General features: G+C 36.8%; 5 protein-coding genes across 12 annotated transcripts; 1 reads left to right on the top strand and 4 right to left on the bottom strand.

Annotated features, from left to right (window-relative positions):
* The first annotated feature begins 17,714 nt into the window (after positions 1-17,714).
* LOC145054525 (nuclear receptor coactivator) lies at positions 17,715-23,201 on the top strand. Its single transcript, XM_079002745.1, has 10 exons — positions 17,715-18,236; positions 18,843-18,885; positions 18,969-19,033; positions 19,120-19,203; positions 19,307-19,387; positions 19,471-19,731; positions 19,803-21,162; positions 21,255-21,403; positions 21,500-21,538; positions 21,629-23,201. The coding sequence occupies exons 1-10, from the start codon at positions 18,096-18,098 to the stop codon at positions 23,075-23,077; spliced, it is 3,672 nt and encodes a 1,223-aa protein (XP_078858871.1). The 5' UTR covers positions 17,715-18,095; the 3' UTR covers positions 23,078-23,201.
* A 786-nt stretch (positions 23,202-23,987) lies between these two features.
* Positions 23,988-37,461, bottom strand: LOC145054526 (peroxisomal (S)-2-hydroxyacid oxidase GLO4-like). Of its 4 annotated transcripts, XM_079002748.1 has the most exons (13): positions 29,948-30,054; positions 29,583-29,741; positions 29,382-29,506; positions 29,258-29,304; positions 29,060-29,137; positions 28,841-28,965; positions 26,268-26,364; positions 26,085-26,147; positions 25,942-26,011; positions 25,739-25,839; positions 25,542-25,646; positions 25,255-25,461; positions 23,988-24,284 (listed from the first exon to the last, which is right to left on the bottom strand). In XM_079002748.1, the coding sequence occupies exons 2-12, from the start codon at positions 29,732-29,734 to the stop codon at positions 25,282-25,284; spliced, it is 1,143 nt and encodes a 380-aa protein (XP_078858874.1). In that variant the 5' UTR covers positions 29,735-29,741; positions 29,948-30,054; the 3' UTR covers positions 23,988-24,284; positions 25,255-25,281. The 4 variants fall into 4 exon arrangements, with proteins under 4 accessions (XP_078858874.1, XP_078858873.1, XP_078858875.1 ...); XM_079002747.1 differs by lacking the exons at positions 23,988-24,284; positions 29,948-30,054 and adding an exon at positions 37,406-37,461 and having other exon boundaries at positions 25,121-25,461; XM_079002749.1 differs by lacking the exon at positions 23,988-24,284 and having other exon boundaries at positions 25,121-25,461; positions 26,307-26,364.
* Positions 35,013-37,518, bottom strand: LOC145054527 (peroxisomal (S)-2-hydroxyacid oxidase GLO4-like). The gene is made up of 12 exons (XM_079002750.1): positions 37,406-37,518; positions 37,038-37,196; positions 36,837-36,961; positions 36,713-36,759; positions 36,540-36,617; positions 36,319-36,443; positions 36,189-36,246; positions 36,051-36,113; positions 35,872-35,941; positions 35,658-35,758; positions 35,461-35,565; positions 35,013-35,399 (listed from the first exon to the last, which is right to left on the bottom strand). Exons 2-12 carry the CDS (start codon positions 37,187-37,189, stop codon positions 35,220-35,222), a joined length of 1,104 nt encoding a protein of 367 aa, XP_078858876.1. The 5' UTR covers positions 37,190-37,196; positions 37,406-37,518; the 3' UTR covers positions 35,013-35,219.
* Positions 37,519-38,898: 1,380 nt separating this feature from the next.
* Positions 38,899-41,078, bottom strand: LOC145054528 (25.3 kDa vesicle transport protein SEC22-1-like). Of its 2 annotated transcripts, none has more exons than XM_079002752.1 (6): positions 40,838-41,078; positions 40,113-40,266; positions 39,879-40,039; positions 39,640-39,786; positions 39,488-39,564; positions 38,899-39,147 (listed from the first exon to the last, which is right to left on the bottom strand). In XM_079002752.1, the coding sequence occupies exons 2-6, from the start codon at positions 40,223-40,225 to the stop codon at positions 39,064-39,066; spliced, it is 582 nt and encodes a 193-aa protein (XP_078858878.1). In that variant the 5' UTR covers positions 40,226-40,266; positions 40,838-41,078; the 3' UTR covers positions 38,899-39,063. The 2 variants fall into 2 exon arrangements, with proteins under 2 accessions (XP_078858878.1, XP_078858877.1); XM_079002751.1 differs by having other exon boundaries at positions 40,113-40,330; positions 40,838-41,077.
* A 2,635-nt stretch (positions 41,079-43,713) lies between these two features.
* LOC145054529 (uncharacterized) lies at positions 43,714-49,696 on the bottom strand. Of its 4 annotated transcripts, none has more exons than XM_079002756.1 (11): positions 49,332-49,696; positions 48,909-49,030; positions 48,776-48,834; positions 48,505-48,687; positions 48,322-48,421; positions 48,153-48,226; positions 47,917-48,069; positions 45,668-47,249; positions 44,427-45,597; positions 44,256-44,325; positions 43,714-44,145 (listed from the first exon to the last, which is right to left on the bottom strand). In XM_079002756.1, exons 2-10 carry the CDS (start codon positions 48,933-48,935, stop codon positions 44,294-44,296), a joined length of 3,381 nt encoding a protein of 1,126 aa, XP_078858882.1. In that variant the 5' UTR covers positions 48,936-49,030; positions 49,332-49,696; the 3' UTR covers positions 43,714-44,145; positions 44,256-44,293. The 4 variants fall into 4 exon arrangements, with proteins under 4 accessions (XP_078858882.1, XP_078858879.1, XP_078858881.1 ...); XM_079002753.1 differs by having other exon boundaries at positions 44,256-44,339; positions 49,332-49,690; XM_079002755.1 differs by lacking the exon at positions 48,909-49,030 and having other exon boundaries at positions 44,256-44,339; positions 49,332-49,690.
* Positions 49,697-71,244: the final 21,548 nt, after the last annotated feature.

The raw sequence follows: 71,244 nt of genomic DNA on the forward strand, positions 1-71,244 counted from the left end.
AACTCGCATGAAGGATGGTGAACCCATCACAGGCCACATGCAGAAAATGCAAAGATTTGTGGACCGTTTGCTGAAGCTTAATGTGAACTTCCCGGAGGAGCTAGCAATATGCACTCCTTACCTTCATGTTATGATCAATTCCACATGACATACCACATGAACAAGGAAGAGGTCACTCTCAGCAAACTTCAAGGACTCTTAAAGACCGCGGAAAGTGGTCTTAAGGGTAAGGCGGTTGTTACTACTCCTACTCCTACCAACTCCGCCCCTGTCTTGGCAATCGGGAAAGGACGAGGGAAGAAGAGAAAGAGTTCTTCGAAGGGTACCAAGGTTAGGACCCTTGATGGCTCTTCTTCAAGTGGAACCAAGAAAGGTTTCATCACTCCTTCTTCTGACCCAAAAGAGGCTGAATGCTTCTATTGCCATGAAAAGGCACATTGGAAGCGGAACTGCCCAAAGTACCAGCAAGATGTGAAGGATGGGAAAGTTAAACCCAACCATGCAGGTATTTACACTATCTTATCTAATAACTCACCCCATTCTAATTCTTGGGTCCTTGATACCGGTTGTGGTATTCATATATGTTCTGATTTACAGGGACTAAGAAGAAGTGAGAATGTGGAGCAAGGAAGAATAAACTTGATCATGGGAAACAGGAAAGCTTCATCTGTCACCAAGATTGGAGTTTATACTTTATCGCTAAGTAGTGGGTTTAGTTTAGATTTGAATAAGTTTTGTTATTCGCCAGAAATGGCAAGAAATATTATTTCCTTTCATGCATTGTATAAACAAGGTTTCACCTTTTCATTTGATAATGAAGTTGGTTCGATTAATGCTTTCTTTAATAATGTTCTTTATTTTAAAGCATTACCTTGTGATGGCGTGTATGAAACAGTATCTGTGGTTGATAACTTAGGAAATAATGTATTGTGTATTGATTCTGTTAATAATAATAACTTGGATAAAGCATCATTATGGCATTGTCGTCTTGGACATATAAGCAAGAAACGCATAGGCCAACTCCAAAAGGATGGAGTCTTGGAGTCATTTGACCTAAAGTCAGATGATAGTTGTGAATCATGCTTACTTGGGAAAATGACAAAGTCACCCTTCACAGGTTCTTGTGAGAGGGGTGAAGGTTTGTTGGACCTTGTACACACGGATGTGTGTGGACCATTCAAACATGCCACAAGGGATGCTAATCGTTATTATTTGACTTTTACTGATGATTACAGTAGATATGGATATGTCTACTTGATCAAGCATAAGTCAGAGACTTTCGAAAGGCTTAAGGAATTTAAACAGGAAGTCGAGAATCAATTGGGCAGGAACATTAAGATGCTTCGATCCGATCGAGGTGGTGAGTATCTTAGTTCAGAGTTCCTCGACTATCTTAGGGAATGTGGGATTGTCTCACAATTGACACCTCCCAGGACACCACAGTTGAATGGTGTAGCTGAGAGGCGTAATCGAACCTTGTTAGATATGGTTCGTTCCATGATGAGTCGAGCTTCGCTACCAATCTCATTCTGGGGGTATGCCTTAGAGACTGCCGCCCATATTCTTAATCTAGTCCCTACAAAGAATGTTGCCAAAACTCCTCACGAGATGTGGACTGGTAAAGTACCCAACCTAGACCACATCAAGATTTGGGGTTGCGAGGCTTTTGTGAGGTGCAAGACTCATGACAAGATAGAACCCCGAAGTGAGAGGTGTATTTTCATCGGCTACCCACAAAGATCCTTTGGTTACCTCTTCTACAGACCTAGTGATAATGTGGTCTTTGTAGCAAGAAGAGGAGTCTTTCGAGAGAGAGAGTTTATAAGCCAAGGAGACAGTGGGAGGCAAATTGATCTTGAAGAAATTCAAGAGTCAAGTGGTGAAGGAACTTCAAATGCTAGCCCTCAACTTGAGGAGGAAACTCCTATTGAGCCAATTGACGAATCTGTACCTCTGAGGCGTTCCACGAGAGTTAGGAATGCACCTGAGCATTACTATGGTTTCCATATTACTGCGGAAGGTGAGACACTTATTAGTGATGAGACACTAGTAGGTCTGGATGAGCCTAACAGTTACACGGAAGCCATGGCAGGCCCTGAGGCTGCTAAATGGAAATAGGCCATGGATAGCGAGATACAGTCCATGTATGACAATCAAGTTTGGAACTTGGTTGAGAATGGACCAGGTCGTAAGACTGTAGGGTGCAAATGGATCTTCAAGAAGAAGACGGACGTGGATGGTAATGTACACACTTATAAGGCTCGACTAGTTGCAAAAGGTTATTCTCAAACTTTGGGAGTTGATTATGATGAAACCTTTTCACCAGTGGCCAAGATAAAGTCTATTAGGGTTCTGTTAGCCATTACTGCATTTCATGACTATGAAATATGGCAAATGGATGTCAAAACCGCTTTCCTTAATGGAAAGTTGGCTGAAGATGTTTACATGGTTCAGCCAGAGGGTTTTGTCAGTACAGAGTACCCCAATAGAGTGTGTAAACTCGAGAAATCCATTTATGGATTGAAACAGGCACCTCGCAGATGGAATCTTTGCTTTGATGAGAAAGTCAAGGAATTTGGCTTTTCAAGGAGTGAAGATGAATCTTGCGTCTATATCAAGACTAGTGGGAGCATAGTTAGCTTTTTGGGAAGTGTTTCGCTATGAAGGACCTTGGTGAAGCTGCCTATATCCTAGGGATAAGGATTTTGAGAAACAAGAGTAAAAGACTAATTGGACTTAGTCAAAGCACCTATGTGGACAAAGTGTTGAAAAGATTCAACATGCATAACTCCAAGAAAGGTGAGTTACCCATTCAGAGTAATGCCAGATTAAGTAAGACACAAAGCCCTAGTACTGAGGCTGAGATAGCAGAAATGAGTCGACTACCTTATGCTTCAGCTGTAGGATCGATCATGTATGCTATGATGTCTACTCGACCTGATGTAGCCTTTGCTTTGAGCATGGTTAGCAGGTACTAGGGGAACCATGGCAAGGCACACTGGACTGCGGTAAAGAATATCCTCAAGTACCTGCGGAGGACTAAGGACGGGGTCCTTACCCTCGGTAGGAGTGATGACTTGAGAGTTGTAGGGTATAGTGATGCTAGCTTCCAGACTGATAGGGATAATTTACGCTCTCAGTCGGGCTGGGTCTTTACCTTAAACGGAGGAGCAATCACTTGGAAGAGTTCCAAGCAGGAGACAGTGGCTGATTCCACTTGTGAATCAGAGTATATAGCAGCAAGCGAGGCAGCAAAGGAGGTTATATGGCTAAAGAACTTCATCGGAGACCTTGGAGTTGTACCAGCTATAAAAGAGCCAATGGAGATTTTCTGTGACAGCAATAGTGCGGTTGCCGTAGCCAAAGAACCAAGAGATCATGGGAGATCCAGGCACATTGACAGAAAATATCACTTCATTAGACATCGAATAGAAGAAGGAATCCTCGTGGCAAAGAGGGTATCATCAGATGAGAACCCAGCAGATCCCCTCACGAAGGGACTGAGTAGGGTTAAGCATCTCCAGCATGCTCGGAGCATAGGGCTGAAGGATGATATAAGTTATAGTAGTTAGATAAATTATGAAATTTGTAAAGTGTAATTGACATTAGATGATGAATAAAAGGTGTTTTATTTATGAGTAAAGTGTTGCTATCTCTTGTCGATCGTTTACTATATTTCTTTTGCATGTTTTGACTTCCAGAATAATTATGTTTGGTATATCATATTATTCAAACCTCCACAGTCGGTCATATGTCGGAAGTAGGTATGAATCAAGACTGTCATGATTGGTTGCAGAGGTCTAAGGTGTTGGACATGGCTACAACAATCATGAGTGCTGATAAGTTCTGAGCATTGGACTCAACCCACGCTCACTGGAATCACTTCATGGAATTTTATCTCGAGTGATCGTGAGACGGTAATATCATATAAGTCTTCAAACCTAGAGATATGATTTGTTACTTACGAGTTGGTTATGCATTGATTGTACGAAAACACATTGGTAACTCGATGTTATAAAACGTGCCTTTGTGTATAATTCAATGAGTGGTAGAACAAACATATGAGTCGAAGTTTATCTGTTCCTTCTTGGATTAGAAGCTGATATTTGGGCCCCTCGATGATTTTGTTTTGACCTATGTACCAGGCCCGGTCAGAACTAAATTGATGTGTTCAGTTAAGTTCTATGTCAAACAAATCGGAAATCGGGAAACAAATTCTGGGCAATAAGTAAGACCATGTTCCATGTATTTGTCCGGCTGATATCTAGAACAGAGGATTATATGATCACTTATCTAAAATGGTGCGTTCTAGTTCAACAAAGTTTAAAGAGCTACGATTGCTGATCGGTTCCTGAAGTCATACTTGCAACTATAGTTATTAGACTTATCCAAGTGGGAGACTGTTGGATATAGTGTCTAAGTCTATAAATATATTTGGTATGTACTTGACCCGACCCGACATGGTCCATTTGGGTTGCACTTCACCCGAACAATTTATGGATAATCTGTTGAGAATAGTACAAGTTATGATTTATTAATATATTATAAGTTCTAATATATTAATATAAGATCATATTATTTAATTAGTATTGATCTATAATTAATCTAGGATTAATTTAGAGATCAAAGATATTACTAATTAAATATGGGCTTCTATATTTATATAGTGTGGGCTAAGGGTTATTTGGAATGGGCTAGGCTTGCATGGAAAAGTCCATGGATACTCCATGGAGCTTTAACCCATGGATCTCATGGAAATGAAGAGACATGGGTATTAGGGTTTACATGGATGTAACCCTAATCCACCACACTATATAAAGAAGGCTTTGGTTCTTGAAATCACACTAGTTGACACTTGTTGAGGTGAGGGCCGATTTCAAGATAGTAGTGACTATTCTCTCAAAGTTCCAAGTTTGTGGTGATTTGTGATTTCCATTTGAGGCATCCACACTATTGGTGCTAGGCTCTAAAACTCCAAACAATCAACTACAACTACAAGGTAAGTGTTTCTACTAGCTTTATTTGATTCATGTTCCCCATGCCATGCTAGTTAGGATATGAACCTTGGAAAAATAATTATTTGCATGTATCTTAGACAAACATAGATCCAAGGTTTATTAGGGTTGCATGTACACTTAGGAAGTGTTAGAATGCTCAAAACCCATCACATGCAATCTTATAATATAATTCTAAGAGCTTGTTTAGATTAGGTTAATAAGGTTAGGGTTAATCAAAGAGCTTGTTTTGGTTAATTAATGTGGTGAATGGGAAGTGTTAGAGCTTATTAGCACTTTCAAGTACCAACTTAGATAGAACTGAATGAATATTGTGTCATCTTTGAGTCACATTGCTAAGTTGTGATACATGAAGTTGGAGTCCTTACAAAATTTGAATTTAATTCACTCGTTTAGCTGATCGCGTGTGTTTTTAATTTGTTTGTTTAGTCATTGCACTCTAAAACCCCCTCTTTTTTTACTATTGGTGACCATAGTACCTTGCGCAAAGAGGTATAGACTAATTATCCCGTGTCTCTGTGGATCGACCCTGCTTGCCTTGTACTACCTTTCTAGTGCAATATAGTGAGATTATTTTGGAGTATATCGTACCCCATTATTTGTTGGGTTTGACACGCCCAAAAAATTGGCGCCGTTGCCGGGGACACGGTGTTACTAATTGTTTTATGCCAAGATCTTTTCGTCGTACAGGTACACCATTGCCACTTGATTCAGAGATAGAGAAGACTGCAAGGAGAATACGGAGGCAAGCCAAGCTTCGTAAGAGGCAACCGGTTTCCGGGACTTCTTCGTCATCTACTCCCCCGGTCATCAACATTTGGGAGGACGTATCCCTCTCAAGTGTATCCACATCAGAAACAGAAAGCCTCTCACTTTCATCTCAACCAAACTCACCCAAAAACACCACCCCACCCTCTTCACCTAATCATCATATCCCAAACACTACACCCACATAAACATCAACTACTACTCATACCATGGGAGATAACCACGGAGGGAATCCACCTCCAAACCCACCACCCGAACAAACCCTCCGCCAATGGTCAAGACAAGAGGTTACTCAACAACCTCTTTGTCTCACGTATCCAGCTGCCACAAACCTTGAACTAAAATCCGGGCTTATCCACTTACTCCCAACTTTTAGAGGTTTGGAGAATGAAGATCCTCACAAGTTCTTCACTGAGTTCCATGTAGTATGTGTGGGTATAAAACCACACAATGTCATGGAGGACCAAATCAAGCTTAGGTCATTCCCCTTTGCGGTGCAAGATGCAGCCAAAGGCTGGCTCTATGATCTCCCACCAGGGACGGTGATTACTTGGGTAGACCTTGCATGGTTGTTCTTGGATAAGTACTTTCCCGAAATGAAATCTTCAGCCCTACGGAGGGAAATTATCGGGATCAAGCAACACAAAAGAGAAGCTTTCCACACATATTGGAAAAGATTTAAGAAACTATGTGCCCGTTATCCAAAGCACGAGATTACCGAGTACCAGCTCCTACAATACTTTATTAAAGGCATGACCCCAATGGAAAGAAGACTTCTCAATGCTTCTAGTGGCGGATCTCTACCCGATAAGACTCCAACCGAAATCCGCAATCTAATCAAGAACATGGCCGAAGATTCCAAACATTCAAGCCATGATGAAGAATGGTACACGAATGCACCCCGAGGTGTGAAGGAAGTTCAAACTCCTCATATTGAAGCTCAATTGCCCGAGCTCACAAAAGTAGTAATGATGTTGGCCAAAGACAAAGGTGTGCAGCCCGCACCCCGCCCTTGTGGTATTTGCACTCAAGTGGGGCATCCAACCGATATGTGCCCACAACTCTAAGAGGAAGACTATGAAGAAGCAAAACTCATGGGAGGCTATTCTGGGTTAAATCAAGAGGGATTATGAGCAACCACGAGGTGATCAGAGATGGAACAATAATCAGGGTTGGGGATGAAACCAACAAGGAAACTATCAGTCAAATCAATCACATCAACACCAGCAAAGACCACCATTTTCTCAAAATCAACAAAGACCACCCTTCCAACCTCAAAATTACCAGCCAAGGCAGCCACAACACCCTCCTCAACAAGCGGGTTCATCAAGTATGTCCTTAGAGGACATAGTGAAAAGCCTTGCCACAAGCACTCCAAGCTTCCAACAAGAAACCAAGGCAAGCATAAAAAGCTTGGAGAAACAAGTGTCACAACTTGCTTAATCTGTAAGTAAGATAGAGTCACAAGGCAAGCTACCATCTCAAACGGAGAAGAACCCGAAACACAATGCTTGCGCCAATACTTTAAGAGGTGGGAAAAGCTATGAAGGTCCAAAGATGCCGGATGAAGAAGAGGAAGAGAAAGAGATAGAGGTGGAAGAAGCTATCAAATAAGAGGAAAGGAAAAGTACTTGCAAGTCAAAGAAGCCCATAGAGACAGAAGTGAAAGTCACACCAGCTCCATTTCCTTCAAGGTTGGCAAGCACCAAAAGAGAGCGGAAAGATGATGAAATCATGGCCATGTTTCGAAAGGTTGAAATCAATATCCCTCTTTTAGATGCTATTACACAGATTCCTAGATATGCTAAGTTCCTCAAGGAACTTTGCACATCTAAGAAAAAGCTTAAAGGAAATCAAATTGTGAAAGTTGGTGAAAACGTCTTAGCTGTGTTACAAAAGCGGCTACCAAAAAAATGCAAGGACCCAGGTGTTTTCACGGTTCCTTGTAAAATGGGTAACCTTTTTGTACCACGTGTCATGCTTGATCTTGGATCATCAATTAATTTTTTACCATATTCAAGCTATAAGACAATGGGAATTGGTCCTTTATCAAAAACAGGAGTTATCATTCAACTTGCCAACCGGTCTTTGGTACACCCAAAGGGTGTACTAGAGGACGTGTTAGTGCAAGTCGATGAATTTAACTTCTCAACTGATTTTTATGTCTTAGATATGGGAGATGATGACTCTCCAAGTTCTAGTTCCATACTTTTAGGTAGAACTTTTCTTAAAACTTCCAAAACAAAAATTGATGTCTACAATGGAACTTTAAGTATGGAATTTGATGGTCCAGTTATCAACTTCAATGTTCATGAAGCAAAAAAGGTTCCTTCCGAGGTTCAATCCGTCAATTTTGTGAATTTGATCGAGCCCTCAACTAAAAAGGGTTTAAGTTTGTCTAACAATGAATTTCTAGAGTTAGTTTTGCAAGGAAAACTAGACAGGGACAAAGCCAAAGAGCTTGCAAAGGAGCTCGATATGGACAATGAGGTGTTGGAGAGTTTAGAGTTTATTGATGACAAGAAGCATGTGAGGAGTGATGATATAAAACCCAAGCCATCCACCAAAGTCAAATCCTTCCACCGGTGGAACAAGCACTAGATCCGGGAGCAAAAACTCCTCCGGATCCTTTAAAGCTAATACATGTCGAGAAGGAGAGCACTCAACCGGTCATCAACTCAAATAAATATCGAAGAAGGAAGAGAGTGAGTTGATAACCCTGTTGAACAAATACCAAAAAAGGATTGAGTGGACAATCTCTGATATTAAAGGGTTAAGTCCTTTTTGGTTTATGCGCAAAAAGAAAGTCAAAGGAAGGTTGAAGGTTTCGTTGAAAGAGGTGGCAAGAAGATTGATGTGTTGGAGAGGCCCACATACTTAGAACGAAGCATATGCGGGGGCAAAGTCGAGCCAACGACTTAAAACAAGGGTGGCTAACTGGGAGGCAACCCAGGGGTATTTCTGTCATTTCTTTAAAAACAATTTCCATTTCTTTGAAGCTTTTGGTTTTTAATGTTCCAAATGCATTTAAGCATGTTTTTAAATCACCAAACGGACCTCGGGATGCAAAACCATTTCGTTTGAATGAGAGGGGATTTTTTTGGGTTCAAAAAGTAGGAAGTGGCAAACAGAGCCGTACACGGCCCGTGTTCATTTTTGCCTTATATTGAACACGGGTCGTGTTCAAGCGAGGCAAACATTTTCACAGTCAGAGGGGTACACGGCCCGTGTCTTTTTTTTACCTTATGCCCAACACGGGCCGTGTTCAACCATTTGCAGAATTTTAAACCCCCAACACGGGTCGTGTGATTTTACACTAAAAGAACACGGGCCGTGTTGGCTGTTGAACAAATATGTTTTAAGTCTAAAAGTGGGTTTTTATCACCCCCATTCACCCATAACTCATCCCCACAACAATTTCTCTCTTCCAAGAACCCCTAGGTCCGAAATTTTCACAATTTGTTTTGTGCTTTTGGGCTTGATAGTTCATGTAGGCAAACTTGGGGAGGTTGAAGAAGAGGTTCCCACCAACTGCAAGGCTCCAAGAACGATTCGGTAATTTCTTTCCATATATTTAATCGTTCATATTTTGCTTTTAAATTCACTATGTGTGCACTTGTGACTATTTTAGACTCTTACCCAACCCAACTACCATCCCCCACCACCTTCCGGTGATTAGATAGGTTGTTCCACCCTCTCCAAGCATCGGGGACGATGCTTATCTTTAAGCTTGGGGAGGGGTAGAGGTGTACACTAGGTTCATTCATGCAGTAGGTTCATTCATGCATTTTCAAAAAAAAAAAAGATTTTTATTCCATGTTTGTTTTGATCCAACCCAAGGCAGCCTAATCTTCTAAAAATAGTTGAATTGGTAAGTGAGTCGTATGCCTTGAGATTAGACTAGTTCTTTTTATTGAAAAATATCAAAGCAAGCTAATTGCACATGAATACACCTCCCGAAGCTACTCGTGCAAAACAGAAAATGAAAAGGTTGTCAACACCGGAGCATAACGACAGGTATGAGTCAATCTTTGGGACACATGACCGGTCTTATAAGTAGTAAGTGCTCAATTGGTCCTAAAATGCCAAACTCAAGAAAACAATAAAAGAATATAAAATTTCAGTGTCCCGAACCTTCCAGCGCTCTAAAAAGTCCTTTCTACTAATTCCCTTTTATATACCTTGCTTGGGGACATAGTTTCCAACTATACTTACGGATCTTTGCATATTGATCTCAGTCCCCCAAAAAATGTCTTAGAAGCCCCTCACGGTAATAGAACGTGAGATGTCCCCATAATAGAAAAGTCAAGGACGGAAATATAAAGAAATAAGTCTAGAAAAAAAAATAATAATAGATAAATAAATAAATAATAAATAAATAAATAAAAATAAAAAAATTATTAAGTTAATATGTGACCTTTAGAACTTGAATAAGTAAGCTCTGAGGGGTGTTCTACATCTAATCGCCTAAAGCTGAATTGTTTGGGACTAATTGGGTTGAAAGTTCGCTACACAGGTTCCATAGAAAGTCATGAACTTAATAATTAAAAAAAATTATAGATATGTATAGGTATCTAAATAAAGCTAATCTGTGGCGTTTGAGGTTCGGGCGAGTAAACCCGCGGGATCTCTTTAAATCTAGCACACTAAGGTCATATGGTCTGGATGTGTTGGTTAGAAGTCCGTTACATGGATTTCAAAGAAAGCCATGAGCTTTATTTGTAGGAAAAACATAATTAGATAGTTTGTATATATTTATTTTTATAGTTTAATTGAATAATATATTTAGAAAAAAAAATGTTTGGTTGCAAAAAGATTCCCTTGAACTTGGACTTGAACTTATGACATTGGGACTGACTGTTAATTACTTTGACTAGTGTAAGTGGTTTGAAATTTGTAACAAATTTGGGTAAATTTGAGGGAATCCTTAGAAAATATTTTTTAGAAAAAGATTGTTGTTAATCAACAAATAGTTGGAGTGGGTCATTGTTACATTTTTTAAAACAAAGATGATTGAGCATATTTTTGTCACATACATTTTCACGAGAGTAAGACCATAATGTGTTCCATGAATTGACTTGATGTTATTGAAAGGGAACAAGTGTCGTGATCTTTGATTCTGTTGAGTTGCGTTAGGGAGTGGCCAAAGTCTTATTTCCATTGTCATATAATATTTTGAGACCAATGCCAAATTGACTCAAGGCACGACAGATACATTCTCAAGTATGCTACAAAAACGAGGTTAAATGGGTTGAATCTTTTTCATGATTGTTTTGATTTTTGCATTAAGTTTCAAAAGGTTTTTGATTTTGATTTGTGTTTCTTTTCTTTTCTTTTATTTTCTCCGGTCTAGATTTTTCTTTTTCTTTCTTGAGGACAAGAAAGGTCTAAGCTTGGGGAGATTTGTTAGGTGCAATTTGTGCACCTTTTTGCACATCTTTTAGTCCCTTTGCATACATCTATTTAGCATAATTGTTCTTCATTTGTCTTGCATTTCATCATATTCATGTTAGTCTCTAGAACAACCTTATTTGCACACTTTTATGTTATTTCTAGGTAAACCGGAGATTGGAACGCGCTTTGGGAAGTGTTGGGAAGCATTGGTGAAGATTTCAGAATGATCGGGTGGAGAACGAAAAATTTGGAAAATCAAGTTTGGATTCGGAGTCAGAGGGGTACACGGGCCGTGTTGGATTTACACTGAAAATTCAACACGGGGCGTGTTGACCAAAATGGGAGTTGTTGACCATGCTGAACACGGACCATGTCAGTTTTACTCTATGTCCAACACGGGCCGTGTTGACCAAAATGGGAGCTGTTGACCATGCTGAACATGGGCTGTGTCAGTTTTACTCTATGTCCAACACGGGCCGTGTTTGACCCAGAAACCAACTTTTGGCAGTTTTTCCTATCTTTCATATTACGGGTTAAGGGCCATTTTTAGACATACACAACATATCAGAGCACATTTGGAGGAGGATTTTCAAAGGTTTTTGCAAGGGTTTGATTAGCAATCATTTGGAAACATTATTTCTAGTATTTGTAAGTTTTCATTGCACTTTAATTCCATATTTTATTCTTGTGATCTTGTTCTAGCCATGTGTGGCTAGAACCCTAGTTTCTCCAATTTCATGTTTTGACTTCTTGGTAGTGACTTTAATCATATGACATGATGTTTGTTCTTAATTTCTATCTAATGCATTTAGAACCCTAGTTTCTCCAATTTCATGTTTTGACTTCTTGGTAGTGACTTTAATCATATGACATGATGTTTGTTCTTAATTTCTATCTAATGCATTTGATTTTGCTTCAATCGAATGTTTGATTCTAATTGTGATTATTATTGGCCATTTGAATTAGGGTTAGGTCATTCAAGTTATCTCTTTTACAAAATCCGTAATTGTTTTGTGAAATTGAACAAGTAAGAAGCATTAAATTGATCTCTATTGAATGAATTTGGTGTAAATCTTATTCATACACTTTTATACTCCCGAGCTTATGAGGAGTATTGGGTGTTGTTGGGAACATTCACATAAAGCTTCATGCAATCTTATAATCTAATTATAAGAGCTTGTTTAGATTAGGTTAATAAGGTTAGGGTTAATCAAAGAGCTTGTTTTGGTTAATTAATGTGGTGAATGGGAAGTGTTAGAGCTTATTAGCACTTTCAAGTACCAACTTAGATAGAACTGAACGAATTTGTGTCATATTTGAGTCACATTGCTAAGTTGTCATACATGAAGTTGGAGTCCTTACAAAATCTGAATTTAATTCACTCATTTAGCTGATCGCGTGTGTTATTAATATGTTTTTGTTTAGTCATTTCACTCTAAAACCCCCTCTTTTTTTACTATTGGTGACCATAGTACCTTGCGCAAAGAGGTATAGACTAATTATCCCGGGTCTCTGTGGATCGACCATGCTTGCCTTATACTACCTTTCTAGTGCAACATAGTGGGATTATTTTGGAGTGTATCGTACCCCATTATTTGTTGGGTTTGACACGCGCAACAGTCACATTCTCACAATTCGAACTATGAAGAGGGATGCCGTAATCATAATCGAAATTTAAGAACACACTATGTATCCTTTGACTAAATTTCTCAATCTAAGCTTTAGATTTTGAAACGAAGTATAATATTCTCTCCCTTAATTATAACAAAACATCTTTTCAACCCATGCAACTTTGCAAATTGAATCTTTGTTTTTCTATAATTAATATTGCTAACTTGCAATACTTGCCATAATAATCATACAAGCATAACACTTATGCTCCCACTATCATGATGATTATTATCATATAAGCATAACACTTATGCTCCCACTAGCTTTGACATGTATTCAGAAAAAAGCTGAACTTCCAGAAAACAATAATTGCCAAATCTCACAATTCAAACTATGGAAAGGGATGCCCTAACCATAATCGAATTTGAGAATACAATTTTTCACAATTGCTATCTTCTTAAAATCTCTCTTAGTGAAAGCATTTCCTCACGGTCATTTTCATGAAGGGGGGAATCTTATGACACTTAGATTTTTATAGTGTATGAGTTCCTATCCATGTGAATTTGCCAAAACCAAGTTTGCGACAAATCCAAACTCATGGATTGAACTTTTTTGATTTCTAGCCTTATGGTAACACGAGTGCCCACCATGTCTTCCAAGTAGTTTAGCAACTTATCCTTACATATCAATGTACTTTCCATCGAACAAGGCGCTTTATGCATTCAAATGAGAACTCATAGAACCCACATATATAATTAACTCAATTGGAATGGCATAGAAACAAAATAATGTCAACACGATAGGCTGTAAAACTCAAGTCGTGTGCTAGTAATGATCGACATGGTTTATTATTGATTTGTTCTTGAAACCTTTTTCAAGATCATTAAAACTCCCACTGACCTCTTGACATATATGATTCTCTTGTCAAGAAACTTTCCTAGACAAAACAAATATTCAAGAGTTAGTGTAGTTCTTATTAAGACAAAACACTTCACATAATTGGTTCTAGTTGGTCTTTGTCTTATCCAAGACAGCACAACTTACCAATTTCAAATGTGCTAGAATAAGAAAACTTTTCCAAATTCTACATATGTTGAGTGTTATAAACCTACTAAAGATTTGTAACTCAATTCACAATCTTGGAGTATAACTCTAAGACTTGATTTTGGAATGAAGTATGATTGACTTCTTGATTTAACCATTTCCACAATTCTCGATTCCTCTTCTTAGACATATAAATGTACTAAGACTCACTTAGAGGATCAATTAAGACATGGTTCTTAATCATTAAGACTTATCATAAAACACAATAAAAGGTACTCTCCCTTCTTCTTAGAATAGAGAAACTTTTATCTTTCTGCCTACTTGATTCTTCTTTATTTGTTCTGCTATTCATTGAAACCTTTTCAATTAACTCAGAATTACACTTAATCTTATAAGTACAATCATATTTACTAAACTTTAGTAAATCATGACTAATATCTTTATCACTCTTGTGGTGGACTTGATTGATACACAACATTGCGAACTCGATCTCCTAGACCTTCACTTGACTCTTTGTCAATGAATTAGTCTTGAATTTCCAATTATAAATTTTCTCATTCATCGCACAACCAAGTTGTATGATTCCAAGTTTCTGTCCAATTGAAACTTGGGCGATGAGAAACTCTCCCTATTTGGCAAATTCTCGACATTTCCACAAATAACATAATTAAGAATCAAATCCATTATTGCTAACAATAGAAACTTTCAAACATCAATTTTTCATACACACCATTGCAAGGATAAATAAATAAGATAAAATCAAAAATTCATTTTATTGCGGAAAAAAAATTGTCCTTACAATGCAATTCAATTGAAAAACTATGTTATTACATATTTCTCAGCAATCTATTCTAACTCCAAGTAGTAGCTCAAGAATCCAATCTTCAAGCAATGCGATCGAAATCCATTTCTTCATGATTAGATTCAGCTCACTTCTTCCTTTAAGCTTCCTCTCTTTTCTTCGATTCTACAAAACATCAAAATGTAATCTTATCACATCATGTATTCAGAATCTAGAATAGGAACTTAAAAGAGTTAGATAATGGATTTTACCTGAAATAGAGTCATACGTCTTGGCTCTCCCATCTCTTAGATCACTCAGGTAAATTGGGTAGCTTCGTCTCCAATGCCCCTTCTCTTGGCAATAAAAGCAAATGGACTCTTTTGGAATGACACAAGGAACTATCTCAGAGTTTACCTTTTCTGGATCTCCAATGTCATCATTTTCAATGTCCATTGAAGTTTGGGAGTTTGATTCACCGGACAAATTTGCTTGACCAGCACACCAAATCATTGCTGATTCAACAGCTATAAGCAAATAGGTGATACCAATGAGGGTCACGTCGTGATCCATCATATAGTACTCTCTAACGAACTCACTATATGATTCAGGAAGTGACTGAAGAACCCAGTCAATAGCCAACATCTCTGAGATATCGACACCCAACATCTTTAACCTGTCAATGTGTGACTTCATCTCTAAGACGTGTGCACACATAGGTTTCCCATCTTCATGTTTACTTTCCAAAAGGGCTTGAGTGAGCTTGAAATTTTCAAGCCCTCGAACTTGTGGGTTAGGGAGAACAATTGGAGGAGGTGGAGGAAGTGAAGCATGATCTCTTGTTCCTCGATCATATCGTGGAACATCATCTTCATTTGGAAAGCTTGTTCCATGGGATTTGGGAAGACCATGATTGTCAGAACTAGACATCTACAAAACGGGAGAAAATTCAAGTTAAGTTGATTAGAATTCTTAATGTAACACCCAAATGAAACATCAAGGCTAGGATCCAACACAATACTCTACAACCTAGAAGATGGATGTCGTAATCTAGTCGTAAAATATTTGAAGGTAGGTAAATGACGATTTACTAATTTCCACCATGAAAAACAAAAAGGAAGTTTAAGTTTTAAATGAATTGAAAAGCTTCTTATAAACTAAAAACTACTTGAGTAAATTACACGAATGGTCCCTATGGTTTGGGGTAATTTGCATGTTTGGTCCCTAACTTATTTTTTTTAATTCTGAAGGTCTGTACTGTTTGTTTTTTGTTGCGTGCTTGGTTCTTATCTTACCTAAAAAGACTATTTTTTCCTTGATTTTTTAATTATTTAAATAAACACACCCCAACCTCAAACCCACTTTCACATCACCTCACCTTACCTTACCTATCACATTTTATTTAAACAAATTAAAAAATCAAGGGAAAAATAGTCTTTTTAGGTAAGACAGGGGCCAAGCGCGCAACAAAAACAAACTATAGAGATCTTCCAAGTTAAAAAAATAAATTAAGGACCGAACGTACAAATTACTTAAACCATAAAAACCATTCGTGTAATTTACTCAAACTACTTTTCAATTTATCATATCATACAAAGTCTTAATGGTTTTAATCTGAATTACAATAATTATTTAAAAAAAAAGGCATAAGTCTACACCCTCCCATAACCCATTTAAGTTGCATATTTTATAAGCAAAAAGGCATGCAATATCTGGACCATATGTACAAACCTCTGCAGTAGATGATGCCAAACATATGCAATGTGTAAGAAAACATTTTGTTTTTTAATGTCTGTAGACTACTAAAATAAACTAATTTTTATGAACTTAAAATAGTTTTTCAATATTAAATTTTAATACTTCTAGTTTTAAAATACTGAAAGATACCATCAAATTCAAATTCATTTAAATTTCAATTTATTTAAAAAAACTCAATATTTGAATCATACATACTCTTTGTCGTAAATCATTTTTTTTAACTTAGTCTTTTGTGATTTTATTATTAAGAGTAAATTACATGAATGGTCTCTATGGTTTGGGGTAATTTGCGTGCTTGGTCCCTAATTATTTTTTTTAACTTGGAAGGTCCCTATGGTTTGTTTTTGTTACGCGTTTGGTCCCTACTGTTTATTTTTGTTACGCGTTTGGTCCCTGTCTTACCTAAAAAGACTATTATTTAAAGAGGGAAAAATGATGGGGTAAGTGAGGTAAGGTGAGAGGGTGAGATTAAGGGTGTGTTTATTTAAATAAAGTAAAAAAATCAAGGGCATAAAGTCTTTCTAGGTAAGATAGGGACCAAGCGTGTAACAAAAACAAACAGTAGGGACCTTCCGAGTTAAAAAAATAAGTTAAGGACCAAACGCGTAAATTACCCTAAACCATAGGGACCATTCGTCTATTATAAATAGTTAATGAATCTAAATCAAATTTTATCTATTATTATATAACATTTTAATTTTATTTTCATAACCGTTTTTTTTTGTTTATTTCATGTGTATCTAAATTATTTTGTATTTTAATGACAATAGAATAATTAAGTCCTTTTTTTAAAATGTGTTGTAATATAAAATAATAAACGTAAAATGGTATGAATTAACAAATATATTTAATGTTTATTGTATTTCGCTATAGTTGGAATAAAGAAATATTAAAAAAATACAATCAAATAAAAAAATATTAATATTTGAAGATGTTAAAAAAGAAAAACAAGAAAAAAAGCATTCATGAAAAAAATATTTTTTCTGTTTAGAAGGTTTTTGAAGATGAACAACATGAATACAAAACTAAGTCGTTGGGTATGGGCAACGCCCCAAGAGGCGTTATAACACGCAAATACCGCTCTTTTTTCCCGTTATTAGATGTTATACGTATGCATGTTGCTTCCCGTTAACACCGTTACATTCCATAACACCTTCTTTTTTTTTTTTTTTATTTTTTTTTTTTTATCTTTTTCTCAATAACCCCGGCCCACACCTACCACTCTAATGTCTAAATTAGAATCCAGCACAAAATAAATAAATAAATAAATAAAGGCCTAAAAAATGTTCAGACAAAAAAAAACCAACTTATAAACCTCATAATAGATAACTTCCGAAATTAGAAAAGAAATTACCAATAGAAACGTTCCTTATGAGACGCATCCAATCGAAATCTTCAACAAGTCGAGCTTTCGAGTAGACATTTGCAGCGACCAAAGTGCCGCCAAACGGAGCCCTCGGAGGCCGGAGCTAAGAAGCAAAAGCAAGTCAATTGCCCCCCACCCTCCGCGCTATATATAATACAAGCATCTCTCTTTTGTTAAATTCCCAAATCGCTCTTTCTCATATTAAATCAACAATCACTGTTTTTCTTACGGAGCTCTGTCTATGGCGATCTTGTTGTAATGCCAATGTAATTCCAAACCCCTTGTTGGGGTTTATCGGATTCATTTGTGGAACCACTCCGATCTGCTCTGAGAAGTAAAATTCATTCCCCAATTTTGAATGACGATGAGGGTTTCTTTCAAGGTTTCGAAGAGAGGTTGTCGCCCCAAACCTAAACCTGAAACGCCTACAGTTGGCGACGTCGACGCTCCTCCTGAAATTCCCAAAAACCTGTCAGTTATTGCTGCTACAAAACCATCGGTATGTTGTACTCTTAATTTCCGTTCAATTTCAAGTATTTAGCTTTCTAATTGTTTCGTAAATAGGTTAAATCTCATATTCATCTATGCAAATTGACTTGTAGCTCTGTTGTGTTAAACTGAAATCTCTCAATCCCAAACTAATTGATTCTAAGAAATCTTAAATCAAATCTGATGTATAAATTTCTCCAAATCGAAATTATTTTGTAACGAAGCGACAACACTAATTATTTTCTAACAAAACCGATGATTTTTGAACTTTGGGGGAAAAGTATAGAATCAGAGTTGATTTCGTAATGAACGCAGAAGAATTGGGGAACTCCTGAAACATTGTAAATATGTTCTTTTAAGACTTTTAAAAAACTCAGTTTATTTGTTCTTTCGGGACAATCTAAATCTTCATAATATAAGCCCATTTATATGGAATGGAGGAAAGGCTGGATTAGGGTCAACTGCTATTAGTTCAGCTTATTCCATCAAGCTAACTCTTATTAATTTTTTGCATACTGTAACTACTATACTTGGTCATATGCCAACCCAGTAAGCTCTTGATCGGTTTATGTTGCTAAATATTTATGTTCAATAATGTATGTTGATATATGTATAGGTTAATGTCACTGAGGATAACAATGACGATGCTGAAATTTCAGGTATCTTCCTAAATGAACATTTACTTCTATTCTTCAGTTTCCTGCAATTGCTAACTTTTCATTTTTCTTTTAATGTTTGTCAGATGCAGAAATTTCTTTCATCATAAACCTCTTCCCAGATGGATATTCAATTGGAAACCCCTCTGAGGTTTGTTACACATCATGTCAGCCTTCTACATTCATTTAAAAAGACAAGTTTACCCTAGCTAACTCTGTCTTTCCACACACTTACAGAACCGTATTGGGCATCAAGCCACTGTACAAGATGATCCAAAATTTTTGCACCCATATGATCGCACATCAGAAAGCCTATTCTTGGTTAGTATTAATAATGTCCATGATTGTATCCAAATATGTTCAATTGAGTGATCTATGAACAAGTATTCCTTTAACCACTTGTTTTTACTTTTTGTATATCAAGGCTATAGAGCGTGGCCTGTTACCTGCAGATTTCTTGGATGATATACCATGCAAGTTTTATAAAGGAGCAGTTGTATGTGAGGTAAGTAAACCAAATAAATTACTTAAAACTAAAGCTTTAGACATATAGTGATATACCAAATATTAATCTATATTATACTGTAGGTGCGTGATTACAGGAATTGTGGTTTTGAAGCAGGAGTTAATGGTTCGTCTGCAGACATGTCTCCTTTAACTAGAAAACTACGCCTTAAAATGTCATTGGAGAATGTTGTGAAGGACATTCCTTTAATTTCTGATAGTTCTTGGACTTATGGTGATTTAATGGAAGCCGAAGCACGTATACTAAAAGCCTTACAACCAAAGCTGAATCTTGATCCGACTCCTAACCTAGAAAGACTCTGTAAAAGTCCAACTTCTGCAAAGGTAAGTGGTATGAAAGTATAAATTATAAAGTCTTGATAATGCTTCTAGAAGGCTCACCTACCTTATTTCAGCTGAACTTGAATATACCGGATCTTCGAAGAAAGAGATTGAGACAGATGGCAGGAGCTGTTTCTGGATCTGACAACCAAATCCAAGGAAAGAAGGTCTGCATGGACAGAATCCCAGAAAACTCAAATTCTGGACAAATATCTGATCTTGTGAATCTGACTACCCAAAACATGGGTCCAAACAATATGATGACATCAGCATCTCCTTCATTGTCGTATCAATCAAAATATCAAATTGGTGCTGGAAATCCTATGTTCAGTGCAGCAGGAGCTTCTCCTGGGCAGGAGATGATGAATTCATATGGGGACAATATGAATCCAAATATGTCTGGGAAGAGGGAAAACCAAGATGGTGGACAGCTGTCCCCTATGGCTAGTTTGAAAAGAGCTAGGTCAAATCCCATGGGTCTTGATGGTAGTCAACAGCAACAGATAACCGGATCACACATGGATGGATTCAATGTTCCAGAATCCCAGTGGAAAAATTCAATCATGCAACAACAACAACAACAACAAGGGAGAGGGATTCAGTTACCTAATAACCCTGGAATCCAAAAGTATCCGCAACCAATGTTTGATGGAGGGTTCAATCAGGACCCGTTTACAATGGGTCAGCCTGGAATGAGATACAATCTGAAACAAGAACCACTTGAGTCTGATAAACCCAAGTATGAGATGCCTCCTCAACAGTTTGCAAGATCAAGTTTCCCACCAACTCAATGGAACAATCTTGGAAATTCACTTGATAATTCAAGAAAGGAAGAAAATTTCCAAAGAAGAAAAACCGTTCAAAGTCCACGTGTTTCTTCCGGAACTTTACCTCAATCTCCCCTGTCATCAAAATCAGGGGAATTTTCAAGTGGGTCTCTGGGTGGCCAGTATGGTGTACCTCCAACAGCAGCTTCACAAAGAGAAAAATCAGCAGTTAATTCCCTTCCTACAGTGGCAGGATCTTTGACCTCTAATGCTCAAATGGCATCCAGGAGGTCAAACTCCCTCCCTAAAACCCCTGCCATGAGTGGGGTTGCATCTCCTGCTAGTGTTGTGAGTGGGCCCTTTAATGCCTCCAGTCCTCTTGTTGGAAAGGAAGCTGATAAAAGCATGCGTGATCGATTCTCCAAAATTGAAATGTTGACTCTCAGATATCAACTCAATAACAAAAAGAATAAGGTTGATGAGTACAAAAAGTCAACTGCTTTTCCCACTCAACAACTCAATCATCACTTATTCAATGATCACAATACTGAGAATCCCAAAGATGAAGCCTGTAAAATGCCTCTGTCTAAATCACTTGCTGGAGGGAGCATGAATGTTTGCAAGACTAGGGTTTTGAACTTTCTCCAGACTGAACGTGTACTTCAAGGTTTGTTTTTTGGAGTTTAATATATGAAAATCTTGATTGATTGCTTTTGTATTTAGTATTTAGTATTTACCGTTTTGCCCTTCCCTTTCCAGGAAATGGATATTCACTAGTGCCAAAGTCAAGAACCAGATTGATTTTGTCAGAGAAACGTGATGATGGCAGTGTAGCAATGCATTATGGTGAAATGGATGATTGTGATTATTTGGGAGCAGAAGAATGTCTTCCTACTCTTCCAAATACTGTTAGTTTCCATCTTCTTTTTTATTTTTGAAACTTTTTTTGATAGTGTTATTATATGTTATATGTTTCTGACTTGTTGTTTGATTTGATGTTACAGCATTTTGCAGACTTGCTTGCATCCCAATTCTGCACGCTGGTATGTGTTTTGAAATAAAATTTACAAATTTAAAAATTGTTTTTTTTTCAGGTTTCTTGTATATGAAAGATTTTATATGTGTGTATACAGATAGTGCGTGAAGGTTATCAAGTGGAAGCCGATCATTTACAACCAAAACCAACAAACACTGTTCGATCATCCGTTGAACAATCTAATAATAATAATAATAATAATAATAATAATAATAATAATGCAGCAGGTGGTGAAATGCAACAAATCCCGGAATCAGTTTCCGTTAATGAAGTTGCAAAAGCATCAACAGATAACGTGTCAATGTCAATGAACCAATCACAACAGAACATGACAGGTGGCAGGATGCACCCTCCTCAAGGTGGAATGTTGCCACAATCAAGACCTCTTCAATCGGAATCACAACCCTCTTTCCAACAACAACAGAATCAGCTAATGCAACAGCAGTTACAAAGATCATCTGCCATGATGCTTGCATCAAATCCATTATCACATTTAAACGCAATGGGACAGAATTCAAACATGCAACAGTTAGGTCACATGCTTAACAAAGCAACACCACTCCAAATTCAGCTTCTACAGCAACAACAACAGCAACAGCAACAGCAACAACAACAACAACAACAACAACAGCCTCAGATGCAGCAAAGGAAGCTGATGATGGGACTTGGAAACACCGGAATGGGAACGGGAACGGGCGGAAACAACATGGTGGGGCTTCAAGGGATGGGGAATGTGATGGGTCGTGGTGGGACCCCGCCAATGACAGGGGCAATTTCGGGAATGGGACAAAACCCGATTAATATGAGTCAGGCTTCAAGTTTTAGTAATGTGATTAGTCAGCAACTTCGGAATGGAATGATAACGCCCGCTCAGGCTGCCATCATGACAACGAAGCTGAGAATGGCACATAGTAGGAACCTGTTGGGTGCGGGTGGAGGGCAAAATAGTAATATCACTGGATTGCCTGGTGGGAACCGACAGGTCCATCCAGGGTCGAGTAACTACTCGATGCTGGGTCCCACTATGAACCGTGCTGCTAACACCATGAACCCGATGCAACGAACCGCTATGGCCCCACCAAAGCTGATGTCAGGGATGAATGTGTACATGAATCAACAACAGCAGCAACAGCAACAACAACAGTTGAATGTTCAACAACAGCAACAGCAACAGCAACAGCAACAACAAATGACGCAACAGATGCAGCAAATGCCAGCTCAGCAACAGCAGCAGCAGCAGCAAGAGTCAACATCACCGTTACAGGCGGTACTTTCGCCACCTCAGCAGCAAGTGGGGTCACCAGGGATGGGAGTGGGACAGCAGCAACAGGCGAGTCCACAGCAGATGAGTCAGCGGACTCCGATGAGTCCACAGCTGAGTTCAGGTGGGATCCACCCTCCAATGACAATGAGTGGAGGTGGAGGTGGAGGTGGTCAGGAGGGTAATTGTCCTGCAAGCCCACAGTTGAGCTCACAGACAATGGGGTCTGTTGGTAGTATCACTAATTCACCAATGGAGATGCAGGCTGTCAACAAGAGTAGCTAACTTTGTGTTTCTAGTACTCACGTTAATTAGGTTCTCATGTTAAATTAGTGTTGTGCTGTAATTGGGATGGATGGGTATATATATATTAATTATATTTATATAATGGAGAATTATTTTGGGAATACGCCTCAACCTGCTATTTATTTATTTTTTTGTTTGGATAATTCAAGATGTTATGTTTATGTACGAGAGTTCCATAAGATGAGCATTTAGGATTATTACTAGCTTAATTAATTTTTCTAGATGTAGATTATCGTCAATGTGAATGGTAAATCATAAAGAAATAATTATAAAAATTGTTGTTTGAGAGTAATATAGTCATTTTGTACTGTTATCCGTTAGTCAAGTCATCAGATACAAAATCAAACAGCAAAAACATGTTTACCTCTTTTGGCAAAATAAGTATGTTAGGTGCATACAAATACAACTTAGGCCGGACGAAGTGGAGCGGGAAGGAGGCGTGGGAGCCATTCCTGCTCGGAGGAGCACCGGTGGTGCGGGATAGGAGGTGGGGGGAGGGATTGCCGCACTCTCTCTTCTTGTGATTTGCTGTAATTTGTCTGTTTTTGTTTTTTGTTTTTTTTTTTTTTTTTTTTTGAGTTTGTAGGTTTATCGAAGAAGGAAGAAGTTTCCGAAAATGACATATTTGGCCCCTATGTTTTGGTCTTATGGCAGAATACACCCCAGTTCTGAGTTCTCTTCACAAAAATAGTTTTCTAACATTACAAAATAGACACTATAATTTTATATTCCAATTATCATTAAAATCAATTAATTTTATTTAAATAAATAAAAAAACAAATAGTGAGGGAAGCTTCCCATCAATTCCTTGGGTTTAGGTGAGGGAAAAAAAAACGAGTGAAAATATGTTGTGGCCCAAAAAAAGTGAGGGAAGTTTCCCACCCACACCCTCCGGTCTTATAAATGATTCAAATGTTCTTACAAGGTTTGACTATCAATAAAGATGCCATTATAGACGGTAATACACATTTCCTCACTAATAACTTGAATATGTGGTTCATTCGTGCTTGAAAAGAATCTGGGACATTAGTCAAGCCCAAAGGCATTACCAAAAACTCATAGTTTCCATTATGAATGCAATCTTGTAAACATCCTCCTTATAGACCCTTATTTGATGACTTTTTATTCAACTTCATGTAATCAACATAAAGCCTCCACAACCCATTTTTTTTCCTATTAGTACCACCTGGGATGTTACATAAGGATCATTAAGCGCTTATATATATATATATATATATATATATATATATATATATATATATATATATATATATATATATATATATATATATATATATATATATATATATATATACTTCATCACACAAAGGTGAGTAAATACCAAATACATGTCCCTATCGCTGTTTTTGACAAATAAACGGTTTGAATATACATCTAGTACTCTTGTTTGTATGTGGATAGCATAAGTATTTATCAAACATAGTTCACTTAAACTTAGAATGAGGTTGACTTGAGTGTGTGTCGGGCTTTTATAGGGATTTAATCCCATTTTGTCTGCGCCACTTACTTGTCTTAGTGACTATTTTGGGATTACTTTTTAAACTCAAAAGTTCTTTTTATAAAATTCTTTTAAGAGTAAAAGTTAAAAATTGTTTTTAATTTTCACTAAGACCATATTTTTTGACTTTTGAATGCATTTTACTTTTTAAAAGGCCAAAAACCACAAAAAGATACAATTTCTTAACTTTTGAAAAACCATTTTTTTAATTCTTGACAAAAAAAAAAAAATCAAAAAGTTATTTTAAAAACAATCCCAAACACCCTCTAATTTAGTATGCATATATGGATGGACCTTGAAAACCCACTCCATGGTTTCATATGGATGTTGATGGGCACTTGATTCCTAAAGTCGATCTTAGTGACCCAACCATTTGATCTTAGTGAGCCTTGTTGATCCTTGTGGTGATTGTTGATCCTAGCGATCCATACATACAGTGGAAACAAAATAGAGTTTGATCGGATCCTGTTGTAATTTCATGTGATCTATACAAAAAAAAAAAAAAAAAAAAAGAATGCACACCAACATTTATAACCCAAGGGAATGTTTACACATGAACATACAATGACGAGTTTTTAATGGACAAGAATGCTTACAGATTTATTCGTCAAATAATACATCATTGTGAAATACTTACTTCTTAAAACCATCTGATATTCTGATACTAAAGTCTACAATGGCGATGATCAAGCTCTGTTCTGACATGGTTCCTGGTAATATGAGTAAGAGTGGGACACCCAGAAAGAGCCATTGTCAACTCAAGTTCATCCTTCAACATCTCAATCACTCTTCTTACTCCATACTCCCCCTTTGCTGCTAACCCATAAATAACTGGACGCCCAATCTGCAAATAATTCAATATCAACATTCAACATCATCATCAGTAATTTAATCATTTCCCTCCAATTTATAATTCAAAATTACCATAACAGCCTGTGCACCAAGAGCTAAAGCCTTGAATACATCTGTTCCTCGCCTTATTCCTCCATCAAACAGCACTGGTATTCGTCCTTTAACTGCAAGGACCACCTACGAAAAAGGAAAAACCTGTGATTTTCTTTTATAAATTGTTAACATTTTCAATGCATTTGGATATGAACAATCAATTAATCATTAATCACCTCTTCCAGAGCATCAATGGCGGCTGGAACAAAATCTAGCTGGCGAGCACCATGATTCGAGACTATGATTCCTTCAACTCCTACTTCCATAGCTTTAATTGCTGCCAAAACCCAACATTCAGAAACCTAAGAATATATCTACACATCAACACCATTTTCAATAATAATAATAATAATAACAAACTCCTCATGGCCTTAATTACCATCTTCACGGGTCAATACACCTTTTATCAAAATTGGCAATTTTGTAATCGACCTTAACCAAGCAATGTCCTGCAAAAAAAAAACATATTATCTTACAAACTCATAGATCTTTATGCTTCCAAGTTCATTAATCAAACAAAACCTTCCAAGAAAAAGAAGGGTCAAGGCTCCTGGCTGCCAAAACTTCAAGATTTGAACCTTCATCCTGCAACACATATAAAGATAAGGTATATATATATATATATATATATATATATATATATATATATATATATATATATATATATATATATATATATATATATATATATATATATATATATACCCAAAAAAGAAGAATAAAAAGATTAGTGATTTCACTTGCATCTTCTACTTTGGTTGACAAAAGACCTTCAAAATTCTTCAACCCGGGTGCAATCATTCTACAAAACAAGCTCAAATTTTTTCATAGAAAAAAAAAAGAAGAAAAAAAAGGGAAATCTGCGAAAAAGTCCTAATATTTTAGGCCAGTTTACGATTTAGTCCCAAATTAAATTTTGTTTACAAAAAAGGACAGATTACCGGCTAAAACTTCGGATTAACCCTTTATGGCCGGTTTCACAAATTTAGCCGGTATCTCGTCTTTTTTCGTTAATTAATCCAAATTTTGGGGCTTTTTCATTAATTAATCAAAATTTTAGGTTTTTTCATTATTTATTACCAATAAACCAAAATATTTGAACTTTTCTGAAGATTACATTTAAACTAATATACATTATATGATCTAATTTAATATGTACTATTCCATGTCCTTTTTCTTATGTTCTTCTAGACTCACCGTGTGTTTTTATCGGTGTCGTTAAACCCAACAACAAAAATCTCACTCACAAGCCTCGTTAACTCCATTAATTTTTCAAAATTATCCATTCATAACTCTATGATCATCTTTCAATCTCCAAATAAAGAACGGAGAAAATCCTTGTTGATTACGTGGATGTCCCTATTACCTAACCATGACTTAAACCGTGGTTCCAACACTTGGATGTTCCTATTACCTAACCATGACTTGAATCCTATTTCGAACCCATACACTATTCGCATTGTCCATTGTGTTGTTCACAACAAAATACGAATCCCACATGGTTTAACCACTGATACCTTGGTTCAAGTCTTACATGACCCTTATTTCCTTACAATAGGGCTTGAAAACCATGAAGAATGAACCATTAAGCTTAAAAAACTCAACATAGGTAAAAAAATCAACTCAATATTATGTACTGAAAACCATGAAGAATGTTAACTCTAATTGTAAAAAAAATGTCAACAAGCTATTCATCATAAACTATTAAAATATTAATTTAGTATACCTACGAGCTACGGTTCCAACACTCAGATGTTCCTTTTACCTAACCATGACTCGAACCTTATTTCGAACCCATACACTAATGGCATTGTTCATAGTTTTGTTAACAACAAAATACGAATCCCACATGGTTTAACCATTGATACCTTGGCTCAAGTCTTACTTGACCCTTGTTTCCTTATAATAGGTGTAACATCCCGACTCCCAGGTATAATATTTAATTAATTTATATTCTTGTTGTCTGATCAACTTGACAAGTTGGAGGTTCCAACTCGCCGAGTAGAGAGTGTTAATGGTCGCGTAATTTATAGAGTCTACTCGACGAGTAGGAGCTGAGTGTGAAAACCCTAATTTTCAGGGTTTGCGTCATATTTAAAGGACCTTAAGGCTTTCCACCTCCCTTATCATCTTAACACTCTGAAAGAAACCCTAATTGAGCTATATTCTTGTAGGAGAGAAAGAGGGGCTAATATTGCATATTGTAGTGCTTTTTTTGGAAGAAGATTGAGGAGAAAAAGGCTTGGGACGAGAAGGAGATCTTGGATCCATCAATAAGATTGTGTTCCGATCTTTATCAAAAAGTTCATCATTTATTGGTTTTTGTCTTGCCAAAAACTAATGCATTCTCGAAACCCCAAATAGACTAAAATGTAATAATGACAATTGTTGTGATGTTACGTTTAAGTCATAATAACAATTGGTGTGATATTACAATAATTGTCATTATTACGTTTTAGTCTATTTGGGGCTTCCAAAATGCTTTACTTTTTGACAAAAAAAAACCAATAAATGATGAACCATGTGGGATTCATCTTACGTTGGGGCTTCTATAGTGTTGTAAGGAAACAAGGGTCAAGTAAGACTTGAGCCAATGTATCAGTGGTTGAACATGTGAGATTCGTCTTCTATTGTTAACAACACTATGGACAACGCCATTAGTGTATGAGTTCAAGTCATGGTTAGGTAATAGGAACATCTAAGTGTTGGAACCACGGTTTAAGTCATGGTTAGGTAATAGGGACATCCACGTAATCAACAAAGGATTTCTCCGTTCTTTATTTGGAGATTGAAAGATGATCATAGAGTTGTAAATGAATAATTTTGGAAAATTGATGGAGTTAACGAGGCTTGTGAGTGAAATTTTTGTTGTTGGGTTTGACGACACTGATAAAAACACACGGTAAGCCTAGAAGAGGATAAGAAATAAGACATGGAATAGTATATATTAAATTAGATCATATAATATATATTAGTTTAAATGTAACCTTCAGAAAAGTCCAAATATTTTGGTTTATTGGTAATAATTAATGAAAAAACCCTAAAATTTTGATTAATTAATGAAAAAGCCCCAAAATTTGGATTAATTAACGAAAAAAGACGAGATACCGGCTAAATCTGTGAAACCGGCCACGAAGGGTTAATCCGAAGTTTTAGCCGGTAATCTGTCCTTTTTTATAAACAAAATTTAATTTGGGACTAAATCGTAAACTGACCTAAAATATTGGGAGTTTTTCGCAGATTTCCCAAAAAAAATAGTAATTTGGGATGAATTTTACTTGTTTTTTATGTCTGCTTCCCTACGACCAAGTTTAGGAGTGTCAACAGTAAGAAGAATAGCCTTGAATCCATTTGCTTCCGCTCTTTTCACCATCAAAGCAGATATCTCGCGTCTCTTGTAAATCTAGCAACGAATAGGAAACTTTTTCAGAAGGAAAAATGAAGCTTCATGTGGGAATTGGGATGCAACAATGAAGTCATGAAGATGAGATACATACATATAACTGAAAGAATCGAACAGCATTGCAACTAGAAGCAACCTCCTCAATTGTGCACATAGACATGAAAGATAACCCCTAAAACAGAAAATTAGTATAAAAAAAGAAATAAAAAAAAAATAAAAAAAAAAAAAAAAAAAAAAGCAAGTAAAGCAATTAATTGAGAGAGGCAGAAGCAGCAGTGTAGTGATTAAATACCATTATGACATTACATGCTCCCGCTGCTCTTGCTGTCAAGGCTTCTCCTGAAAAATACATATTATAAGATCAATAGAACGAAAATCCTGAATACTGTTATATGATTGTATAGAGAATTAAGTACCTTGAGGATGTGCTAATTTATGCATAGCTGTTGGGGCAATCATAATGGGTGCTGAAGTTTTGTAACCTAATATGGTGGTTGACATATCTATTTTGCTCACGTCCACAAGAATTCTTGGCCGAAAACTGATGATCGATCAAGTGTTGTGAAAAAACAGAGATAGATGATGATGATAAAGAAGATAAACATATTAACTATTACGTGATCTGCTTAAATGCTGCGGTATTTTCTCTGAGTGTGTGTTGATCCTCTGATCCCCCAGTAAAGTAGTCGTAATACATCTTTGGAAGCGCTTGTCTTGCCAGTTGTTGATATTCATTCAGATTAACTGGTTCCTCCTCACCCATGGCCATGTGTCAACTGTCAGGAATTAGGGTATATAAGTTTGTTTATTGAGTGCTTAACATGTTCAAGCATTAATTAGCAAAATGATCATTGTTTATAGAAAGTATGATAAAAAAAACAGTGAATCGAAGCTGAGGAAGCTTTGGGTTATTAATTGGGATATGCATTCATGGTGCAATAAGTAACTAACAATTTTGATCCACTGACAGTTGAAATCATACCTTTTAACTGGTAGTGATCGGCCGACACAGGACGAGTAAAGAAAAATGTCTGGGTCTCGATTTAATGATGTACTGAGGTCGGAGACTGCCTGTCGCGGACACTGATTGCACGTGTTTTTATGGATAAACATTGTCGTTTTTATGTATAAACACTTTCATCGTTTACACTTGACATTGCATGAGATGTAATAAAGTACAACACCTGTCACGTGGTTGGTTCATTACGTACATTTCTATCCATTCTACTTTTATGCCATTGACTTTATTTCCCAGTTTAGTTATTTGACTTGGTTATTCAATAATGGGTAGATTTCTTTTTATGGTTAAGTTTTCTTTTTGCACTTTATTCCGTTTTTATGTAAGCCTGACTTCCTAGCTTCCTAGTTCATGTAATTTGCTTCTTCAAAAACATATAAAACACATCGTAACAATTTGTATAAATTGGCAAAGTTATGAATTTTGATTTTTAAGCAATATGAGTATTTTTATCATAAATGAAAATAAAACTAGTAACTAATGATAAATTCTGTTACAACCTATTATTCCAAACTAAAAATGGTTTGTGAAATTTATTAAATAATGTCATTTGAATGCGTATTGAATACGCATCTCTGATTGATGAGTAATTTAAATTTTATCTAAGAACTCGTATTCAATAGTTGTAAGAAATCGAAATTTTAATACATTACGAACCAAAACAACGGAAAATTGTTAAGGGTATTTTTCGAGCGGTTAAATATCATAAAACTATACCTTGGGATCAATCTTGTATTTATTTGATGAAAATATAAAATAGATTATTATGAGGCATAATAAGAAAATACCCAAATGTTAATAAATAAATCAATCATATATAACATTTAAATGACAATACATAAAAACTACTTTGATATATATATATATATATATATATATATATATATATATATATATATATATATATATATATATATATATAGAGAGAGAGAGAGAGAGAGAGAGAGGCAAGTATGGGGCAAGACTTAAAGTGATGCTATGTAAGGAATAATGTGTCTAGGTCATCAAGAGATAAGGTAAATACTTAAGGTAAGTGTCAAGACATCTAATTAAACATTTAGGGGTTGTTTGGCAGAATTTAAATTTTTAAGAGCTGAATTTTTAAGATGTTTGAATTTCTAATAGGGTCTTAATTTTTAAGATCTAAATATTTAAATGTTGTTTAGTTGGAACCTCTGAATTACACTTCTGAATTATAAAAATGACCATTTTACCCTTCTGTGTTATTTTTTGTTGAATTTTATCTTTTTGTTTATAAAATAACCAAATCAACTTCTTGAATAATTATAAATAAAATATACAAACACCGTATAAAATCCAGATTAAACATAAATGAAAATTACACATAAATCCAAATCAAACATTACACTATCATTTCTTCATTATACCCAAAACAATTAAAAGCTCCAGCTCAAAAGCTTCATGATTCTTTCAACTATAAAAAAGTTACAACATGATTAAACATAAATGAAAATTACACATAAATCCAAATCAAACATTACACTATCATTTCTTCATTATACCCAAAACAATTAAAAGCTCCAACTCAAGAGCTTCATGATTCTTTCAACTATAAAAAAGTTATAACATGATTAAACTCCATGTATAACCTAAAACATATCTAAAAAGTAAAAATCTTCTCTTCTTTTGTCAATTTTCACTTATTGCCGAAAATACCACAAAGTCCTCAACACCCTTAGGGAGGGTCAACATTGGTGCCTTACACAACTTCTGCCTCAGTGTCTTAAATGCATCCTGCTGCTCAAGCCCCCATAGGAAATCCACGCCCTTCCTCTTCAGAAGAGTGAGGGGTACTACAATCTTGGAGAATTCCTGGATAAATATATGATAATACCCTGCTAAACCCAAGAAGCTCCTGATCTTCGAATGAGATTTTGGGACCTCCCACTGCATAACCGCCTCGATTTTGGCCGGATCGACCAAAATCTCATCCTGATTAACGAGGTGCCCTAAGAACTGAGCATCTCGTAACAAAAAATCACACTTTGAGAACTTGGCATATAGTCGTTCTCTCCTCAAAACCCCAAGAAGCTCTCGAAGGTGCTCGTCGTGATGCTCCCTAGTCTTGGAATACACCAAGATATCATCAATGAACACAATAATTGATCGATCGAGCATCGGCCAGCGCACCCGATTCATCAAATCCATATACACCGTAGGCGCATTAGTGATCCCAAATGGCATCACCATGAATTCGTAATGACCATAACGAGTCTGAAATGCGATCTTCTCCAAATCCTCCTCTCTAACCCTCACCTGATGATATCCTGACCTCAAATCGATCTTGGAGAACCAAGATGCATCCTGTAATTGATCGAAGAGGTCATCAATCCGTGGAAGAGGATAACGGTTATTCACCGTCAACTTGTTCAACTCCTGGTAATCAATGCACATCTGGTGTGAACCATCATTCTTCTTGACGAATAATATCAGTTCTTCACCGTCAACTTTTTCGACTCCCAGTAATCAATGAACACTTTTCATGTCTCTCAGCTGTGAAAGTGCTTGGTTGATGATGGATATCCAGGTTGATAAGCACCTGAATTACATAGAGAGACCGATTGTGATTCTAGACAAGAAGACAAAGAATTTGTGAAACAAAGTTGTGGGTCTAGTGAAGGTTCAATGGCAGCACCGGAAGGGTTCAGAGTGGACATAGGAGCCTGAGGAAGACATGAGGGAGAATTACCCAGAGTTATTTGCGTCGGCAGATTTCAAGGACGAAGTCTGATTCAAGTGGAGGAGAATTGTAACGCCCGGTTCCCAGGTGAATTTCTCAAGTTTTAAATATTTTTTTATTAAATTAAAGGCCGTTACGCTAAGCGTAATTGATAGTTATGTTGGGCGTTACTAATTTAATGAGATCACGGGTTCTTTCACTTATTATGGGCGTACGTATGAGTACGCTTAGCGTACTCATGCAAAATGCAAAACCATAAAATTTAGGGTTTGGAACCTATTTAAACACCTTATGACCTCAAGGCCTCTCTCATCACCAGCATCCACTGTCCCAAAGCAGTCCCCTCGAAACCCTAGCCCTCATTTGTGAGATCCTTGAGGTTTTTAGTGATTTGGTGTGTTTTTGGTGCTTATTGAATAAGAATAAACTCATTAAATAAGTGTTGATTGGCTTGGAGCTTGTGGATCCTGAATTTATTCATCTTGATCATCCTTCTGAAGGTATAAAGTCTCAACCTTTATGGTTCATTGCCTAGATCTAGTTTTACTTAGGGTTTTGGCATATTTTGGTCCCTTGGGTTGATTCTTATGAGTAAAAGCTACTCCATACGTTTGGGTTAACATTTCTTGATGTTTCTGAGGTCCCTTGAGCATAAAAATCGTATCTTGATGGCTTTGATTCAACCATGCATGAATTGTTGTTCATAATGTGAAGTTAGGGAGTTAGAGTTTGATTTTGGACCTCTTTGAGCTATGCAAAGGCATTAAGTTGACGACTTTATCAGTTAAGACATTCTCAAGAGCTAGATCTATGATTTATACATCTAGACGTTAGGTATTAAGTGCTTAATATGAACTTTTGGGCATCAGGGGAGTACGATGGGCGTATCCTCTAGGTACGCTCAACATAACATATTGAGCCCCCGATTTCCTTATATGTTAAGTCTAGTACGATGGGCGTAATAGGGTAGTACGCTTGGTGTACTCACCAGAAGGGCTTTTGGGTCATTTTTGGGCCTTGGGTCATATTGGGTTTTGGGCAATAATGGTTGGGCCAAGTATGAGAAGGGTAAAATGGTATTCTACTCTTAGTATGATGGATTATGGTTTGGACCTTTATTTGTGGGTTATTACCCTAAATAGTAATTAGGGTTAGTTTGAAAGTGTTCAGTTTGAGGAGTCATCGTAGCAGTAACTTGTGTGTGTGATTGTTTATCAGCAGATGAAGGTGAATCTTCTCATAGTATTTGCGGGTCGAAAGCACCAATGTCGGCCCAGTGATTTATGTTTATCGGATGCTAGTTGTCTGTGTGACTCTTGCATGCATTGTATGTATTTGTATGTATACATGGAGGGGCATGATGCCAAGAAGGGATTGATAAATGTGTTGGGTGGGGCCCATGGCATATTGCTGACAGATCTGTCGGGTCGGTCCATTGTATGTATGGTATGTGGTATTTTGGGGAACTCACTAAGCTTTGTGCTTATGGTTTAAGATTATGTTTCAGGTATTTCCGGTTCAATGGGGAAGGATCCGGCTTGATCCCAGCGTGCCCACCCGTGTCTAGTATTTTATGATTTTGGATTGTACTCTGATAACTATTTCCACATTGACATACTTATGATGATTTGACATGAATATTTGATGGTTTTGGTTGAACTAAAAACAAAATTTTTACTTATGATTTTTGGGATGTTACACATTTATATATAAATTAGGTGAAAAGTTAACAACCTCGCATCTAAACAATTTCTTAGCAAAGAAATTTACTTTATTTAAATTTAATTTATTAATTCGTTTATAAATAAATTTGTTTCTTCTAAATAAAAAATGTAGTTTAGTTCGTTAAATAACTTAAATACTTCGCTCGCATATCAACAATAATCTTATACAAAATTTAGCTATTTAAAGGTCATGAGCTTGTGGTATATTCAGGGGCCCTTTATCTTGTTTTAGCCCCGGACTCCAAATATGTCTGAGTCAGCCTGTGCGAGCATCTTCCATCATCGCATGAAAATCTTCCTTAAGCATCATCCGCGGGCATCTTTCATGAGCATCAAGCCCTCCACGTTGGACAAGACTTCATACCCCAACATTTTGTATGTTTGACTTGTTTGTCCCGGTGACTATTAAGCTAACATGCTTATGGATGGACCTTGCAAACATGTTGATGGGCACATGATTCGTAAAGTTGATGTGAGTGATCCAGTCATCTGATCTTAACGACCCTTTATTGATCTTAGTGATCCTTGTTGATCTTTGTGATCGTTGTTTGTCCTAGTCATCCATATTTAAAACAAAGTATACGCAATGGAAACAAAAATAGAGTTTGATCCAATCTGGTTGTAATTTCATGCGATTTATACAAAAAGACCGAAATAAGAATCCATACCACTGTTTATAACCCAAGACAATGTTTACACATGAACACACAACTGGAAAGTTTTTAATGGACTTGAATGCTTACAACTTTATTCATCTAATAATACAACATTCTGAAATACTTACTTCTTAAAACCATCTGATATTCTGATACTAAAGTCTACAATGGCGATGATCAAGCTCTGTTCTGACATGGTTCCTGGTAATATGAGTAAGAGTGGGACACCCAGAAAGAGCCATGGTCAACTCAAGTTCATCTTTCAACATTTCAATCACTCTTCTTACTCCATACTCCCCCTTTGCTGCTAACCCATATACAACTGGACGCCCTATCTGCAAAAAATTCCATATCAACATTCAACAACATCATCATCATCATCAATTCAAAAATTACCATAACAGCCTGTGCACCAAGAGCTAAAGCCTTGAATACATCTGTTCCTCGCCTTATTCCTCCATCAAAGATCACTGGTATACGTCCTTTAACTGCAAGAACCACCTACGAAAAAGGAAAAACCGGTGATTTTCTTTTATAAATTGTTAATGTTTGCAATGCATTTGGATATGAACAATCAATTAATCATTAATCACCTCTTCTAAAGCATCAATGGTGGCTGGAACATAATCTAGCTGGCGAGCACCATGATTCGAGACTATGATTCCTTCAACTCCTACTTCCATAGCTTTAATGGCTGCCAAGATCCAACATTCAGAAACCTAAGACTATATCTACACATAAACACCATTTTCAAAAAAATAATAATAATAAGTTAATAACAAACTCCTCATGGCCTTAATTAAATACCATCTTCACGGGTCAATACACCCTTTATCAAAATTGGCAATTTTGTAATCGACCTTAACCAAGCAATGTCCTGCAAAAAAACATATTATTTTACAAACTCATGGATCTTTATGCTTGCAAGTTCATTATACGAACAAGAGATTGAATTTTGTGTCGTTTTAATTTTAATCAAACAAAACCTTCCAAGAAAAAGAAGGGTCGAAGCTCCTGGCTGCAAAAGCTTCAAGATTTGAACCTTCATCCTGCAACACATATAAAGATAAGGTATATATATACACCCAAAAAAGAAGAATAAAAAGATTAGTGATTTCACTTACATCTTCTACTTTGGTTGACACAAGACCTTCAAAATTCTTCAACTGGGGTGCAATCATTCTACACAACAAGATCAATTTTTTACATAGAAATAAAAAGAAGAAGAGAATAGTAATTTGGGATGAATTTTACTTGTTTTTTATGTCTGCTTCCCTACGACCAAGTTTAGGAGTATCAGCAGTAAGAAGAATAGCCTTGAATCCATTTGCTTCTGCTCTTTTCACCATCAAAGCAGATATCTCGCGTCTCTTGTAAACCTAAAAACAGATTGAAAACATTTTCAGACGGAAAATTTGAAGGTTCATGTGGTGTGGGATGCAACAGTGAAGAAGTGATGAAGATGAGATACATACATATAACTGAAAGAATCGAACAGCATTGCAACTAGAAGCAACCTCTTCAATTGTGCACGTAGACATGAAAGATAACCCCTAAAACAGAAACTTAGTATAAAAGAAGAATTCAAAAAAAGTAAGTAAAGCAATTAATTGAGAGATGCAGAAGCAGTAGTGTAGGAATTATATACCATTATGACATTACAAGCTCCTGCTGCTTTTGCTGTCAAGACCTCTCCTGGAGAATACATATTATAAGATGGATAAAACGAAAATCTTGAATACTGTTATATGATTGTATAGAGAATTAAGTACCTTGAGGATGTGCTAATTTATGCATAGCTGTTGGGGCAATCATAATGGGTGCTGAAGTTTTGTAACCTAATATGGTGGTTGACATATCTATTTTGCTCACGTCCACAAGAATTCTTGGCCGAAAACTGATGATCGATCAAGTGTTGTGAAAAAACAGAGATAGATGATGATGATAAAGAAGATAAACATATTAACTATTACGTGATCCGCTTAAATGCTGCGGTATTTTCTCTGAGTGTGTGTTGATCCTCTGATCCCCCAGTAAAGTAGTCGTAATACATCTTTGGAAGCGCTTGTCTTGCCAGTTGTTGATATTCATTCAGATTAACTGGTTCCTCCTCACCCATGGCCATGTGTCAACTGTCAAGAATTAGGGTATATAAGTTTGTTTATTGAGGGCTTAACATGTTCAAGCATTGATCATTGTTTAAAGAAAGTATGATAAAAAAACAATGAATCGAAGTTGAAGAAGCTTTGGATTATTAATTGGGATATGGTGCAATAAGTAACTAACAACTTTGATGTCGAAAACCCTAAAAACGAAGATCCACTAACAGTTGAAATCATACCTCTTAACTGGTATTGATCGGCCGACGCAGTAGGAGCAAAGAAAACGTCGGGGGCTCGATTTAATGATGTACTGAGGTCTGAGAGTGCCTGTCGCGGTTTGCACGTGTTTTTATGGATAAACATTGTCGTTTTGTGATAAACGTGCTCAATTTGGACACTTTCATCGTTTACGACATTAATGAGATATTTGTACATATATTAAGAAAATGCTTTTTGTTATCAGACTAGAGGAGTAGCTCCGCAAAAGGCTCATCAAACCGGTGGCGAGTGTGTGTTGACATTTTGACCAAATTAATTGTATTTTTGGACTTTAATATATCTCATTTAGATGACATGCCATACATGGGGGTAAAAATGGGCAACCGAATTATAGTATGAAAAATAAAAAAAATAAAAATAATTAAAAAAAAAAAACTAACTCCCAATACTTGACTCATACTATTTTTTTTTAACAAAACATATTTTAGAGGGATATTAGTATACTACATTTTAGATTCATATTAGGGGCTAAGTTCAAAATTAATCACTTAACTTTTTGATTTGTCTTGTTTTGGTACCTTAATTCGGTTTAAATTTTAAAATGTCATTTAGCTTGTTATTATTATTATTTTTTAAAACGACAAATATAATCTACCTCTAAACTACTTTTAATCTCATATATATCCCAGACAAAACACAAACGGTTGTACCATCGAACTCAATGAGAGAATGGAACATCTTATAACGTTATGCTAGAAGCTCTTTGGTCATCTAACTTGTTATTTGTTTTCAAAACGGTACTATGACCAGTGATAGCCTTTAACCTGTTGAGTTGGCATAATTATTCAAATATCATTAAATTAGAAATTTTATTTGACCTGATCGTCTTTTTCAGAACCACCAACGGGAAGAACTTCTTGATTTAGTAGCCCTGCTTTCACTTCAGCTTTAATAGTGGCGATTTTCTTGTAATGTGCTTTGAAAAAAGCTTTCTTTTGAGCTATAGATCTGGGTGTCAAGCACTTTCCAACTTGAAGAAAAACAAAAAGGAACAAGCAAGAGCATTTTAACAAGCAGCTGGTGGGCATCAGTTTAGTTTAACAATCACATACTCATAAATTCCCACAAAATGCTTGGTGGATTTTGGAAAGATTAACCAGGAAGTGCTGCTCCAGGAGGACGATAGAGACATGGTGCGCCAATTCTTCAGTTTGGTGCCTAAAAATTTGATCACATACAACCCAAGCCACCTAGATGCTTACATGTACTGCTAACTTGGAATAACTATTCCAACTCAGCAAGCTAAGGGCTATAACTGTTAACCGGTCATCAAGACCATTTCGGAAACCAAAAAGTTAAGTGACAAATTTTGACCTTAAGCCTTAATATTACACAACACCAAAAGAAGTTTCAGTATATATATATATATATATATATATATATATATATATATATATATATATATATATATATATATATAATCCATCAATATGAATCTCAATCCACAACAAAATGAGAGAAATATTTTCTTTTAGTTTTACCTACAACATTTGGGTGCCAAAACACAACAGCCTCCATATAATCTAAACTCAAAGTTATTAAGTAACTTGGGCCCCCTGAAACAATGGAATACATTAAAATAAAAATGTTTCCTGAGATTAAAGATGCCATGTCATCATCACCATATCTTGTTTTTGGCCCAGAAGAGTATAATAACCACCCCAACCACAATTGCAAAAGGAGCATATTTCTTGATCAATGCCTGCAATTGCAAGTTCCATATTTTATATAAGACAAACACAATCTTAAAGTAAAACCATGCATACTATTTACTCCCTCCGTCCCAAATTGATAGTCCACTTTTGACTTTTTAAGTCTTTTTTCTTCAACTTTGACCGTAAATATTTTTATTTGTGTTATATATTACTTGATAAAACTTATAAAAATGAAAAAACATTTAAAATACAATCCATCATATATTTTGCATCAAGTATTATCTATCAAAAATAAAAATATTTAAGGTCAAAATTGAATAAAAAAGACTTTAAAAGTCAAAAGTGGACTATCAAATTGGGACGGAGGTAGTAATATTTATTACTAACCTGTCGATTTAAATCTCTTGCTTTCTCAGCATAGATCCGAGATTCTGAGGTTAATCGGCTCGACATTTGACTCACCTCTGCAAAAAAAAAATCAACAATCTGATAAAAAAATAATAATAATAATAAGTTTTGGTAAAAAAAAAAAAACTTACGGTCCAATTTTTCACCAACACCAAGAACTTCCTGAACATTACGTGTCATGATCTGGTGTACTTCATAAAGTTCATCATTCAGCTTTGAAATATTCCTTTGAGTTCTGGTGTCCTGGTACAATTTCTTGGTCCTCTGTATAAATGTATCTACTCATATTTTTTTTTATAAAAAAAGATGGATCAGGACTTAGAAATATGAAGATGAAGTTTATAATTTTTAAAATAAAAAAAAAAGTTACCAAATTTTATAAAAGCGTAAGGTCTTGCTGCAGTTTCGATTTGATTGGCATAGCTACGCTCAAATTCATTCTTGAGATCTTCAAGGTATTGGAAAGCCAGCTTCTTTGGGTAAGAACGATCACACATTGTCAAATAACATACTCGCCCTTCAATAATATAGCTGACAATTTTTGGGTTAAGTTTCAAAACTAATATAAATAAAAAAAATAAAAAATAATAATAATGAAGGATACTGGAAAATGTAAGGGCCAGTTTCAACAGACATCCGAGAGGCTTCATTGTGTCCTCTTGAAAGGTTCTTGAACAAAGCTTTAACTTGCTGTTTGTAAAACTCTGCATCTTGCATATCACGCCCATCATCAAGTCCTTCAGCTAGTGGAAGCCCATCTGTCACACGAGCAATCATTGTCAGCTTCACCATTTTATCCCCTTACAGAAGCTGTCACCTCACCTGTATTTTAACATTCAATCTACCATTAATTTCTCCTTCTCCCACAGGTACTACATAAAACTCTACAGAGCTCTAAACATATAAATTTCAAGACTAAAGATACAACTAACATTGTACCATATTTCTTGTTTAGAAAAATATGTGCAGACTACTAACTGCATATTCAACATATTTAGGTTGTAACTTGTAAGAGTAGAGTTGGCATACACATCAACATGAACACACTTTTAATTGAATGTATAATAGATCAATTTCCCAACAACGATTGTTAATGAGGAACTTTCCATCCCAACTAACACACACCAAGACAAAATGAGTAATACATAGAAGATTTGAAGAGAATTATTACGACCAAGAACAACAAATTAACGGTGATGACGAAATCAATATCACATTAATACCCAACTTGAATCATGTAATTACAATGTCATTCGAATCGAACAAAACTATAATCAGGTCTGAAAAATAATGAGGAATTACATGTACAAGAAAGAAAAGGAAATTTACCTGAAATTTTTGTCAAGTATTTATCATGCGAATAGATGAACCAATCTTTCCGGCTTAGAGTTCCTTAATGTACATTGATCGGTGGCGAGGTTTACAAGAATGAATAAACTCCGTAGAAACAGATCAAATCAAATTATAGGGTTTTGGAAGGACGATTTGAAAATTGGGGATGATTTCTTGTCCTTCAAGAAGAGATAGATGACTGTAAGATGAAACGCAAAAAGAAAATGCCACAAATAAATTTATTGATTATTGGCGTTTGGCCCCTCTGCTCCTAAAATTTATCTTGGGAGCTAATCTAACTCCCAATAAATTAATTTCTTCAAGACAGAAGTCAAAGTTCAAATTGTTTTTTATTTACATTCAAAATTTCGAATGTAATTTATCATGTAATATATAATTGAGTTTATAAATTGTACATATTTCTTTATAGAGAAAATAGTCTGAAATTCACTGTTTCCGGATTAAGTTTGGGATAATGTCATAAAAAGCTTTAAGTTTGCTAGAAAATGTCGGTTTTACCCTTCGGCAGATTTTTTGTTCGTTTATACCGCAAACTTGTCATTTTTTTTTGTTGGTTTTGCCCTTGTTACCTGCAATAGCAGGTTTCCAGGTTACTATGAATTATTTTTTTGCGAAAAGACCCTTAAGTTTACAAATATTTTGCAAAAAAACCCTTAAAATTATATATATATATATATATATATATATATATATATATATATATATATTCAAATTTTGATAAAACTAAATAGTTTTCTACTAAAACATATTTTTAGTTTTACATACGGTAATTTTTATATTGGTTTGATATAAAATTTTACATGATAAATAGTAGTACTAAAATATGTTGATTTTCAAATTTTAGTACTAAAATATTTTTAGCTTTACATGATAAATAGTAGTTCTAAAATTTGAAAATCGGCATGTTTTAGTATTACTATTTATCATGTTTCAAAGATAATATTAAAAGAATGTGTTTTTAAAAAAAAATAAAAAATAAAATAAGTCAATACATATCGACGTAAGGCAAATGGACAAGATATGTAGTTGACTCCTTTTTGGATGACAAAACTAATTCTTTTGAAAACAACATCTGTAGATCTAAGGATTTAACATTACCATGTAGGACATGTTGGACTCGATTAAGGAACTTCACTGCCTCTGATGTGAGAAAACCAACTATATCAAACGTGAAAGGTATAAAAACATGTTGATTTTCATGGCTTGCATACTCGTGTTCGGTCACTTTGCACATGGAGGCTTCCAAAGCAGTGTGTCCCGCTATGAAACCCTCACTCCTCAAGCCCACGAAAGGGGAGATCCTAGTAAGATCTACACAAGCGTGTTTCCTTCCTATCCATCCAAAGAACATGTCAGTCGGCCTACAATTCTCGACACGACACGCGACACGACCCGCGACACGACACGAAATAAATGGGTTTGGGTTGAGTTTTTCAACCCGCCAACCCGTTAACCCGTTTATTAAACGGGTCATATATGGGTTTCTCAAAAATTAAACGGGTTGACCCGCCAACCCGTTTATATTCTTAATGAAAAAATTATTTTATTTTTAAATGTATTTATGTATCAAGTATTAATATTTAATAAGTATTATATAATATATACCATTTATTCATAGACCATTTGACTGTTTTGACATTATGACTCTTGGTGGATAGTCTAAGATCATAAGTCGTAACCTATAAGGCTAAATCTGTAACATGTTTCTATGAATGTTTTTAATTTTCATTTTGATGTTTAAGACTTAAATATCTAAAATTCGGACTCACGAACCCAAATCTGACCCACGAACCTGTCAACTTGTGAACCCGTATAAATAAATGGGTTGGTGGGTCATATATGGGTTTATGTTCCAAACCCGCCAACCCGTGACCTGTATACTTAAATGGGTCGTGTTTGGGTTGGCATATTTTGACCCGCCAACCCGCGACACGCCAACCCGAACACGACACGATTGCCAGGCCTACCTGAATGTAGATCTTTCATCCAACAAGCCAGTCAAAAAGTTCAGGACTGCTTCTTTCTTGACAAAAATATCAGCACGATGATAAACATTAAAGAGAACATTTATAACCACATCATATCGATATTTGAAGTTTGAGAGTTCTTTACAATGAACTGCATATTCCTCAAAGGTGTCCAAACATGTCTTACAAAAAATTGAGCATATCTCATCAATCGGAAGTATAAGAATCATGTATCGAAATATAGTACGGTATTCTACATATGTCATATGCCCATTGAGACCATCAATATGGATACATAATATGGAGTTTTCATCAAGTTACTTATTCATAAATCCATAATAGTATAGAGCTTTTTCATCAAGTTATAAACTTATTCACAAGACCCACAAATTTTTATTGTTTTTAACATAAGTTGACTACTATCAATAATCAATCGGTTGTAAATCTATATGACACGTCATAACTATTAAAAAAAGACTTCAATCAAGAATTTACAAGTTCGATTGAAAAAAACTCCCACAAAAGGGAAGGAAGATAGTTTTTCAGAATGAAAAATCTAATTGTGTGACTGCTTCAAAGGATAATGTTACAACATCCTAAAATAAAAACAATTACATTTTTATTGAGATAAACCAACTGAAACATAATTCTAGAAAGAACGAAGCCAAACTGAAAAACAGATAAATGACATGGGAATAAAATCTTGTTTCATAATCTAAACAAAATTCCCAACTAGGACCAACATCCAACATGCCAGTAGGTCAACCAAAAGAACCAACACAGCTGTATTTTGTTGTTAAAAATGAGATCATTCAGATGAAAATATCAATGATCACATTTTTCTAATAATACAGCTAATCAGAATTTTGGTAAACACAGATCAAGTTGTGGTACAATGAGTACAAATTTACATATAGCTCAAAATCAAATGGCACAAATGGAATCACAACCCTAGAAAGGAATTACATTACTACAAGTAACAACATCCATCCATCAATTCACATACCCATTCCAATGTCGGAATTCGAAATGAACCAACCAAGGCAAAAAAAAAAAATGGAATACTTGCTTGCTTAATAAAGACTAGGGAATTCGACAATAAGGTTATTTACCTCTTCATATACAACAACCACCAAAAATAACTCATCATGTTTGCCAACTTCAATCATTCTCTCTCTATTTTTTAATTTTATATATACCAATCAACCAACATGAGATCCATCACAAACACTCCCCAGATTCAAATACCAACTCATCTCAGCTTTGAGTCACTTCCTTTGCTGCGAAATGATGACAAAGAGAAGAAAGATCGAGGCGCTGTTCAACAACCAACAACATAAATAATTCCTTCCTTTTAATCTTAATAATTCAAATAAAAAAAAATAAAAAAATAAAAAAAACTTTAATGTTGGATTATTAGATCATACCTTTGATAGAGCTTCCAGAAAGGTGATCCTCCCTCAGTCTAAAGTTTGCTGGAGGTGTAGGGATTGAGGTCTGCAATGTATGAACTGTCATGATGCAAACATATGTATTATTAATTATCATCAATCAAGAACATGATATTTATATGTAAAAATTATTTGTTTTGAGCTCACCTTGATCGCTAAAATAATCGGTTTCATTGTAGCTACTTTCAAAAGGGAGACCATGTGAATACTCCAATCCCATTCTTGACTTTCTTAGATCATCTGATGAACGATTGGAAATATCTCTTCCATCTTCTGTATCATCATCTCCCTCTGAAGTTGTAGCAGAAATCCAATCAGCCATGCTGTCAGTGCCACGGCTTTTCCTTCCAAATTTCAGTAACCTTTTGAATCCTTTTGCCATGTCTTTACGAGATTGAACACCAGAAGAAGAATTGGAGTTGGAGTTGGAAACAAGAATATTCTTTTGGGTGCTTCCCCATTTCTTCCTCATACGAGCTACCTCTGCTTCTGATGAATTAAGACCATGTAGATTCCAAGACTCTAGATTATCAGAGGAAAAAGGATGATGCCATGACATCGGGCTTTCACCAGGTGAATCTTGCACATCAGGTGTTTGTGAAAATGTCTGTGAGGCAATTTCGTTTCCATTTCCAGGTTCAGAGTTTATCAAACTCTCGCTTTTCGACTCTGTTTCTACTGCATCTTGAGCTTCCATTTCCATGGTATCAAACTCTTCATCTTCATCTTCATCATCATCATCTTCTTCTTCTTCTTCCATCACTTCTGGCTCATACTCTTCTTCTTTTTTTATAATAACTTCAGACACCATTGACGCCTTCATCTTTCCGATACCACTTCCACCTATGCTGTTATTCCTCCTATGAAAAGACTTGTGTTCCATGTTCTCAGGAGGAGTTGGGGACTTCTTCCTTAAAGACTGAGACCTTACTGTTTTCTCTTCCTTGACAGCTGGCATCTCCTCATTGGTACTTCTGCTACGCGTATGCGTATGAGTATGGTTTCTTCGTGCAGCTGCCTTGCTGGCAACAGAATATGGTTTTGTATTTTCTTTTCGCAAGTCTAAAAAGTTAGGGACAGATTGTGCGAGAGGATTTTCCGATTGTACCCTTCGCCTCCCACTCCCAGAAGCAGATGCTACTTTTGATCTTGGAAGAATTGGTGCAGATGGGGTACGTGGTGTGGATGTAGATGGATTTTTTACAGGTAATGACTTTTTACCTTGAACATTCCTAGAAACACCATTACTACTCATAAGTTTCAGCTCTGAAAATTCAGATATATCTTCATCATCTTCAAGCTGCCCAAAATCTAATCCCTGCCATAAATAAAGCATATTTCATTAGTTTTAATAAAGTTAATATTTCAAATAAAGTTTGATAAATTACCTTCTCTCGCTTCATAACTGATCGAGCATTAAATGACCTTAATCTCTCAGCACGTCTACGAGCACTTGACATAGGGTCTTGTCTATCTGCAGAGAATGAAAGTTTGGCCTTCATTTCAGCACTACTATGCTCAAGCCTATCATGCATGGCTTTCATTCTAGCTTCTTTTTCTGATTTATTAGAACCCCATTGTTCCCTTAACCTTTCCTCTCTTTTCTTCATGTAACTATTATAGAATTTTCCTTTTGATTCGTCGGAAAATCCAATCTCAGAAATACTTCTTTGAAGCCCATCTCTGGGATTCTGATCATCCACTTGAATAGGAGATTTAAACACCACCCTAGTTGGTTCAGAAACCTGAGTAGGAACAACAGGCTTACTTTGATGTGCATTATAATTAGGTTGATCTCGAAGCTTATGCTCTGCAAAAAGTTTTTCTAGTTCATTTGCTTTCACTTTAAGCTCATCATTCAGTTCTTGATTCCCTTTTAATTGTCTTGACCTATGTGTTTGTGTTTGTGTTTGGGTTTGTTCACCAAGAGCTTCTAATGGTGTTGTTGTTGACCCTGATCCCAAAAGCTTACCAGATGGTGGTGTGTTAGCGTTACTATATCCATCAACATATCTGCTTTCATTCTTTTGAATCTTTGTTTTTTGGAGCCCAGGTTGTTTCTCCATTGCAGTGTTCTTCATTGGAGCTTTTGAACTCACTGGTTTTGAATCGGACTCTAATGATCTTGCATCTGCTTCACGGTGTGAAGTTTCAACAACTGCAGGCTTGAATTCTTCTTGATTTGACACACCACCATGAAAAGACTTGATCTTGGTAGGAAGTTTTAACTTCATTTCCAATGAATCATCTTCCAATTTGGTTACAGATGAAATAGATTGAGTCTTTTCCAAAGTGGGGCCCGGTTGGTTTGAACAAACAGATTCTTCAGGTTGTGACCCAGAACTTGTCTCCATCTTAGAAAAATGAGGCTGATCTTGATTTTGAACTTGATCTTTTTGGACCTCTGTTTTAGCAGAATTTGGTGTCTCGTTTGTAGATTCCTTCTTCTCTCCACTTAGATCAATGCTCATATCACTAGCACCACTCCATCTTCTCAAAACAGAAGGTGGAGGAGCTGAAATATCAGATGAAAGCCTACGAAGCTCAGGCTTAACAATGGCGGGTTTGCCGCCACTTCCGGTGGCGGAACCAGAAGCAGATCCAGAACCAGAACCAGAAACAACCTCTTTCTGTTTGTTTTCAAAAAGATTAATCCGGTCTTGTACACTGAGCCGCCTAGAAGATGGCTGGGTGGGAGGTGGCTGAGGAAAGGGCTCCTCAGACACACCACCAGCAGCGGCCTCTTCTTTCTTTAGTTTGGGTGGCTGAGAAGTGTTGGCAGGTTTAGCAGATTGGTCTGGTTTAGGTGATGGAGATTGGTCGGTGGTGATAGGTGGTGGTTCATCATCTATGGACATGTCTGAGCTGTAAGAACACCGGATGGCTTGATCTTTAAAGCTGGATTTTGATGAATTTTTGAACAACTCAGGACGTCTGTCACAGAGTGATATATATTTACAGCAAGCTTCACTGCACAACAATTAGGAAATTTTTATATCAAAAACTTCAAACCCTAAAAAGAAAATAGACACTTTTGTGGGTTGCAGTTGATCCCAGTTTAATGTTTAGAAAACAATATATAAAGACAGCATGATATTGTTCAGACAGAGTTTGAAATGCTTTATATAAGCATAGATCTTTGGGAGTAATGATTAAAAAAATCGCACTTCTCATTTCTTTAAATAAAAAACTTACCAAGGTGGTATGGTGATTTAGCATGATTGATAGGCAAACATTAAATGCGATAACAAGGTGCATTTAATGCTGAATATTATTGATGCTAAACTCAATTGATACTGAACATTCTTCAGTATCAAATACAAAAGGATAGGCTATAACTATGAAATAATCAAAAGTGTTTTATGTGTCTAGCTTGTCATCAGAGCAATTCTAAGTGGTTTCCCAACACTCATGGAATATGTTATTTTTAAGTTTTGAAGTAAATATGATGAATGTACATAAATTAGTTTCCAACTCATCAATAAATACTATAGAATCTTTTCGCTCTCTTTATTAGGTCTTAAAGTGGATTTTCACTCGATTCCCATTTTCATGCTACAAAAGAAGTACATGATCTTTCATAATCAATTATATGACACAAAAAACAAGAAAAAAAACGGAAGAAAAGATTTCTCACTTTAGGCGAGTGGCACCGAATCTCTCTGCAAACAACTGGAGGTCAGCTACTGAGTCATGGTTAAAACCAGCAGCAGTGGCACGAGCACAAGCTGTATTCAAATCCTGCTTCACAGCTGTCAGCCTTACATCAATTGCCCTCAAAAGCTCCTTCCTATAAAAAAGGAAACCAATAGTCAACACAGATTGCAACAAAACCAAAAAAAGATTAGCACATTTAATAAAATTTAACTATACTTTGTTGCATCAGCCCTAGTTGCTGTGCTTGATCTACCATCACCTATGTTACTCGATAGCTGATCAGATGATCCCTGAAAATCAACATGAAACCTTTAATTAAATGAACACCCTTAATTATATATGTATATGAACAATTATACATACTTTAAAAATTAAAACCACATACCTGTGAATAAATTTTACGAGCTGCTTCTAGTTGAGACATCTCAGCATCAAAGGTGATCACTAGTTCAACAATTTCAGGTGTACTAACAAAACGAACAAACCTGATGACAAAAGCTATCAATTACTATATGATTATATCAAAATTTCAAACGTATAAGCTTTAAAGTTTGTATAAGGACACTACCTCTCAAGTGTTCCCTTTGTGAACCATGAGTCCACATTTTTACGTTTATCAACTTCAAGCTTAATGAATTGAGCTGAGGATCCAACTTGTTCCTCCACAACCTTCAAATGTGTCAAAAATGGCTTCACTAAACCCGATGCAAGCTTTTCAGTGTTTCCATTACTGGAAACAATCAATTCACATCTGCACAAAAAGTGGATGAAAGGATTAAATGCAGTTAGACAAAATCATCAAAACAAATTGTACTATTAAGTATTAAAATTGAAGTTACCTTGAATGTTTTGGTGAGAGTTGGAATGCTGCGTAATCAAGAGGCATGTCCAATTCCATCTTTTTTTAACATAGGATACAAGATATCAGTAAGCAGCCTCAAAGATCCCTAAAAAACAACGTGAATTACTTACGTCAAAAAGATGACATGAATTGTTCATAGTTGGTTCGCCATTTTTGTACTAAAGATCCTACTTTGCTAATCAAACCTAAATGTGAACCATTTGACCTAATACAGACTAAAAACGCGATACACCTGAAATGAAAAGCTGCCTCAGATCTGATTCTACACAGAAGAATCGAAATGCAAATCAATTGGTTGTTGAAGCAAAAAACACCATTTGTCACTGAAGATAAGTTTTGTGGTGATGTGTGGAGAGATAAACCAAAGTTGTTTCAGTAGTGTAGTATATAAATCGCGAACATCGATTACCAAAAAGAAGAAAATGCCAAGTGAATCCGAGGTTAATTGCCAAAAAAAGATAAGTTATAGATAGAAAAACCCTAACAAGTTTGAAATGAGAAATCAAGAAGCGTAGCAGGAATCCGATAAGTACCTTATGTAACTGCAATGTAAATGTAAAGATCTTGGATTCTGACAAGCGATCGTCGATTCGGTTTCAAAAATGAAGCAACATTGCCGGTTCCTCTGGGTGTATTCAAGAAAAGGGGCTTCTTTAGTTGGTTTTTTTGGGGTTTTTATATGAAAAAAGAAAAGTCGAAAACCCTACAAACTTAATAGCTGTCTTCTGTAGATGAGCTTTGCTTTACTTCTCTCTCAAACCCCATTATCTTTCATGTTCTCCCTCTCCAAAATCTTTAAAAAATGGAAGAGTAGATACGTATCGATGGTAGTGTGTGTTTGTGTGTGTTTCTCTCTGCTAACTGTATAGTCGTAGTCGTATATACGGATGGAAAGTTGAAATCCTAAAATCTAAAACGAATCATATTTCCTTAAATTAACCGACTATCAAGCCTCTAATAACTGTTCTTCTTCTTAATTAGAATTTTGACGTTTAATAAATAGTGAAAAGACAACAGAAACAAAAAATTAATTTAATTGTCTCTAGATTTTAGACTTGCTTTTATCAAATATCTAAATGCATTTATCGAGAAATTAACATGTACCTAAAATAGCACAATAGTAATCACTCAAGTCTATAGACAATGGTCCCTCCATTCACAAAAAGTCACAACATCTCTAAACGTGACATAATCCCCTAACGAATTGTTTTATTTTTAATTATTTTTTCTCAAACTATATTCCTCTATAACATACTTTATTGCCAATTTGCCATTATAAAACTGAACTTTCAACCATATTTCATCACCAAATTCTCAGAATTTTGGATGCTATGATCTTATCAATAGTTATTGATAAACAAAAAAAAAAGCAAAATTATATTTAAAAAATATTAATTTCAAATTAACCCAAACAAGTGGGGAATATATATGAAGGTTACAAAGATAAGCCATTGCCATCAGGTTGTTAGTCACAGATTACACTACAATGGGGACATGTCAAATCTTCATAAAGACATCATTAATATCGAGATCGTATGTATCTTATAATATCATAGAGCTTAAAATGTAAATTTATAGATAATGAAGCCATTAATTTAATAGCAAACTCTACAATTTCCTTGCATTTTTTTAATGAAATGTGCTTACTGAAAAACTTAATGACAAGTTTGAGAATATAGTTAATTATTCTTATAAATCTTATCTTATAATATCAATTCTAACATGTTCATATGTCAACCTAACATAACTAAATTATTCGAAACAATATGTGTTGGAGAAAAATAGTGATATACTGTTTTTGTGACCTATTAAAAGGTTGATTTTTTATATTTGAAAAAAAAAAAATCATCAAATAATTTTTTACTATACCTCTTCCAAACAATATGGGTTGGTAGAAAATGAGTGACATATTGTTTTTACCCATCAAATTAGAGATGAGCATCGGAACCGGGTACCCGTTTTTGGAACTGGAACCGCCTTGGAACTGCCTTAAGCGGTTCCGGTTCCGGTTCTCGTTTTTACGGAACCGCTACCCGCTGGGTACCCGCCGGAACCGGTTAATATATATATATATATATATATATATATATATATATATATATATATATATATATATATATATTATCTCATATAAATATGTGTGTTACTTAGACCAATTTAGAATATATATTGGTCCGGTTTTATCCGTCTTTGGTCCGAATTGACTTGATTTGAATCGAACTAAATTGCGGTTTTATCGACAAAAGTTAACAAAATTAATGTAACCGGGTTGTCCGCTCTCGGAACCGGAACCGCCGGTTCCGGGACTAGTTCCAAACATTTAAGAACTGCCTAGAGCGGTTCCGGTTCCGGTTCTAACTTTCTAGGAACCGCCGGTTCCGGTTCCGGTTCCGGTTCTCGCCAAATGAGGTGGGTACCCGCCTATGCTCATCCCTACATCAAATGGTTGACCTTTTATATTCGAAAAACAATTTATGGAATATTTTTTTTACTATTCTAAAAATCTAATATACCAATGACTGTTATGCGTATCTTGATTTTAAGTTAATCATTTGTTCTGGATACAAATCATTAAGTCTTAGATTTGAAAAAAAAAATTACATAATTTGTTGGTGATTTAGTGTTATCAATATAATCTAATGTAATTATAATTACTATCTGTCACACCCCAAAACCAATAACGGCGCAATACGTTTCGGGGTGGAGGACGTCATGTACAGTATCATCACAATTGCATAATAGTAAAAACAAGAAACATACAACCATTGCATTACATAGTGAATTTAATTACAAGTGTGTTTTGTAATGTTTAACAATCACCAAAAGTAAATCAAAAATAAGAGATGGATCTTGTATGCTCCACCTTCTCCAAAATGCTGCACCTATACCTGTCTATCTTTGACCTGAGGATACAAGTTATTTTGAAAACGAATATCAGCATAAAGCTGGTGAGTTCATAAGAGTTTAGTGTGAGTTTTTGTATAAAAAGCATTAGAACCGATAGTATGAAAAGTTGTAATTTACATTCATAAGTAGTAGAAAAACCTAGAAAATCCTATATTTTCCAGAAATACTTTGTAAGTGAAAACCTTTAAGAGACATGTAATTTTCATCATTGAAGAAAACATTCATTGTAACAGTATAATAGTGGGTTTTCCATAAGTAATGCAATATAGTAGGTTATGCCTGAAGTCCATAATAGTGGTGCAGACTTTCTTTAGTATTAGATACCTATTTACTTCAGGATATTAACTTTAACTGTTGTCTAGTATTTTAGTGTGGTTATAGTGTATTTCTTGTATGTTACCGATAGTGTGAGTAATAGAGGTCCCCATGACCTTCCCGGTCATGCACAGTGTAGTGAAGTAACGGCATCCCTGGGCCTGTACGGCTCGGACTGAAGTTATCAGTCGGGATGTAATAGCGTCTGCCCCATATAGATCTATACATATAGCGTCGTCTTCCTGCCAGAAGACTCTGGGCGTAGTGTGTAGCGAATAGAGTATCTCGTAGTGGGTTAGTGTGTTATCTCTTGATTAGCGTTTTCTCTTGTACTATAGCGTAGTAGTCTTTTGTATACTCTTAGTATGTTCTCGTATTAGTATATAGTATCATTATAGAGTGTATTATAGTGTGTAGAGTAGTAGCTATAGCGAGTAATAGTGGCCTTAACTATACCTATTATAGTTAACTTAGTACGTATGATTCTTGTCAATCTAGTGGTTTAAACATTTAATGAAATTGAAAATACTCGTATCCAACACCAATATATATGATATATAAGTAAGAAATCAACGACAGTCGGACGGATACCAACTACCCTAAGCCCACAATCAAACAAGAACAGGAATTAAGGCGAGCTATCGGTCCTAAGTCCTTCAAGCCTTATTTATATAAATATATTGGTGTGGTTACATTTTATAAGGAATTTATTTAATAAAAATCTTGTCAAAAGGGAATATTTAGAAAAATTGAACTTTTATCCGAAATGGTTTTGAAAACGAAAATCCTTTTTATAAAGCATAGTGGTAAATCACATGTGATTTGAACTACGGATAGTGAATCACATGTGATTAATTTCCGTAACATGAATAAATGACTTGTATGAATTTCCATAAACGTGTATAATTGACTTGTATCCCCCCCCCTAAAACATATAAAACATTTGAAAGGTTCATTAAAGGGGTATGAACTCACCTGAAATCGCGTAAATCGGGTGAATCGGGTAAATCGGGTAAAAGTGTCGGTTGAGCGTTTGGTACCAAATAACGACTTGAGCACCTTTTTAGGACCCTAATGTCATATGAAATATGTATTTTACAAGAAGTTAATCATCTTATGCTTTTCATTATAGTATTTGGGCATTCTAGCATCGTTTCGGGGTTTTAGGGCCTAGAAGGGGTTCCCGGGAGTGGTATAAGGCCAAGAAAGATTTACGGGAGGGTCCATGAGCTCACTCCCTTGGAGTTTACGGCCCAAAGGCCACTCCTTGGGAGTTTACGGCCGTGATCCCCCTAGGCTTGGCCGTAAACTCATGTGGTCCTCCAAAATGCAAGTTTAAGGCCTTATTTCACTTCCCTAATTTACTAGCAAGTGTCTTGAACTAATATGGAGGGTTTAAACCCTCATTTTGTGACATTTTGGGGAGTTTACGGCCAAGACTTGTGCTTGGGCCATAAACTCCATTTAATCCCTCAAAATGGATGTTTAAATGGTACAACACACTTCCCTTCATCTTAGATAAATTCTAGAAGGCCTTAGATGGAGTTTTGGGACATTTTGGCATAAAAATTGGGGAGTTTACGGCCCAAGTATAGCCTTGGCCATAAACTCTGCTTTTGGCTTCAAAATAAGATGTTTAATGGTACAACACACTTCCTAGGGTCTTAGCTAATTTCCTTACATGCCCTAGATAAGTTTTTGGGACTTGTTTGACATAAAATTTGGGTGTTTACGGCCCAAGCTTAGACTTGGCCGTAAACTCCTCTTTTTGTCCTCAAATGGTGTTGTTTAATGCACTTAAACATTTCCTAGTGTCAAGACTAAATTACTACACGCCCTAGATGAGTTTTTGGGACTTTTAACAAGGGTTTTTGGGTGTTTACGGCCTAAGCATAAGCTTGGGCCGTAAACTCCTTTTTAGGCTTCAAACTCTTGTGTTTTAATGTCCAAACTCCCCTAGGTATATGTTGGATTCGTGTCTAAGTCCATAACTATTTTGGTATGTACTTGACCCGATGGTGCATGGTCCTTTTGGGTTGCCTTCACCAAAGCAACTTGATTGGAGAAATGAATAAAGAGAGAGAGGATAATATGATTTATTAATATAAGAATAATATATTAAAGGAGAAATCATATTTGTTTAATTAATATTGGTCAATAATTAATTAAGAATTAGTTTTGTGATCAAATGTAATTAATTAAACTAGAGGGGCTGATTTGTAATTATGTGATAGTTACAAAATAAGGTAAGGATTATCTTATATATATGGTGGACGAATTTAAGGTTGGAAAGCTTTAGAATTCGAGTATGATAAGGATTCAAGGATTATCTTATTGGTTGCTTAATGGATAATCAACTAGATAAGGATAATGACTGAAACCCTATCTCTACACCTATATAAACAACCCCAAGGTCATGAATTCGTGTATCCCTTCCCAAGAGGTCCCAAATACGAATTCTAACCTCCCTCCTCTCTCCTTATACCTTCTCCACTTGCTTATGGTGTTTGTAAGCCATTAGAGGAGTGACACTTGTGACTCTTTGCTTTCCAAGGTCAATTCAAGGAGGAATTGGATTGTTATTGCTATATAACAATCAAGGTATGTTCTTAAACCTATTTACATGTGAATTCTGATTTCCATATGCTAGTGTTAGGGTTCAAAGTCTTGGATTCAAAGTATGTACAATAGAGAAACCTAGATCCAAGCTTTAGGGTTTGTATGAGCACATAGGATGTCTTATGCCCAAAACCCATCAGTGGTATCAGAGCCTTGACTGGTTTCTATTGTATTGATGCTTGATATGTTTAAAAAATTCGATTTTTGGTGTTCTGCTTGATGGACTCGGCGAGTCCCACTGTGGACTCGGCGAGTTGCCCCTACTCGGCGAGTTCCAGAGGGTGACTCGGCGAGTCGGTGCGTCAGACAGTGCTTATCTCGGGATTTCTTGCTGTTTTTGCATTGGGATAATTACCTTATCATGTTAGATTAATATTAATCCGATTATATGATATATTTTACTATAATTTTAATCTAATTGAGGATATTTATCAATTAATAGGATAATTGTTTCCTTATAAGATAATTGATTAATTATTTTAAGAAGATTGATAAATTATTTTGCAAGAAATCATCAAATATGGATAATTATGTGATTAAATGTTAATTTGAATTATTTGTTATTTGATCCTCGTTGTTGTGAAAAGTTTCATATATGGCCCTTTAGGTTTTATAGTTTAAATTTGAACCCCAAAAGCTTTGTTGTTTTGAAATTTAAATAGTTGAAACCCTAATGTTTTGAAAAAGGTTTCAAAAACTTGCCCTCAAGTTTTGGAATTTAAATTTTTATTAAATAGTTTAATTTTGATGCATATTTAAATTCTAAACCCTAATGTGTTGAAATGTTTCAAAACTTGCCCTCAAGTTTTGGAATTTAAAAGTTGATTAAAAGTTTAATTAGGAATGTTAAATTCTAAAACTCTAGTATAGTTTTGAAAAAGTTCAAATCACACCCTTATGGTTTTATTAATTAATTAAGGTGTATGATTAAAGGAGGTTTAATAAATCCATAAAAGTTTAGGTTTACAATTTAAGTGAATTAAAAGTATAATTGTTAAATTGAACCACCTAATATTTTAAAAGTGTAAAATACACCCTATACTATATATAACATTAAAAGTCTAACATTATATATATGTATGAGTAAAAGTCAGTCTTACCGTTAGTAGGCCTCATTCACGAAGCTGGTCTATAAGGGGTGTTTAAGGAAATTGCCTATAAATGGCGATTGAATGGGTATCCACTCTTACCCACCGCACTCTTGACCAGTGGAGGGTCGTTAGCCGAACGGGTAGGATAGGACGAAACCTTCCATTATAAGTATAATGAAGTATAAAAGTAACTAAATGTTTTCATATAATTCCCAATCTTAGTTACTTAGGCAAAAGTGAATTGATGCAATTCCATGAAATTACACTTTGTGCCCTTGCGAAGACGTTAGTGGAGCGTGTGTGGTTAACCGGCACACTAAATGGGTCTAAGCAAAGGTAGCAAAGGGTGACTCAATGCTTGTCATAGTTCGGTGGAGCGTGTGTGGTTTACCGGCACATCGAATAGGTGACTGTAACATGTGAGGGCACCATGTAAGTTTGCATGGTTATTCACACCCGCTTTGTGATCCTCGGCATCCCAGTCACAAACAAGAGGGGCATATCGAGATTTAAACATGCCATTGAAAGTTCAATGTATCTCAAAGGATCTAGGAGTTTTCATAGATTTAAAACTTAAATTCTTTTTTCGTTTTTCGTGGTGGAAATTAGTGAATCGTCATTCACTTACCTTCAAATATTCTGCAATTAGGGTTACGGCATCCTGAGTTGTAGAATATTGTGTTGGGTCCTAGCCTTGGAATTTCATTTGGGTGATTTACCAAGGACTCAATCAATCAACTAACTTGAATTCGTTTTCTCCCGTTTTGTAGATGTCAAAGTTCGACAACTATGGTATTCCCAAATCCCGTGGAACAAGCATTCCACATGAAGATGATATTCCACGATTCGATCGAGGATCAAGAAATCATGCTTCACTTCCTCCTCCTCCTCCAATTATTCTTCCTAACCCACAAGATTGTAAAATTGAAAGGTTCAATATCACTCAAGCCCTTTTGGCAAGTAAACATAAAGAAGGAAAGTCGGTGTGTGCACACGTCCTAGGGATGAAGTCGCGCATTGATAGACTAAGAATGATGGGCTCCGTTGTTAGTGAAGAGATGGTTGTTGATTGGGTTCTTCAGTCACTTCCCAACTCATATAGTGAGTTCGTAAGAGAGTACTATATGACGAACCACAACGTGACCCTTATAGATCTCACCTATATGCTTATTGTTGCCGAATCAGCAATGGTTTGGCGCAATAGAAAAGCAAAGTTGATTGGTGAATCTGCCTTCAAGACCTCTATGGATATAGACAATGGCAATGAAAGACATGAAATGATCGAAAAGTTTGATCATAAGAGAAAGGCGATGTCTGAAGTAGTTCCATGTGTTATTCCAAAAGAGTCAATTTGCTTTTATTGCCAAGAGAAGGGGCATTGGAGACGAAGTTGCCCTAATTACCTAAGAGATCTAAGAGATGGGAGAGTCAAAGGTATGACTGCGCTTTAGGTAAAAATCCACTATCTAACTCCATTAAGTTCCTATTCATTGATTCTTAATACATGATGTAATAAGATTACATTTAAGTGTTTTGTAGGGTCGGTGAAAAGAAAGGAAGCTTGATAAGAGAGCAAGATGAATCTAATCACAAGAGATGGATCTCGATCGCATGGACTTGAAGATTAGATTTTGAGCTTAGAAAGTTATGATAGAGTTGTTAGAAATTTTCTTTTGTACATAGTTTTCAATGGATTTTGCATTGTAAGGACAAATATTTCCGCTGCTTTTATAAATAAAATAAATTTTGTTTGACTTATTTATTTGTTTATTTCCTTACAATGAAATCGTTATGAAAATTGATGTTCGAATATTTCTACAACGAATGGATATGATTCTTAGTTATGTTATGGAAATGTCAAGAATTTACCAAATAGGGAGAGTTTCTCATCGCCCAAAGTTTCAATTGGACAAAAACTTGGAATCATGCAACGTGGATGCACGATGAATGAGAAATTTCGTATTTGGAAATTAGATTAATTCATTGACAAAGTGACAAGTGAAGGACTAGGAGATCAAGTACACAAAGTTGTGTGTTAATCAAGTTCACCATAAGAATAACAAAGATATTCGTCATGATTTACTAAAAAGGCTTAGTAAATATGATTATACTTACAAGATTAAGTGTAATTCGGAATTGATTAAAGGGTTTAGATCAATAGCAGAACGAATAAGAAGAATCAAGTAGGCAAAAAGATAAAAGTTTCTCCATTCTAAGAAGATGGGAGAGTACATTTTATGCTTTATGATAGGTCTTAATGATTAAGAACCATACCTCAATTGATCCTCTAAGTAAGTCTTAGTACAATTGTATGTCTAAGAAGAGGAATCAAGAATTGAAGAAATGGTTAAATCAATAAGTCAATCATACTTCGTTCCAATAACAAGTCTTAAAGTTAAGATTGTGACAATGAGTGAAAAGTATTAAAGGTTTATAACATTCATCAAATGTGGGAAGTTGTGATGTCTTGAATAAGACAAAGACCAACTAGTACCAATTTATGAAGTGTTTTGATAAAAACTACACTAACTCTTGAATATTTGTTTGTCAAGAAATGGTTAATGACAAGAGAATCTTATATGTCAAGGAGTCAGTGGGAGTCTTAATGGTCTTGAAAGGTTTCAAGAACAAATCAAATAAACCTTATCGATCATCACTAGCACACGAGTTGAGGTTCACAACCTATCGTGTTGACATTATTTTGATTCTGTGCCAATCCAATCGAGTTAATTATGCATGTGAGTTCTATGAGTTCTCATTTTGAACGCATAAAAGGCAAAGCACCTTAATCAATGAAAGGTACATTGATAGGAAAGGGTGAGCTGCTTAACTACTTGGAAGACGTGGTGGGCAGCTGTGCTACCATGAGGCAAGAAATCAAGATTAAGAAAGTTCGATCCATATGAGTTTGAATTTGTCGTAAACGTTGGTTTTGACAAATTCACATGGATAGGAACATTTACACTGTTTAAAATCTAAGTGTCATAAGATTTCCTCCTTCATGAAAATGATTGTGAGGAAATGTTTTCACTAAGAAAGATTTTAAGAAGATAGTGATTGTAAAATTGCATTCTCGAATTCAATTATGGTTACGGCATCCCTTTCCATAATTTGAATTGTGAGGTTTGGCAATTAGTCTTAATTGTTTAGACACACATATGAACTATCGAAGGCAAATGTGTATAAGTTCAAGAAGCATTGATAAAGGATTATCAAAGCACTAAGCATTAGAAACATGAACTTAAGAAATTCAATAAGTATTGTTTTTCTGAAAGTTAAGATGTTTATGAATACATGTCGAAGCTAGTGGGAGCATAAGTGTTATGTTTTATAATAATCATCATGATAGTGGGAGCATAAATGTTATGATTGTATGATTATTAAGGAAAGTATTGCAAGGTTAGCAAAATTAATTATAGAAAACAAGGGTCATACTTTGCAAAGTTGTAAGAGTTGAAAGGTTGTTTTGCTATAATTAAGGGAGAGAATATTATGCTTCATTTCAAATCTAAAGGATTAGGTTGAGAAATGTTAATAAATTTAGTCAAAGGTACATAGTGTGTTCTTAAAATTTCGATTATGATTACGGCATCCCTTTTCACAATTCGAATTTTGAGAACATAGCAAATAAAACATTATGCGTCGTGTCCCATACGCTTCGGGTATAGGATCGATTGCAAATGCTTTAATGTTGAACCATTCTAAAATTTTCCAAATGTCGAGCGCATTTAGAGGGAAAAGGGACTAGAATTGGTTTTGACTAAAATAATTAAACAACTATCAAAGGACAATCCAAGTTCGACGAGGATTGGTCACTTGTGAGTAGTTGGAAGTATAGTATTGGAAAATATAGAAATGTTTCCATATTGGATGGACCATATCGACATCATTATGAATAGATAAGATTCTATTAAAGAATGAGTTGTCGTATGAAACATATGGAAGTGTATCCATATTGGGAATTGCATATTGAGAAATCTATGACTAGATTAGAAACTTCTATGCAAAAGGATGTTTAAAGAAAGTACTTTGAGTGAGAGACATCACGTCTATGGAATTGTCTTGTGACAATCTCCGATAGAGGACTTTGTAATATCATTGGCAATAGTCTTTGTGACTTTAGTGCAGTGACATTACGAAAGGATCATTGCATAAAATGATTAGAATCTAGCATATTCTATAAGTGGCAAATATTTGATATTCTTTCACTTATGAAAAGGATTTGGAGTTGTGAAATGAGAATGATTGGAAATGTGTTCAATGTGATCTATTTCACAAAGTAAGAACCATAGGTAAACATTGTGTACATGCTAGGAGCATGAGACAAGTGTTGGAATTCAAGTAAGAAGTTGATTACCCGAAACGACAAATAATGAGTAATCAATATGGTGATAAATAAAAGGTGTTTTATTTATACTCAAAGGTTTGAGGCCATATGGGATTAGTATTATTCTTGTGTTTCACATTTGCATGTTTTGACTTCCAGAATAATTGAGTTTATTAAGAATAATCGAATTATTCGAACGGGCCACGGTTGTTCATATGTTGGAAGTAGATATGAATGAAGACTGTCGTGAATTGGTGTGTGGAATGTCTAGAAAAGTATTAGACATAAGCAAATGTTTGCTGCAACGTTCATGAGTGCTTACGAATATGATTTGAGCATTGGATTAAACCCACGCTCACTTTGATCACTCCATGGATTGTATTACGAGTGATTGGTGAGACGATAACATCTTATATTCTTGAAACCGAGATGTGTGAGTTGTATCTTGCGAATCGGTTGCACATTGATAATATGTAAACGCACCAATAACTTGGTGTTATAAAACATATTGTTGTGTGTGATTCGGTGCGTGAGTACAAGCAAGCATTGTATCAAAGTTTATCCGTTCCTTTTATCCAAAGTAGGATAAAAGCGATATCTTTGGGCCCCTCGATGGTTTAGTGATGACAAACGTAAATGCTCGGCCGGGCTAGGGCTAATTTGATTTGTTCAATTAGTCTGTCGCCATAAATCAGAAATCGAGAAGTAGTACAAAGAGAATGATTAGAAATCATATCTCATATGATATCTAGAATGGAGGAATATATGATCCCTTATCTAAGGACACGCATATTTGATATGATCAGAGTTGACAGCGGCTTTGGAAAGCTACGATTGCAGATCGGGATCCGAAGTCATACGCAGAATAGTTGTTAGACTTATCCAAGTGGGAGACTGTTGGATTAGTGTCTAAGTCCATAACTATTTTGGTATGTACTTGACCCGATGGTGCATGGTCCTTTTGGGTTGCCTTCACCAAAGCAACTTGATTGGAGAAATGAATAAAGAGAGAGAGGATAATATGATTTATTAATATAAGAATAATATATTAAAGGAGAAATCATATTTGTTTAATTAATATTGGTCAATAATTAATTAAGAATTAGTTTTGTGATCAAATGTAATTAATTAAACTAGAGGGGCTGATTTGTAATTATGTGATAGTTACAAAATAAGGTAAGGATTATCTTATATATATGGTGGACGAATTTAAGGTTGGAAAGCTTTAGAATTCGAGTATGATAAGGATTCAAGGATTATCTTATTGGTTGCTTAATGGATAATCAACTAGATAAGGATAATGACTGAAACCCTATCTCTACACCTATATAAACAACCCCAAGGTCATGAATTCGTGTATCCCTTCCCAAGAGGTCCCAAATACGAATTCTAACCTCCCTCCTCTCTCCTTATACCTTCTCCACTTGCTTATGGTGTTTGTAAGCCATTAGAGGAGTGACACTTGTGACTCTTTGCTTTCCAAGGTCAATTCAAGGAGGAATTGGATTGTTATTGCTATATAACAATCAAGGTATGTTCTTAAACCTATTTACATGTGAATTCTGATTTCCATATGCTAGTGTTAGGGTTCAAAGTCTTGGATTCAAAGTATGTACAATAGAGAAACCTAGATCCAAGCTTTAGGGTTTGTATGAGCACATAGGATGTCTTATGCCCAAAACCCATCAGTATATCCCTTAATTAGTACATAAACTTAAAGGAAGGAAAAATGAGGCTTTTGGAAAGTTTTTAGATGTTTACGGCCTAAGGGGCTTCTTAGGCCGTAAAATCCCTTTTGATCCTTATTTTCTATGATTTTTGGCCTCTAATTACAATGAAGTATGCTTAGAATAAGATAGGGAATAAATCCTTACGTTTGGAAGCCGGAATTCGCGGTTTTGGAGTCGGGTTCGGGTCTAGAAAGAGAAAGTAGTGAGAGAGAGTGAATGTGTGGTAAAAGAGTGTTCAAATGTTGTTTACACTCATTTCATATGCCTCGGGTATTACACCCGATACACAGCTACCCGATGCTAAAGTTTAACGGGGTTAAAACTTTTTACCCGGGTGAAGTGGTTGAAAAGTAATACAACTCTATTTAGTTAAACAGGGTTAACATTTACGAGTTATAATTACTTATAATAATATCATGACATATATAACTATCTAGATATTTGCTTACTGACGACTCCAATTATTACAGAAAATAATATATAATGACGAATTCCGTTAGTGAAGACGGAATTTGTAACGGTAGTAAATTTGGGTTGCCACATCATCCCCCCGTTAGGGGAATTTTGTCCCGAAATTTAGAATTCAAACAGATAAGTTATTACAATACTACTAAGCAAAGAGATGAGGATATTTGAGTTTCATTTGATCCTCGCGCTCCCAAGTGAATTCCGGTCCCCGCTTGGCGTTCCACCGAACTTTCACAATTGGGATGCGGCTTTGTTTCGTCCGTTTTACTTCCCGATCCATAATCTCCATAGGCTTTTCTACGAAGTTGAGGCTCTCATTGACTTCGATTTCGTCGAGAGGGATCACGAGAGTCTCGTCGGACAAGCATTTCTTCAAGTTTGAGACGTGGAAGGTAGGGTGTATGTTGCTTAGTTCGTGGGGTAAGTTGAGTTTGTAAGCTACAGGGCCGATTCTGGCGAGAATCTCAAAAGTACCTATGTACCTTGGGTTTAACTTTCCACGCTTTCCGAAGCGTATCGTGCCTTTCCAGGGCGAGACCTTCAAAAGGACTCGGTCTCCCACCTGGAATTCCAAGGGTTTTCTTCGTTTGTCGGCGTAGCTTTTCTGCCGATCCCTAGCGGCTTTTAGTCGTTCACGTATCTGTACTATCTTCTCGGTCGTCTCTCGGATGATCTCCGGACCAGTGAGGGCGCTGTCAGGAACTCGTCCTTTAGCTAACTGCGTGTCACCCACCTCAGCCCAGCACAAAGGGGATCTGCACTTCCGGCCGTAGAGGGCTTCGAATGGAGCTGCCTTGATGCTCGTATGATAACTATTGTTGTAGGAAAACTCCACAAGAGGCAAGTGTGTTTCCCCCGATTTCCCGAAGTCGATCACACAAGCTCGCAACATATCTTCTAAGGTTTGTATCGTCCTCTCACTTTGTCCGTCAGTCTGCGGATGGTAGGCTGTACTCATGTCCAGCCTCGTCCCTAGTGCCTTTTGCAATGATTACCAAAATCTAGAGGTGAATCTACTATCTCTGTCTGAGATAATAGATATAGGAATGCCATGCAGTCGCACTATTTCTTTTATGTATGTTCTCGTGAGCTTCTCCATCTTGTCCGTCTCCTTGATGGGCAGGAAGTGTGCGGACTTGGTCAACCTGTCAACGATGACCCAAATGGTATCCAATCCACCCGCAGTCTTTGGCAGTTTAGTTATAAAGTCCATTGTGATCCGCTCCCACTTCCATTCCGGTATTTCAGGTTGTTGGAGGAGTCCTGATGGCTTTTGATATTCAACTTTGACCTTTGCGCAAGTAAGGCACTTACTCACAAAGGTAGCGATCTCTGCTTTCATGTTCGGCCACCAGTATAGCTTTTTGAGATCCAGATACATCTTATCTGAACCCGGGTGGACGGAGTAGCGAGTGTTGTGTGCTTCCCCCCATGACTAAGTCTCTGAAACCTCCATGGCATGGAGTCCAGATTCGGTCCATGAAGTAGTAGGCTCCATCACCCTTAACCTCCAAATTTTTATCCATTCCGCGCAGGGATTCTCCCGTCACGTTTCCAGGCTTTAAGGCTTCCGACTGAGCCTCTTTGATCTGCGTGGATAGATGTGAATGTATGGTCATCGTCAATGACTTGGTCCTTCGACCAGAATACTCCTTCCTACTCAAGGCGTCTACCACTACGTTGGCTTTCCCCGGGTGATATCTAATTTCACAGTCGTAATCGTTAAGTAGCTCGACCCATCGACGTTGCCTCGTGTTGAGTTCTTTTTGGTTCAGTATATGTTGGAGGCTTTTATGATCAGTGTACACTACACTCTTCGTCCCATACAAATAGTGTCTCCAGATTTTTAGTGCGAAGACGACCGCTCCTAACTCGAGGTCGTGAGTAGTGTAGTTTACTTCATGGGTCTTTAGTTGCCTCGAGGCATAGGCGATAACCTTACCTCGTTGCATCAAGACACAACCGAGCCCCTTATTGGATGCATCACAGTATACAACGAAATCTTCTGTCCCTTCGGGAAGGGATAATACTGGTGCGGTGCATAGGGCTCGCTTCAGCGTCTGAAATGCCTTCTCCTGTTTCTCTTCCCAGTCGAATGATACACCCTTCTGTGTTAGCATAGTGAGAGGCTTCGCAATCCGAGAGAAATTTTGGATGAATCTGCGGTAGTAGCCAGCGAGGCCTAGAAATTGACGAATTTCCGTAGGCGTCTTCGGTGTTGACCAGTTCTCAATAGCTTTAATTTTGGAGGGGTCCACGTGGATTCCGTCTTCACTGACCACGTGCCCTAAGAATTCAACTCTTCATATCCAAAACTCGCACTTAGAGAACTTCGCATACAACTTCTCAGATCGCAGCGTTTCCAGGACTCGTCGTAAATGATCTCCGTGCTCTTCCTCACTCCGAGAGTAGACGAGTATATCATCAATAAAGACGATGACGAACTGATCTAGATATGGACGACACACCCTATTCATCAAGTCCATGAATACTGCGGGGGCGTTAGTCAGTCCAAAGGGCATCACTACGAACTCAAAATGCCCGTAGCGGGTTCGGAAAGTTGTCTTCGGAACATCTTCCTCAAGCACCCGTAACTGATGATACCCGGATCTAAGATCAATCTTGGAGAAGTAACTTGCTCCTTGCAGTTGGTCGAATAGATCATCGATACGAGGGAGAGGGTAGCGATTTTTGACCGTGAGTTTATTGAGTTCCCTATAATCGATGCACATCCGAAACGATCCGTCCTTCTTTTTCACGAACAAGACCGGAGCTCCCCAAGGTGAGAAACTCAGTCTTATAAAACCCTTGCTGAGTAGTTCGTTGAGCTGACCGGATAGTTCTTGCATTTCGGCAGGCGCTAAACGATAGGGCGACTTAGCTACGGGAGTAGCTCCTGGGACTAGGTCGATTCTGAACTCAAACTGACGTTTGGGAGGTAGACCTGGAAGGTCTTCTGGGAAGACATCGGGGAATTCGCAGACAACGGGAATGTCTTTTGGATCTTTCGATTTCTGGTTAGTGTCGACAACGTGAGCAAGAAAGGCACGATATTCTTTACGCAAATATTTCTGAGCCTGAATACTGGAGATGATACGAAGGCTCGTACCCGGTTGATCTCCATAGATCAATAGGGTTTCGTGATTTGGAAGATTCAGGCGAATGGCTTTGTCGGAGCATAGGATATCGGCGCGATGAAGACTCAACCAGTCCATACCAATAATGACATCGAAATTTTTGATTGAGACTGGTACGAGATCGATTGAAAATAGGTGATCGTCTAACGTGAGGGTACAACCTATGTAGATTTCGTTAGAGCTTTCTGTCTTCCCGTTAGCCATTTCTACGACGAATGTTTTTTTTAGTGGTTGAGGGGTTTGTTTGAGTAATTGTTTAAAGTTTTGATTTATGAAGCTTATTTCTGCACCACTATCGAATAAGACACAGGCATAAGAGTTGTTGAGAAGAAACGTACCCGTGACTACTGTGGGATCCGCTACCGCTTCATTGTGACCGATAGCGAGTAACCTTCCAGTTCCCCCAGCATTTGCAGCCTTCGGACAGTTCCTCTTGAAATGACCCGCTTCGCCGCGACCATAACAAGTAGGGGTCACTCCCGCACCAGGAATCTGTGTGATAGGTTTGGGAGGGGCCTTGCAAAATCGGACAGTATGGCCCTTTCGGCCGCAGTTGGTACACTGCAATTCACGGCAGGGGCCGTTGTGGTGGAAAGGGCACTTGGGACACTTGGGCAAGTTTCCACTGTAAGCTTTTGGCGGGGCTGGAGCAGTTGGAGTGGTAGAAGCATGGACCGCCACGATCTGTTGGTCCTTGGAGGTGGTTTGAGTTTTCTTGCCTTTCTTCTTATCCCATCGTTTCCTTTTTCTGTCAGATGATTTGGGTGGTGCGGTGGTTGTTGTGGTTGTTGTTGCTGGAGTGGAGGAGACTTCATGGTTAATCAGACTCTGGGCTAATTCCTTGGCACTGTCAAAAGTGGTGGGGCGTGAGGCCAGAACATTTCCTCGATACGGGGCACTAAACCCCAGATGTACCGTTCAATCTTCTTGCTTTCGGACGGGATCATATTGGGACACATAGCCGCCAAGTCGCAAAACCTGGCAGTGTAAGCCGTTATGTCAGTCCCTTTCATCTTGAGGTTCCAGAGTTCTTCCTCAAGCTTCTGAACTTCGCCCCTAGGGCAGTACTCTCCTCTCATGAGATCTTTTAGAGTGTCCCAGCCCATGGCATTGGCTGTGACCAAGGAGAGTGCGTTGACATGGCCGTTCCACCATGACAAGGCCCTGTTAGTGAGGGTAGCAGTAGCGAACTTGATTTTGCTCTCTTCGGGGCAAGAGCACATCTCAAATACAGCTTCGGTTCTTTCGAACCATTGGGACAATGCCAGAATTCCTCCGGTACCATCGAAGAAAGTAGGTTTACAATTCATGAAGTCCTTATAAGTGCATCCCTGCACTCGTTGGTGGACTTCACCAAATCTAGAATTCCCACCGCTCGCATCACCCGAGTTCATTTGGGCCATGGCTGCTGTTACAGCCGCAGTCACAGCCGTTTGGAACAACACCAGATCGAACTGCGGAGGAGGAGGTAGTGGAGGAGGGGGTTGAGTTGCTGGTCTTTCTCGGTTTGGACGCTTTCGAGGAGGCATACTTCACTGGAAAACCATAGAAATGATAGCAATAGCAAGAGTCTATTGCGAATATGAATAGAGTGTTTCATGGATTAAATCAACATAATCCAAGATCAGTATGAGAGTCATAGAAATAGAGAAATCAACTGCCAATATATTGGTATTAATGATGCAACACAAGTTCATGAAAATTGACCTAACAGTAGGTCTTACATCAAACCATAGGGAAGATGTTGGCAGTTTAGAGGTTCAACTAGAGTACTTTTAAACTAGGAATGTTTACAGACAAGAGATCTACGGAACATAGAGATAAAAAGGCTAGTCCTTTAAGCAAAAGAGTGAGGTAGCTAGACGTCTTCTACTGGCGACGGTTACTTGTTGGGCGAATCCTTAGATCCGCTAGTTGACACATAACTTCTTGAAGGTGTCGGTCATGAGTCCTTTGGCGTGCTCGGAGTTCCCTGACTTCGGCTCGGGATGCAGCCAGCTGATGCTGCAGAGCCTCGTTGGTCCTCCTTGTCCTGTCCATGGCTTCTTCGAGTTGGCGGATGCGAACAGTGTTGAGATTCGAGTTGGCATCCACTTCTACAACTCGACCAATAGCAGCTTGACTTTGCTCAACATTCCTGGAAATCCTTCGGATCATGATGGGCAGAACCCGATCAGTTGATCCTCCTTCGCTTAGGTTGTAGAAGCTTCGGTCTCCATTGTAAGGCAAGGGCTGCCCCTGTTCCTCGCTCCATCGATGCAAGGATATGGCCCACATAGGAGTGGGACCCTGAAATGTCGGACGGGGGTTAGGGTTCGGGGCTTCAGGAGGTTGGTTGTTAACTTCTGGTTCGGAGCTCGAGCTATCCGAGAAGCCTTCATCATGATGATCATCCAAAGGTATCGGATGATCATCGTCTGACTCCTCTTCGAGCCATCCTCCATTGCCCTGGTTCGGAAAGTACGGATCACCGGGATGGTGGAAGCCAGCCATGCTATCTACGTGAGAAAGGGGAAAGGAGAGGTTAATAGACGTACTATTCTAAAATACTTATAGGATGAATCGTTATTAGTCGACCCAATACCTGCGTAGTGCATACAGATTACATGTAACCGAAGCAAGATAGTCCTTCGAATAAGCAACCCTAACTTCAGACCCCCAATCAAACAAGAACAGGGAATGAAGCAAAGGCTTCATATTCTGAGTCTATAACGCCCTAGTCACATGTAACCGTGGAGCATCCACTTAGCAACTATTGTCCTACTAGTAACGACCCCTTTTAGTTATCACATACGTATGTTTTAGAGATACAGAATACCTCTATAGTATTCTTATGGTAACGTTAGTGTGGTAGTGTTGGTAAGTTTTAGACTTGTTGCAAAATCACAACCAAACTTAGGCACATGCTAGTCACTCTCAGGAAAACGTAGTTGATCAGGCTACATCACCCCGAATGTGACTATATGTCTCTAAACCCAATTGTGTTGCCCAACAATCTTAATACTTTCGTTTTGTTCTAGGATGATACTGACTTCTGTGTTCCATAGTGATGTATGTGTGTGTGTGTGTATATATATATATATATATATATACTTAGTTAGATCTTTTAGATACTTAACAGTATATATTCTTGGTCAGAGTGTTTTAGTCCCGAAGTGTTTATAGTTTGTATATCTTTTATAGGTTGATATACTTGATTCACTATAAACAATGCTCTGATACCAATCTGTCACACCCCAAAACCGATAATGGCAGAATACGTTTCGGGGTGGAGGACGTCATGTACAGTATCATCACAATTGCATAATAGTAAAAACAAGAAACATACAACCATTGCATTACATAGTGAATTTAATTACAAGTGTGTTTTGTAATGTTTAACAATCACCAAAAGTAAATCAAAAATAAGAGATGGATCTTGTATGCTCCACCTTCTCCAAAATGCTGCACCTATACCTGTCTATCTTTGACCTGAGGATACAAGTTATTTTGAAAACGAATATCAGCATAAAGCTGGTGAGTTCATAAGAGTTTAGTGTGAGTTTTTGTATAAAAAGCATTAGAACCGATAGTATGAAAAGTTGTAATTTACATTCATAAGTAGTAGAAAAACCTAGAAAATCCTATATTTTCCAGAAATACTTTGTAAGTGAAAACCTTTAAGAGACATGTAATTTTCATCATTGAAGAAAACATTCATTGTAACAGTATAATAGTGGGTTTTCCATAAGTAATGCAATATAGTAGGTTATGCCTGAAGTCCATAATAGTGGTGCAGACTTTCTTTAGTATTAGATACCTATTTACTTCAGGATATTAACTTTAACTGTTGTCTAGTATTTTAGTGTGGTTATAGTGTATTTCTTGTATGTTACCGATAGTGTGAGTAATAGAGGTCCCCATGACCTTCCCGGTCATGCACAGTGTAGTGAAGTAACGGCATCCCTGGGCCTGTACGGCTCGGACTGAAGTTATCAGTCGGGATGTAATAGCGTCTGCCCCATATAGATCTATACATATAGCGTCGTCTTCCTGCCAGAAGACTCTGGGCGTAGTGTGTAGCGAATAGAGTATCTCGTAGTGGGTTAGTGTGTTATCTCTTGATTAGCGTTTTCTCTTGTACTATAGCGTAGTAGTCTTTTGTATACTCTTAGTATGTTCTCGTATTAGTATATAGTATCATTATAGAGTGTATTATAGTGTGTAGAGTAGTAGCTATAGCGAGTAATAGTGGCCTTAACTATACCTATTATAGTTAACTTAGTGCGTCTGATTCTTGTCAATCTAGTGGTTTAAACATTTAATGAAATTGAAAATACTCGTATCCAACACCAATATATATGATATATAAGTAAGAAATCAACAACAGTCGGACGGATACCAACTACCCTAAGCCCACAAGCAAACAAGAACAGGAATTAAGGCGAGCTATCGGTCCTAAGTCCTTCAAGCCTTATTTATATAAATATATTGGTGTGGTTACATTTTATAAGGAATTTATTTAATAAAAATCTTGTCAAAAGGGAATATTTAGAAAAATTGAACTTTTATCCGAAATGGTTTTGAAAACGAAAATCCTTTTTATAAAGCATAGTGGTAAATCACATGTGATTTGAACTACGGATAGTGAATCACATGTGATTAATTTCCGTAACATGAATAAATGACTTGTATGAATTTCCATAAACGTGTATAATTGACTTGTATCCCCCCCCATAAAACATATAAAACATTTTAAAGGTTCATTAAAGGGGTATGAACTCACCTGAAATCGCGTAAATCGGGTGAATCGGGTAAATCGGGTAAAAGTGTCGGTTGAGCGTTTGGTACCAAATAACAACTTGAGCACCTTTTTAGGACCCTAATGTCATATGAAATATGTATTTTACAAGAAGTTAATCATCTTATGCTTTTCATTATAGTATTTGGGCATTCTAGCATCGTTTCGGGGTTTTAGGGCCTAGAAGGGGTTCCCGGGAGTGGTATAAGGCCAAGAAAGATTTACGGGAGGGTCCATGAGCTCACTCCCTTGGAGTTTATGGCCCAAAGGCCACTCCTTGGGAGTTTACGGCCGTAAGCCCCCTAGGCTTGGCCGTAAACTCATGTGGTCCTCCAAAATGCAAGTTTAAGGCCTTATTTCACTTCCCTAATTTACAAGCAAGTGTCTTGTACTAATATGGAGGGTTTAAAACCTCATTTTGTGACATTTTGGGGAGTTTACGGCCAAGACTTGTGCTTGGGCCATAAACTCCATTTAATCCCTCAAAATGGATGTTTAAATGGTACAACACACTTCCCTTCATCTTAGATAAATTCTAGAAGGCCTTAGATGGAGTTTTGGGACATTTTGGCATAAAAATTGGGGAGTTTACGGCCCAAGTATAGCCTTGGCTGTAAACTCTTCTTTTGGCTTCAAAATGAGATGTTTAATGGTACAACACACTTCCTAGGGTCTTAGCTAATTTCCTTACATGCCCTAGATAAGTTTTTGGGACTTGTTTGACATAAAATTTGGGTGTTTACGGCCCAAGATTAGACTTGGCCGTAAACTCCTCTTTTTGTCCTCAAATGGTGTTGTTTAATTCACTTAAACATTTCCTAGTGTCAAGACTAAATTACTACACGCCCTAGATGAGTTTTTGGGACTTTTAACAAGGGTTTTTGGGTGTTTACGGCCTAAGCATAAGCTTGGGCCGTAAACTCCTTTTTAGGCTTCAAACTCTTGTGTTTTAATGTCCCAACTCCCCTAGGTATATCCCTTAATTAGTACATAAACTTAAAGGAAGGAAAAATGAGGCTTTTGGCAAGTTTTTAGATGTTTACGACCTAAGGGGCTTCTTAGGCCATAAACT

Source organism: Lactuca serriola, chromosome 5 (assembly GCF_051521515.1).
Source record: "Lactuca serriola cultivar US96UC23 chromosome 5, Lser_US96UC23_V15, whole genome shotgun sequence".
NCBI classification, from domain to species: Eukaryota; Viridiplantae; Streptophyta; class Magnoliopsida; order Asterales; family Asteraceae; genus Lactuca; species Lactuca serriola.

Coding starts and splice junctions, on each gene's coding strand:
- LOC145054525 (XM_079002745.1), top strand. CDS start 18,096: ATGACGATGAGGGTTTCTTTCAAGGTTTCGAAGAGAGGTTGTCGCCCC. Junction 18,886..18,968: donor TGACGATGCTGAAATTTCAG/GTATCTTCCTAA, acceptor AATGTTTGTCAG/ATGCAGAAATTTCTTTCATC. Junction 19,204..19,306: donor CATCAGAAAGCCTATTCTTG/GTTAGTATTAAT, acceptor TTGTATATCAAG/GCTATAGAGCGTGGCCTGTT.
- LOC145054526 (XM_079002748.1), bottom strand. CDS start 29,734: ATGGCCATGGGTGAGGAGGAACCAGTTAATCTGAATGAATATCAACAA. Junction 25,840..25,941: donor TGTATTGACCCGTGAAGATG/GTAATTAAGGCC, acceptor GGGTTTTGGCAG/CAATTAAAGCTATGGAAGTA. Junction 25,462..25,541: donor TTGGTGCACAGGCTGTTATG/GTAATTTTGAAT, acceptor AATTATTTGCAG/ATTGGGCGTCCAGTTATTTA.
- LOC145054527 (XM_079002750.1), bottom strand. CDS start 37,189: ATGGCCATGGGTGAGGAGGAACCAGTTAATCTGAATGAATATCAACAA. Junction 35,942..36,050: donor ACCCTTCTTTTTCTTGGAAG/GTTTTGTTTGAT, acceptor GTTTTTTTGCAG/GACATTGCTTGGTTAAGGTC. Junction 35,400..35,460: donor TTGGTGCACAGGCTGTTATG/GTAATTTTTGAA, acceptor AATTTTTTGCAG/ATAGGGCGTCCAGTTGTATA.
- LOC145054528 (XM_079002751.1), bottom strand. CDS start 40,300: ATGGTGAAGCTGACAATGATTGCTCGTGTGACAGATGGGCTTCCACTA. Junction 39,565..39,639: donor TGTTGGTGAAAAATTGGACC/GTAAGTTTTTTT, acceptor TTTTTTTTGCAG/AGGTGAGTCAAATGTCGAGC. Junction 39,148..39,487: donor CAAGAGATTTAAATCGACAG/GTTAGTAATAAA, acceptor TTGCAATTGCAG/GCATTGATCAAGAAATATGC.
- LOC145054529 (XM_079002753.1), bottom strand. CDS start 48,935: ATGAACAATTCATGTCATCTTTTTGAC. Junction 48,688..48,775: donor CTCTCACCAAAACATTCAAG/GTAACTTCAATT, acceptor CTTTTTGTGCAG/ATGTGAATTGATTGTTTCCA. Junction 45,598..45,667: donor CAGTTATGAAGCGAGAGAAG/GTAATTTATCAA, acceptor TATTTATGGCAG/GGATTAGATTTTGGGCAGCT.